The sequence below is a fragment of the Helicoverpa zea genome, chromosome 11, assembly GCF_022581195.2.
Source record: "Helicoverpa zea isolate HzStark_Cry1AcR chromosome 11, ilHelZeax1.1, whole genome shotgun sequence".
Lineage (NCBI taxonomy): Eukaryota > Metazoa > Arthropoda > Insecta > Lepidoptera > Noctuidae > Helicoverpa > Helicoverpa zea.
Genome location: NC_061462.1, coordinates 251790 through 323878, shown reverse-complemented (window position 1 = coordinate 323878; position 72089 = coordinate 251790). Strand labels below are relative to the sequence as shown.

The window sequence follows — 72089 nt, the reverse complement described above, 5'->3', positions numbered from 1 at the left end:
TTTCATTTTGTCGCCGACAGCATCTGTCAATACATCGGCAATGTGTGGTGTAAGTCTTAACAGTAAGCTGCTGTCTGATTTCTACAACTTCAAGGGCCAATTTTATTTCCGTAATTTGTCGACTACCTAAACGACTTGAAATCTACTTCTTGTCTCTTGTTTTGGTTCAAGGATCAATGATTTTTGAAACTTATGCCCAAAATAAAATGTGTATTTTTCACTTGTTTTCTACTAGTTTTAGGTTAGGAGGAAGATAATTAGGAGGAAGGATAAAATACACAATAGATAATCACAGTATTATGTTTCTTATAAAACTAAACGTTCTAACATAAAAAAAAACTTAAAAGTTTATTCAGCGTTTAGAAGACAAGTCAACCCTCAACCGCTTATTTTTTACCCCACTAGCCACACTGAAAGCCTCGTTCAAACAGCATCTTATTGAGCTCTGTCCCACCACGAAGCAGTATTTACTAAGTGTACACAGCCCCTTATTAAATTTTCTCATAACTGAACACTTTTCTACCAAGTCGCCCAATAATATTTGAAGACCCTTGAATTTTATTCCACCTTGACAATTTTTACGGCTAGAATTTTTAGATTGTAATTGGATTATTATTTTAATCGGCGGATAAAAGAACAAAGTCTCTTAAACTTTCTTTATTTACTGATCGGAATATAGAGTTATGAATGAACAGAAGTGGCCAAAAAGGTTTTTAGTCGATTTATTTTATTGCTTGCTAAAATTGTTAATTCCAGTTTTACGTGACTTTTAATCTTCAATGATTTCTGTTTGAGTCAAATTCGAGAATAGAAAACTTATATATGCACTTATACTGCCTATTTTAAAAACACTGGCAATAATTATTCGAATTATATATGTAGGTATGTTCCTGCCAGAAATTGACCATAACATGATCAAAATGCTCACACGCGTCCTTAGACGTTTAAAGTAACAACTCGCCCACTCTAGGATTAAATTAGTTATTTGTGAACATATTTGAGTACGTGAACGCTTGAGGAAATAAAGTTCTAATGACAATAGGAGTAGAACACACTGTCAACATGCATCAGACTGCACGTGCTATTGTGTGCACTCAACTCCTGACGATCGCAGTCTATTTAATGACATAACCATTATAATGGAAAACTTTGCCTTGTTATATGAATGTTGAATATGATCGTTATAATGTCGTACTTTTATCTTTAAACTTTGATAGTACCGTTGCAAATATTTTCTCAGATTGCAACTTATATGTTACCTTAAATAATCATAAACGAAGTATTAAACGAGTGATGGAAAAAGCCATAATTGTATTTTCACTTTCATTTGTTTTTCAAAACTCATCTTTTATTTATAAGTGTAAGCTACTTCATTCACCCTAAAACAATAAAGGCAAGCACCCACAAAAGATGAGTCAGTGGCCAGATTGTAATTTCTCGCAAAACCTCCTTCCGACCGAAATTCTGGGAGAGCAACATAATTGGGTGCTTACCCAGGATTACCCAGTGTTTGTCTCCCGAAATGACACGGTTTCCTTCAATTATAACCCAAAATTAACATTATATTACTGAAAAAGACTCGCCTCAGCAAAAATCTTGAGTTATTTCGAGGTCAACAACCCGAATGATGGATTTATTTTTTTATTGCAATAATCTGTTGTTATGCGAAAAGGTTGGGTTTTAATATGTTATCTACATCTTAATCTTATTGTTCTTTCACATGTTACAAGTTATTACAAGAGGCGTACTTAAGTAGCAGGCGCACGAGTCGATCGATCATAAAGTTAAGCAACGCTTGACTCGGTCCATCCGTGGATGGGTGTTTGTGGTTGGTACTGGGTAGAAGAGGTCAGATAAGTAGTACCTACTTATTTGCATTCGGGTAGACGTAGACTAGACATACATACATCGAGACATAAATCGACTTTAAAAAGTAACAAATTGTATTCTTTATTCAACTAAGAGTATCTATTTATTTTAATCGTTCTCGATTTATTTATAATCGATTCTCATAAATTGAAATCGGACGACACTCTTATATATTTATCTACAGAGTTTATTCATCTCAGTTAATTCGAGCCATTACAATCACAAATTAATCTTTAGTAAATTAAGAATATCTATCGACTCTTGTGAATTTAGATTTTATTTTGAAAGAATTTGTAATTAATCCTACCATTTACAAATGAATGAAACAAGTTTCTAGTCTGGAGTTTACCAATCTATGTATAGTAAAAAGTAAAATAACTATTTTTCATTTGTAGGTCAAGTAAATAGTTACTTTAGTAGTAACTACAACAAGTAGTTTCTGCCTCTTTAATAACCAGCTGTGTTATTGAAGTTAGGTATCGATTCAACCCTTTATATCATGTTACTACTATCGATTATCACTTCCTAAGTAAACATGATTTTTAGTGGTTAAGACTGGAGGCTAGTTGTGTTAGTTTGCTGGTTTCCAAAACCCACATGGTTTAGCCAAAGTTTCTTTGACAAACTAATGAGCAAATATCCGCCTATCTACTTTCTGACTTCGTATAAATATTGTGATGATCTTTAGAAAATTATGCAAAGAATAAAAATGTAAGATGTTATGAATATAGCATGACAAAATACTTTTCGTTGACGGCATGATTCGATATATTTTCGAACAAAGAGGCAAACTATTGTCGAGCAGAAATACACATTGCTGTAAATGCTGTTAGGAAAAATGCAGTAAGTGGTTGACTATTTTCATCCAAAAACTCTTCATAAATATTCTTCACTAGCTGGTGCCCGCGACTTCGTCTGCGCAGGTTTAGTATTTCGAACAATATGTTTACAAATTGTAGCCTATGTATTATTCTGATGTATAAGCTATATTATTGTAAAGTTTCATTAAAATCCATTCAGTAGTTTTTGCGTGAAAGAGTAACAAACATCCATACATCCATACATACAAACTTTCGCGTTTATAATATTAGTAGGATATATAATTTCAATTAACACAGTTTTATAATCTTATAGACATAAAAGCAGCCATTGAGATGGAAAATAGGCAAACAGGTTAAGTAAATAAAAAATAATGCATCTGTTTTTGCACCTCGATGCATTTTTTGCGCTGTTGACTGCATATGTGTGAAAAATAGCGTAAATAAAAAGGCAGCAATATATCAATTGATGCATTAAGTGCTTTATTTTTATAGTATCCTACCCCAAGCTCAGAAATATACATTAATAAAACCTATAGCTATAGGAAACTGATATTATTGTTCGCCACGATCGTAAAATTATACTTGAAAACACATTTTGTCGTGAAAAAGTTATAATCGTAAAATATGAAATGTGGGAAGTGTTGACGGTAAGTGACACAGCCTAACAAATGAAGTGAAAAATTAAATGAAAATGTTGAAACATTTTCATTTAATTATAAAATTTTATTTTAAAGCGGTTTACTTTAATTTCACGTGAAAATCTAAAGTAAAAAGTTGTTATAAGAAAACTGACGTTTATGTTGTTGGTGAAATTGGGCTTCAAAGTATTTTGCATTTATTTTAATTTACATGGGAAAGGTATTAAAACTATGCCATGCCATTACAAAATTAACACTTTGAAAGAAAAAAATACCTAGATTAAAACCACGAAATCCTTTTAAACGCTAATGGCCTTACTACAAAAACTTTAACTCCTGTTTTACACTTGTCTAATAAAATTTTGGCTGCAAAATGAACCGTATGTCAACGTCATAATTTGACATTTTTTTAGACAAGGCATAAACTGACGTTTAAATGTTTTTGTGGTAAGACGGTAAGTCTCTTCAGACTCGTGGTGCGTCTGAAATAAACTCTGAAAGAATCCGAGGATGAAATATCAATTCGTAAAAACAAAACGTGAAATAAAATCCTACTAACTTTCCACTCTATGTCCTACTCGTACATAGTACCTACAAACGTTTTGCCATACTCATAAAATAAGTTTGTCGCGAAAGGAAAATAATATTCGGGGAACTTCCTCGGCCTTATTGTTTAGAATGACTTTTTATCCACAAATTGGGGTATCGAATGAATATCCAGGAAATGATTATCACACAAACAGTGGCCCATATTTTTTGCAAACTTGTGTGATCCACATTGATTCTATACAAAGTCCTAAGTACCTTAAAAAAAGTTTCTTTTAACCACTCGACAAGCAGTACGGTTTAAGAAAACAATTGAAAAGAATAGAAAAAAAAAAACATCAAAAAATCACAACTTTTACGAAGTCAGTAACCTTTCTTCTGTATAGACCTCATGCTTGAAAAAATACTCCGATAGTTAATTACCTACTTAAAACTTTGCTAATCCTTGAACTTAAATCCTTGACCATCTTAGAAATAGGTAGGTAGCAAGTTCAGTATATATTAACCGAAAAATAAAGTTCCCGATTCATATATATTGACACTAGAGTGTCACTAAGTCCGTGATCCCGTTTCCAGTAGGCAGGATGCGTGAGGCGACGAACTCACTGGGACAGTTGAATACTCCCTCTGACCTCTGAGTGTTTGTCTGACTTCATGTTTACCTCTCGTACGTCGAGTATTTTTACTTTTACTAGAATTTGTGGTTGTAGCTTTGTGATGGTATGTTTGGGCTGAGTTTTTATAGGAGTATAAAGCAGGTAATTAAAATATTGAACATGTGTTTTGAAGGTTTTACTGCATGTTTCCTTCCTAAATTATGGAAGCTTAAATTAACAACATATGTTTTGCCCCTATTAATTCATCCGTATCTATCAAGACAGAACAACCCTCACCCACAGAAAAAGTATCCGATCTCCGTTTGTATTTAGCCGAAAATCTCAATCAGTTCAGTCGTTTTAATATGAAAACAAAACAAACAAATAACCCCACTTCTCCATGAAAAATTAAAATACACAAATCCCAAACCAATTTTCTACATAAAACTTCGAAAAACAAACTTTTTTATTATTATACTCCACGTTTTGCTATCAGAAGTTAATTTCCCAGCTTGTGATGACGTAGTAGGACGTGACGAGCAGATGGTCTCACAACAGACGCGGTCAACGACCCCGTGACGTCAACACCCCAGCATTGGGGGACTAGGACACTCGTACATCATTAGGAAAAGGCTATTTTTAGATTTTAGGTGCATTAATTTTCTAGATGTGATCTGTCTATCAACTTTGGGTTCTGATTGGCATTTTGTTTCCTTTATTAAAAAGTTGTCCATGTTCCACGCTTACCTTAAAGAGATGTCTGGAAAATTGGAGGAACTCTGAAGGGCTTCACTCAACCATCACGGTTACAGGATTGTTCAAAAAGTTACAGTGGCCTTGATACGCAAAGGGCTCCAGAAAGCACATATGCAAATGTGTTTAATCAAGTAGAAATCTGATACTGACTATCACTGCACCCAAAGCAACCAGGTGAAGCAAACCCGTAAATTGATGCTACTTTATAGGTTTAAAAAACTGCCTAAGGACATATTGATACTGTGTACTCCCGAGTCTGGAAGGGCACAAGCCATCGTCCCCGGCTGCGACCTTGATAGCAGTCGTCGTTACAGTTCCATGTCAGAGGGCGAGGATTTGAGAAAACTCTGCTAGGGATTGTTAGCTTAGTAAACCTGAAATTCAAATGGTTTGTAGTATAGGTTTGCATAAAGGATAAAGGTACTGCTGTAGTACCTGCAAGTAAAACTTTTCTTCAATATTAATATAGGTACCTAGATAACTCATATAGGATGAAACGATATTGAACTCATATAGGATGAAACGATATTGAAAAACATAAGATTTTCTATATACCTTTCGATAGGTAAAAAGATAGGCATATTGTAAAAACTAACATAAGTAAACACAAAAGCTAATGTAGCTAAAATATCAAAACAAAAACGCTTTCAACTTTTACATTTTCAAATAAGAGAGATAATCCTTTAATACCTACTAGATATAAACATAATCTTCAGTAAGTACCTTAAGGGTCAATTCACACTGAAAGAGCAGCGGCCGGCAGCGGCCGTAAGAGCACGGAAAATGTAAGAGCGCGGCCCGCCGCGCTCGCGCTCAATCCCTTGCAATTACGGCCGCTGCCGGCCGCTGCCGGCCGCTGCTCTTTCAGTGGGAATTGACCCTAAATTAAATAGTCTCAAAACACGATTTATCTAATGACTGAAAATAGACCATACTAATGTGCAGAGGTTTTATAAATGTCACAAATAAAGGCCAACATATTTCCCATAGCGCGTGGATGCGTGGGCGGGAGGCACATACGATGCATGCTCTCACTGCGAGGATGCATCCCACGCCATCGCGACGCTACCTGAATAGAACGATTACCGCAAGTTTATTTTCCTTGTATCCGCAATCAACTATAAATTGTGTATCTTTGTATATAAATAGAACATGGCAGAACTTCTTTGTAAAATTAACCCTTCTAGCTTAGCTCTGCTTCACACTAAGAAGATCTTTTTTACACTCAACATCTAGTGGGAATCGAACCCGCAATAAGATGTAGAGACCAGTCACTACGCAAATAAGTAATCAATCCAAATAAAGTAAATTGGCAATTTCAAACTTATTTTTATTAAAGTATGGAACTTTGTGTGCGAGTGGAATTATCTGGAGCTGCTCAAAGGTCAGATTTGTTTCATGTGTAAACAGGGGAATTGGCAGGCTTATAATTAAAGATTCTTCGAGATCAGCCTCGATGACATTCAGTAGCATATATAGGTAGGTAGTCAGTTTGACATGATTGTCTTTAGATGCAATTGGAACCAATCAGTATTTATACAACAAATGACTTAATTTATTAGAACAAAATCGACTCACGATTAAAAGCGCCTTCATACTAGCAGATTTGCCGTGCGTTTGGCTTTTTACCGCTTGTATGTAAGCGCTATACCTATCACATGACAAAATACTTAAACCTACCCAAAAATACCGAATCAAAGAATTCAAAAGGATCCAACAATATTTGTCTTCAAAGGAAGTCAAGCACAGTTCCGTGGAGTGTTTTGAAGGAGATAACAAGTAGAATGCCTTGACTCCAAACACTTGGCTGCACAGCCACAATAGCCTGGGTATACCTGCAGGTTTATAAATAATACCTTTAGGTTTGCAAGCTAGTTTGATTTTTCAACTTTTTCCCGTGAATTCTTGAATTTCAGTTAAATATGAACTGTACTCGTATGTCTTCGTTTTAATCGAATGATTACACTGGTCAACAAATTATTATTATTTTTTTGGTGCAAAGGTGAAATATACAATTTCTTGTAGAATATTTGATACGTAATCGAAGTCCAGAACATAAAGTTGCACTAGCACGTAGGGATTTAGAGATATACCCCTCCTAAAGTACCAAGAACGCCGTTTTTATGAAATTTGATGTATTTTTTTGGGGACAGCAAAATTTTCTAGTAATTTCTAACTAAAGCATTATATAGTACTACTTTCCCCGCATTATAATAACACCATTTTAATTTATATTTTTGCAAGTTTTCTTTCTCAATATATACCATTTTATATCTAAAGTGGAGTTTTTTCATACTAACAGGCCAAATAAAATATAGGGAAGATCGAACTATCGTAGCTGTATACCTATTTCATGAAAATTTAAACTCTTAGCGTTCGAAATAAAAATAAATTTCAATCGGGAAGAGTAGTACTATATAATGCTATAGATAGAAACTAAAAAACAATTTTGCTGTCCTTCAAAAAAATCGTCAAATATCGTTAAAAAACGCGCATTTGGTACTTTAGGAGGGGTATATCTCTAAATCCCTTCGTGCTAGTGCAACTTTATGTTCTGGACTTCGATTAAGTATCAAATAATCTATAAGAAATGATATATTTCACCTTTGCACCAAAAATGCTGTTGACTAGTGTTATATTATACCCCTTTGTTTTGGTTCGATGAAGGGCTGGTAGACAGTTTTGATTATATTTAAGGTAATCTGATAGTTTGTTTTATAATACTTGTCTAAAGAGTTACAGGCCTGCCTGTTGATTAGAGCGGCTTATTATTTTTTTTTAAGACTGTACATTTTTCAGTCCAGCATAATTATAATAACATATCAAAATAATTCAGAGAAATAATGGCCTTCGTACTACTAATTTAGTCTTCGACATTGACTGAATTTCATATCTAAGTGGGACACAGCCTATCTACGAGATTTCTTTTCGTTTTACTAATACGTTTAAGAAACTTTAGTGAAGTTTTCGACACCAAAGGACATCATAAACTGGATAAAACTTGAGAGTATTTAGTTTCTATTTTCAGAATAAGTAATTTATACGCGTTATGTAATGTTTTAGCTTTTATAATGTTACTTATGTTAATTTAAACATATTTTGGTTAATGATATACATTATCAGGTAAGATCATCTTTTACATGCACGAATAGCGAGAAAAGACGTAAAAAGTTAAATAACAATATTCCAGGAAATCTATATATAGCCTTCTCAGGCTTCAAACTGAAGTTTATTATGCAGAATATTTCATAACAACATAAACTTTTTGCTCCAAAAGTCGGTATCGCGTTCGTACGACGCCATAACTTTTGTTGTTTATAAGATGGTCCGAAAATAATAATTTCTTATTGTTTATGTTGCTTGTTATCTGTTCCGAAGTAATGCGACGTATTTGTGTATAATACGCCTTTGTTTCTTAGGATTTAGTTACGTTATCATTTAAGTTATGTCGTCTAATAATACTCATATTATAAAGATGCAGAGTTTGCTTGTTTAAAGCTCTAATCTTCTGCTCCGATTTGTAAAATTATTTCAGTGTTATAGCCCTTTAATCGTGAATGGCTGTAGGCTCTTTTTATCCGAGAGTGCGGAAAAGCTCCTAGGGTAAAGAGATGACACCGCTAGCAGAAGCTAGTGTGATATAAATGGATGGTGGTCATAATATTGCAGTGGAAATTTTCAGTAGCATTTCTTTTTTCTGCGTTCAACTAAAATCAAAGATTTTCTATTTAACTTATTCAACTTTCAGCCTATCTTGTGGGAAAATCATTAGGTGTCTTATGTAACACAAGAACAGTATTATTTTCTTTAGTTGTAATGTTCAATAACATGAGAATGGTATAATGTTATCCAGGCACCTAAACTTTAAATGTCAGCTAAGTTATTCTTCCAAAGTTTCCATGTTCAGTTACGCTATTATTCAAAGCGCTATTATATTATCTTTATTAGTTTAATTTAGTAAGTTTAAGTTTCCTTATACTCACTACACTCAGTAAATTCCGAATCTCGTTATTACGAACAATTACTAAAATAAAAATAAAATGAAAAAATAAGTAAAAATAGAGCGAAGTGGGGGAAAAAAAATAAAGCTTACCCTCTTGTGGGATACATAGCAGGAAAGAGAAAAAGTAAAAGTATTATTCATTGCGGTTTGTTCATGGATGTATTTTAAACCACCATCTTCAAGCTCATCATTTACAAAACACTTTTTTTTAATTTCTTTAGGCTTTCGTTTGGGCATTATCTCACGTGATGGTAAGTGACGATGTGGTCGAAGATGGTGCACGCTTGTCTAGATAAATCCTGTTCACTCTTGACTTAAAAACCCCCAGGTTATAGACGAATGTAGATATTTTTGGTAATGTACATTGCATATTATGATAATGAAACTTCGACTTTAGTAGTAGAAGAAGTAAAAAACAATGGAAAAAGGCCCAGCATCCTAGCTTTAGTTTGCGGTAGTAAAAGCCTATAGTGAGGTTCAACTATAAACTTTTAGGGCCACATTAAATGGTTGTTAACGCGTAGGGTTAACGGGTTTACCACTTAACCTAACCTCAATAACTATTAAAGGTCTCAGTTATTAGGATCATGGTTTATTCCTTGTTCAAGTAATGGATTAGTTTGAAGATTTAAATAGTGGAATGTTTAATTCAGGAAACCAAATGCGCTGTTTTCTGTTTACACCAATTTTTTGTAACATACAAAAAAATCTGTGGAGGTGATATATAAGTTTTTGCAGTGTAAATAAATAGTTGGGCAAGTACGTATGTTCAAAAACAAAAAAAAAGTAATACAAAAAAAACTTATAATCAAGACAAACGAAAAATAAAAAAAAAACTATCATAATTTTGTTACTCCAAACTTCCTTTCAATTTCAATCCCTGACATTAATAACTGTACTCACCGCAAAAAAACCCCCATGAAAAAATAGCAACAAAGTCATAATATAATCCACAGAACCAAACCCCAAATAAAAGAACAGGTTCAACGACCCATCTGGGCGCAAGTATGAATGGACTGGGGCGACCACACGTTGGGATTTTCCGGCCCTAGTTAACCCGAGATTAACTTTGGGACATAGATTAATTACTTTCTACGTCACCTATTTTAAATGTAAAACTTTACAGATAAGAGGTCAGCTTCGGGTTGAGTGGGTTAATTACAATCTTTTGGCAGATTTTTTATTATCCTGCTTTAAGATCCTTTTTGAAGTTACTCTTCATTGTAAGTGTAATTTTATAATACCTGTAAAAAGGTTTCTTTTGAACCTACCTCTACCTACCTCATGAGGCTAATATTTACATGAATATATAATTGCACTTACAGTAACTACTCAAAATCGTTATTCTCAGTGAATTTTTCATGTCTTGATTCAAACCGTGATTGATCAGTTAAATCTACTAGACTAATAGAAACTAGAAAAAGACTATTTATCACCATTATCATTCTTTACATAAATTGGGTTCAGCACACTATGTGTTCTTGGTAAAACCATTTTTGCATAAAATCCCATCAGTTAATTTATAAAAAAAATATTTTCCGACATACATATTCACCCTAGTGATGAAGTACTACAATAACACATTCAAGACATACGTTTGACTTTTGTTTTCTCAGTTTTTATTTATGTTGCGACGTATTCCGATGTTTTTGCAAAGAGGATACGTTTACACAGAAGGACTATTAGGGTGCGTCCACATCTGGCGAATGCGCCGCGAATGCGCAGCACGCGAGCCGATCGCGAGCTGTCCGCGAGCTGCGCGCGTGCATTTTTGTTCGTGCGCCGCTTCTGCGCCGCCCGCGCGCAGCTCGCGCGCGACCTAAGCGCCGCACGCGAGCGGCGCGCAGGCGGCGCGCGACTTCTGCCATCTTCGATAGTACTGAGCCAATATACGGAACTGTAAGGGCGAGAACTGATTGCGCGCAGATCGCGCGCCGCTCGCGCGCACTATACGAGCCTTGCGTGAGTTGCGCTAAAGAGGCGCACCGAACTATTGCAGTGACTGCACGCGCGCAGCTCACGGACAGCTCGCGATCGGCTCGCGTGCTGCGCATTCGCGGCGCATTCGCCAGATGTGGACGCACCCTTATATAGTTATTATTTTTATATAAGTACCAACATATTGCTTACTACGATAGTTGACACTTTGACATTTTACTTTAAGGGTTAACAGCCTGGGTCCATAAAAAACTATTTTTATAGTGAGAAATTGATCGTTTGGGTGATTTGGGATTGACAGTTATGTAAATGTGGTTATTGTGGCTTTTCGCAGCTTGATACTAGGATGTAATTTTCACGTGTACTTTCTACATAATGTCTATCATGTTTGGCCTAGCAGGAAATTATTTGCAATTGAGAATGTAACTTTTATAAAGGTAATTTCTGAAAAGGTTATAAAAATATAATGGTCACTCTGTTTATATGTAACTTATTTATTCCTTAATCTCTAAAAGGTATTTACAAAAAACTACAATCGTCACGTCACTTTCGCAACACAAAACATCATAATTAGGTGGTTAAACATTAATCTTAACAGATATTAACAAACTCTACATTTACAGAACTCTACAAATGTAGAGACATTATCCAAATGGCACTTAATATCAATCTATGAATTCTTTGGATACACCAAATGTAAAGCTGATGAAGGCAAGTAATTAATATAAAATGTCCAATATTTGTCTAAACTCTACATTATTTACATACAATATACACTTAGTTTTATATTTATAAATACAAATTGCACAGTTCATAAGTTAACAATTGTAATTTGATCACTCAATTTAAATTAAATTCCAAATCTATATAAACATTCAAAAACGAGTATTTTTTTACAATGTGAGTATTTGTTAAATACCAAAGCTACATTACAATTTAATCTCATGCAGTCCATACAAATTGAGCACCTCTGATTGAAAAGTCTAGATAAATAAAAACAGTCTGAGGAGCACAAAAACTAGTAGTTATAAAAATGGCGTCTACTATAACGGTCTAGCGAACATGAGCCTCTCACTGCCCTGCCTCCTCATGATCTCCGCTGCGGCAGGCGTAGCCACAAACACGGCAGCTTGTCCTCCCAACTCCATGAACTTCCCTCTCTTGTGGTTCTTCCCACTGGCCCTCCTCTCCATCCTGTGAGTTGTATCAAAAACATCTTCTCCCTCACTATGGTCATAATCCACCATAGGCTCACTCACAACCTCTTTTCTCCTAGCTTCTAATCTTTTCTTTCCACTCAAAAAGTATGGCTGGGCTACATTGGACACGTTCGGGGTTGAAAACTGTCTGGTCATTTGACCACCAGGATTGACCTTTTCAAAGGGAGGAAAGTGTCTTTGCATGTTTTCTGAGAAGGACTGGCGTCTGTAGTTGAATTGCCTGGAGTCGAGAGGCTGGTGGGTGAAGGAGGCACGCCTCATGAACCGTGCCTCGTGGTCCGAGTGGTACGCCTTGCCTCGCCCGTCGGGGTTGCGGTTCGACTTCAGCGAATCTTCGTAACTGCACCTAGGAATTGAACATGAGTTTGAGATGCTTTGGACGATAAGGTTAGTAGATGATGGGGTGACGGTTAAATTTTTATTACTATATAATGGTGGGTTTTGACGTTATTGCATGACAATAAAGCTTTACAATGACAAAGATTCATAGCCCATGCAGGTTTACGTGGATGATTAAAATCGAAAACAGAGTTATCACCAAAACTGAAATCCAACTACTACAGACTCCTTTGACCTTCATGCATATCATCCAATCCACAAAATTTCCCAGTAATTCTCTATACACCTCTCAGAAAACCATGCTGAAATACCCTTCACAAATCTTACGCACCCGCTGCTTTCCTCCGAAGTATGTAGACTGGACTGGCCACATGGACACCTGGCTGCCTCCGCGATGCCCGAGTCTTGTCCACTGGAATTCACTGACGTTATCGAAGTATCCTGCCCCTTCCTACAGGTAAAGTGTTTTACATGTACGTCTGTTCTGCTGTGTTATCACCGCTCTCAATATTGTGTCTATCCACTGTTTTGCCTACCAGAGATAGGAATTCGACATTACATGTAAGGGGCTGATGTCAAAATTATATCTCTGGTAATCAAATGAAAGATAGATAGAATTTTGGGATCGGTTGTTAGTGCGTGCAGTGTTAGTATGGCCCAAGGTGGAAGTGGACCTGTGTTCAGGGGACAGGATTAGCAAGGAGACATTTTGATAAGTATAAGTTGTGTGGGTTGGGTGTGGTAGGATGAGTAAACAGACTTGATGAAAGTTTGTTTAGGAGTCTTCATTGGGCATCAGTGTGTGAGCTGAATAAATAGATATAGGTATTTTTCCAAGCTCAAATATAATAAAAAATCTAAAACCAATATTTGCTGTGATTCCCATGAGAGTTTTTAAGGCGAAATGAAGACAAGTATGATAATTTGACCTGACATTCGAGTATGATGATCGCGTGGTTTATATTCGTGTCAAAAATCTAATCTTTGGAGACACTCGGCCGAATTACCCAATACCTGGAAGAACCAGCCTCAGAGAAATAACGTGAAATAAATTGACACTAATGTGTGCTAGATTTTGTGATAAAAGTATTAGAGTGAAATGGAACGGTAACGGCTCTATGTCATATTGCGTATCAATTTAGTCTAGGCACATTCTATTAATGGCATTATATTTCAGCTATTTATCTATTATTCTACAAGCTGTTGATTTGCATCCGTGCCATATTCAAGGACGTAATTATGCTAATGATTCTCGACCCAAATCAACAAAAAAATTGGTATGTATTTTTTTTTTTTCGGAATTCCGTCAATGTCACCTAGCCGTATTTAAACTTGGCGCGTGTGTTACTGGCCTTAAAACCGTGCTGCGCCATCACACAAACGCAAACACAAAGCATACGCGATTATTCATTTTCATTCATAAAATTGGATTACTTCTGAAATACTACGACATTACAATGACAAAAATAGCAGTGCATATTAGCTATTTCCCGTCTATTGTAATTCCAATCGATTATTTACGTATTTATGTCCTCCTCCTGAAGTATGGCACAATGCAAATCAACACCTTGTATATTGTGTTTGATTTCAGCTGTTTAGAAGTTTATCATTTTCATTATAATGAGATTGACAATGTTGTTTCTCGAGATTATTATTCTTCTTTATTTTTTGTTTTTCAGACTAGGAATTTATTTCAAGAATATGAATGGACCCTTGCATGAATGGACCCACACAAACGATGTATATGAAAATCGTTATTTGAAACGTGTTGCTCCTTATTTCCTGACTTAATAATAATATCTCACAAAATATGGATATAAGGTAAAGTCGAAAATAACATAATATAAGGTAAAAGGCGAACGCCCTATCTCATAAGGGAATCCGAACGTAATTTGCTTGAAGCATTTGTTCCGTTTATTAAGTAATAACTTAATGTGTACCTTCTTTGATAAAATCTGATTTCCCAAGTTGGGATATATCATTATTTAAGGAGACTGTGAAGTAAATATAGCATCTCAAGTTAGGGTTCACATTTTTTAAGTAAAAATTATGTTATGAATTTACACTGAATGTAAATAAAAAGCAAGCGTTATTAGATCTAGCAAATAAACTATTTACTTATTAAGTTAGGATCTAATTATTCAGTAAATAAGCTTAATTTGTTTAATTTGCAGCCAAGATCCTTGTACTTAACTTTTGTGTTGCTTTGCTAAACAAAGTAAAAAGGGATTTAAAGTTCATCAACAAATTAATATTTAATTGAGTTCCAAGGTATTTTAAGATCAATACAGGGAGAAAAAAATGAGGAGATTCTCAATTCTAAATGCAAGCTACATATAACCGGGTAATTCAATTTCTGTTTCGTAATTTGAAAGTTCGAGCCGGTATCTACACCAAGAAGTTTTTCCCAAAGGTCAAGTAGTAAGAGGTCTCCACTTTTATCATCTATTTTTGCCTAAAATCCTGTTTACTAAGTTAAAAGCCAGACAAAATGATGCTATTCTAAGTTTTTCTCAGAATTCGTAACCTTATTTGTGTCGGTATGTCCGAACAGGACAATGTCTGGATTTCAGGACTAGATTATAAAGTTCAGGTCTGTATTCTACCTATTTTTGTTAGGAAATATTTTAGGACATTTTCTCCCAGTAAGTTTTCTAGAGGATTCGGAAATTATCAAGGATTATTAAGACAAGGAGCAGGACATAAATTAATAAAAAACAAAAAAAAAACATATATGTACCTCTTTTGCAACGGGCGCTGATTAAACTTGATACACATCCTCTCATGCTTCTGATTGAACATGTCTTCCCCGAACTGATTCTTCACACATTTCTGGTGAGCCTTTCCGAACTCTTCGACGGTGTTCCCGTGAGGACATATCTTCTTCCCAGTATGGTTGATGACGTCGATGTAGGAGTCGGCTTCGCTGTAGGACTGGTTGAGCTCCTGGCACTGGTTGCCGCCAGACGGGAAGAGGCCTCCGAATTTGGTTAGGTGCTCAGTTGAGAAAGCGTTTAGTCGTTGTTGGGAATATGGTTTTTGGTGACGTCTGTTAGGGCAAAAGGTTGAAGTGAGTTGTGAGTTTATAGTGAGGAGCCGCTGTTGATGGTGTTTTGAAATTTGAGAGTTTCGACAAACTATCCCAATTGATTATTGAGGTAATAGTTGATGATGACAAAAATATGGATAGAACTGAAATATTTCCACTTAGGTAATAAATATTCCAAACTAGTTGATACAGCAGTCGAAGAGATACATCCCAAAACACCAAAATCAGCGGCATATAAAAGTTAAAATAAACGTACTTACTACGATATAAAATAAACTAAAAATTAATCTAAAGAGAAGAATTCTACGTTAAGTGCCAGGAGTCCAGGAAACGCTACGATTTCAAGAGATTTATTTATTTTTGCTAACAAAACAGGCAAGAAACAAACTAGACACATGCAACTAGAGGGGAGTTCATATGAAGTAGTGCGTCACGCGCTTGCGTCTGTGGCGGTGCTTTCTGAAAATGTAAGCGAAATAATGTTGCTTACCATGTGTCTTTGGCAAAATAAGTTTCGAAATAAAGATTTATAAATGTATGATCAAATCATTTTAATAATCTGATGAAAGAAGTTAATGATCATTACATGAAATAATTTTGTTCTTGAACGTTATACGAGTCCGAATTAAAATATTACTTAAATGTCAAATAGCAATTGAGCAACGATCTCTTTCAAAAACATGATTATATTTTCAGTATTACTAATTCATACATTAATTCACAAACTCTCAAGGTGTGCAGACACTGTGTAATATAATTCCCAAGTAGCATTTTGTTCCATTTAAGAGTACACATTTAGTTCCAAGGTGAACTTAAAGCATTACTACAGTTCACTCGTGATGTATTAGCTGCATTATTGCAATTACTCACACCGATACCTGTCTAAGGGACTTATAGGAGTGTAGAGTAATACTTTTATACGGTTATGGGTGTTATAATACTCTAACAACTATCCTTTAGTCAGCTTTCTGACTAAGAGCATTATAGGAGGGTAGAGATACGGCAACCGCTGTCTAACGGCCTACTTGTTCGATGTTATAGAGCTAGCATTTTAATAGAATACTTCTGGTCATTTATAAAGCCAAAGGCTGTTATGCTTACTTGTTTTAGACTGTTATACAGCCAGTAGCTGTATTAGGACTTGTTTGTGATACTTAAAATAACCTTTTTTTACTATCTGTACAGAGGCGTTTAAATGATTCACATGTGGACTGTAGGCTGTTAGAAGGACTATATAACAGTTCACATAGCCGTATTTCATTTCCACCATTTTGTTCTACGTAACCTAAAATATTTACCAAATAAATCTACAAGATTAATGCAGATTTATCACAAAATACGTAGATAGAGCGAATGAGTTTTGGTTCCATGTAAAAATTAATTACCGTAGTATAATTATAATGCCAATAAAATTGCATAAAATAAAATACATTCAAAATGAATAAAGCATTTTTACAGAGGCGCGTGAAAATTTTAGTTGTCAATAAGTATACATTTCACGATAAAGTTGCATTCCCATGGCATTAACATGATATAGCACATAAAACAGGTACTACCGCGTATTATATTTAATAATAATCCGTCGGAGTTAGTTTGCCCCGAATCCGTGCACTCCGTACAATTGTCAAACTAATATATTAAAATGTAGAAATAATTTAGGACACAAGTGAATTTAAGGTAGCTTACTGGAGTACTTTTGTCCGATTTTAACTGTAAAGGCTGTGTATTTAGCCACTTATTACTCTTTATTACACTCATGTACGTTGTATGGTACACACTGCGTTCCATATAGTGCCGTAAGTCAGCCTTAAGTCCGATGCTACTACTTAAACAGCTATTATAATGCTCTTATACTTCTAATGTACAGCCATAGTGAACTTAAGGCTGTTTAATTTGTGCCCAAACTGGTTCATTATAGCAAGCTATACAGCTCATATACAGCTGACATACACAGCTTGTAGAGTACATGTGAACGACTAGACATCTTATATAGAACCCCGAATGCTACTTGGGTTGTTATGAATTTGCATATAATAAAATGCCAATTCTACTGACACTATCTAATGCAGGAAATAAATCGTGATTATGACCACGAGCTACATTATAAAACTTAACACTTAAATATACTTCCTAAACCTAGTATAAAAACAACCAACAATATATCCTCACCTTCGACTCCTCCTAACACACAGAATACACACAGCCGTAGTACAAGCGCCAACGAACACAATACACCCTAGCGCCACCACGCTGATCTCCATCGTGCTCAGGAGTCGGCCACTGCGAGCCTGCACCATCGCCGTGTCACCCACTTCCAGCACTCGGAAACCAGCTAAGTCGTGACGGAGGGTTGCTTCACGTTTCATAAGAGACCTGGACAGAAATAAATGTGGTGTAAGGTAGGGAATGACAGATTGGTCCTGGTAAGGATCTTAAGGATTTCTGTAGAAAGGAATAATTTTTAACAAGGCAAAAAAATAGTAGTACTTACTTTTGGAGTACTTCCATGTCAATGATGGCGTTTGAAAGAGGATCCACTCCGTAAATGTACATGTCAGTTCTAGAATAAAACAATAGAAAATCATTGTTGCAAATATCGTAAACAGGCAATTGTTAAAATCATTAATGGGCACTAAACAATGCAAATATTTACATAACAAACACGTTTAAAAATATTTGCAATAAATAAAAGACTATCCTAGTAAAAAAACTCAAATTAAATCGCTGTCGACTAGGAGACCTTGTGGGATCGTCATGCTAATTCTATGTAGTTATACATAATATGCAGCATAATAACTATACAGTTTATTTTGAGAGCCTATATAACTTACGCATATCCATCCATAGAAGCCTTGTTATGCGCCTCCAATCTTCTGATTCTGATGTCGTAACCCGTCATGACTGTCAGTGACCTCGTGATGTTTTCTATGTTCTTCTCCACATCCATCGGCTTTGCTCCTACTACCAGCACCAGTTGTTTGTTTTCGTCTAACACGTACACCTAGTTGAACATTACTTTTTAAGTCGTTTTTTTCTTAGATATAAAACTATGTATCTGTTTTACGTTTCTTTTGTCAATGACTCCTTGAGATGTTAAACTATCTCCTTCTAACTTTATAATTAAATTATAGGTAGTAAGAATTGTTCAATTTGACGTCAATTATTGGACTATTCAAACAAGGTACAAATACTCACAAAAACATTAGCAATTGCGGACTTTCCATCGTCAGCTCCTCGCTTATCAGTAGCCTTGACATCGAACCCGAACACTCTCCCAGCGTCTCTAGCGAGAGTAGACACTACTCTCACGCGGCCCGACACCGGGTCGATGGCGAAGCGCGGTGCTTGCTCGTTGATGATCTGATAGCGAATATCTGCATTGGCACCGATGTCAGCATCTGTTGCCTGAAGTAAGGGCTTATGTTAATCATCCAATTTCGGTAAACATGATTATAGAACATACAACTCATTTCTATTGAACACAACTTATCCACTTCACTGTCCACGATGTAGACACAATAGATGAAACAATAGGTGTGTATCAAATGTGACTCATGGAACAGAGAAGTTAATATGTCTATAACCAAGTGTGATTGTTAAAGAAGGAACAGAGTTTTACTCACCTTCAACTGTATGACTTGGTAACCAAAAGGTGCTGTAGTAGGAATAGCTGTAACTAAAGGTCGTCCACCATTAGTAAACTTCGGGGCATTGTCATTTACATCCTTTATCCTAACAATAATCTTGACATCGTATTTGGTTAATCCTTCCATCACATCGTCAGCTACAGGATAAATCATGTGCGGTAACTCTCTGCTTATCTTCTGTCTTTCAGCTCTTACAACAATCTCATAAACATCTTTCACTTCTCTGTCTGGACTTTTTACTAAATACAAAGTACCGTTTCTTGGATCAATAGCAAATGTTTTCTTAATGTCTACATCGTCTTCATTTAGAATGAAATATTTCATTTTGAAATTCTCATAATGTTCAGTCAAGTTCAATGTGACCAATTCAACGGGCGTATGAACATTTTCTTCAATCTCTAATTCATAATATCGTGAAATAAATACTGGTTTGTCTGAAATTTCTACTTCATCAGGAACATCAGTTACGGTAAGCATCAGTATAGCTGTAGAACTTAAACTTGGTGATCCTAAATCAGAAGCCACAATAGTCACATTATGAACAGTCTGAGTTTCATAGTCGAGTCTTCCCGTTGTTGTAATAATACCTTCTTTGGAGTCAATAGCAAAAAGGTTTAGCTGATTCTTCTTTTGTGGCAGACTGTATAGAATGAGGCCATTTCCATTTCCAATAAAATCAGAATCATTTGCGTAGACTTTAGTGACGATAGTACCGATTGGGGCATTTTCTTTGAGCGTAGCTTTATAAACAGGCATCATCATGACTGATTCAAAGTTATGATTTGAAATCTCATCAGCTTCGGGATGTTTCCACTGCAGTAACTCATCGTATGCAAAGAATTTAGGTGCGTTGTCATTAACGTCTAAAACCTGTACCTCAACACTGACTGAAGATGAAAGTTTCTTATCATAACCATTATCTTGTGCAACTACTGTGATTATGTATTTGTCTTCCTTTTCCCTATCTAGTTCTCCATTAACACTAAAAACGCCTGTCAACGGAGATATTTCAAATGGCAAGTTCTTAGGTTTAGGGTCTATGAGGTAGGTTAAGTTGGCGTTTTGTCCAAAATCGGCATCAGTGGCATCAACTTTACCCAGTACTTTTCTAGTATATTGGGCTTCCTCCACATTGAAACTGTACCACGCTTTTTTGAACATCGGGAAGTGATCATTGATATCTTTAATGAAAAATCTAATCGAGACATGATCGCTCAAATCTCCGCCATCTAATGCTGATATGTTTAATCGGAATTCAGCTTCTGGTGGCAACGTCCTCGCAACAATGATATGGCCGTGTCGTTCATTTATGACAAAATATCTTTTCATCTGTATTGCTTTAGAAGGCATGCTATGTGGTGGGATAAATACTTCAGAAACGAACTCGTATCTAACTTGGCCATTGGCACCACTGTCCATATCTATTGCATTAAGTTTTAATATCGTTGACCCAATAGCAACATTTTCTGGTACCGTAAACAATGGACCCGTTGATTCTGACTTCAATGCGAACTTACTTTTAGGTTTAGCTTCAGAATTCGAAATTCCAGTTGTAGCATTGTTCTTTCGTTCCCGATAAACTATTACAGATGACGTTTCGTCCGACTCAAGGAATTCAATGTTTTCACCCAAAGGTATTATAATTTGATTGAATTTCGGAACATTATCATTTTCATCCAATATATTGATTGTTATTTTAGTTTCAGAGCTTAATCCACCCCTGTCTCTTGCAACAATCTTTAGTACATAAGTGCTTTTTTCTTCTCTGTCTAATCTGTTGCCTACAAAAGTCACTTCTCCTGTGTTTTCATGTACGTGGAACATGTCTCGTCCCTCTCCAAATAAAGTGTACATAAACACTGCATTTGGTCCCATATCAGCGTCCTTAGCTATTATCTTGTTTGTCATTTTAACTTCGGTATCTTTAGGTGAATTTTCAGCAATAAAACCTTCATACATTGGAAGTTCAAATATCGGTGGGTTATCATTCTCATCTTCAACGTGTATTGTTACTTGGTATATGCCTGCTCCAGATATCATACCTTTAGAGAATTCAGCAATCACAGTCATTCGGTAGGTTTCTCTTTTTTCTCTGTCTACAGGTTTCTGAGCGAATATTGTACCGTCTTGTCCTGAAGCAAAAAAATGTACAATAAATGTTAATTTATTATTGTTTATTTAACAGCTTGTATATAGCTGTTTAGTATCTTACTACTCACCTATCGCAACATCTTCAGTAACATCTTGCTGATTAGCGATTATGAACCTTATGTTACCAGTATTATTCTGTTGCAATGAAGTTACATTGACGGGAAATATTTGACCTATAGTTGCACCAGCTACGTTTTCTTTTACATAGAATACCAGCGGTGAATGTGCACCCCTGAAATTACAATCAATTTTAGACCAATTTCAGCAAAAAATTCTGAAAATTGTTCTATATATTTTGGATTTAAAAATAAATATTACCTCAGCAATACGCCTCTTTCATCATTCACATCTACCACATGAACTGTTGCATTCGTGGTTATACTTAAGTTTACACTTTCCTGTATTGCTACCGCTTCGAAGTCATACATTGGCCTATTATATTTAGTTAGCTCATCTACTACTGTTATTACTCCTGACCTTTCTTCTACAGCAAACGGCACTGCAACAACCAAGTAAAAACTAAAAGTAAAGAATTATCGTATAGGAAAATTAATATTTATAAAGAGATTTTTATGTTTACCTCCTTCTTCATAACTATGAAGTAAATCATAAGATACGTCGCTCTTGTCCATAGCATCGTTAATACGAATTTGTCCAACGCTTGTTCCAATACCGACATTTGCTCCAACCCAAAACTCGTATGGCGCACCTATAAAATCTGGCTTATCTGATTTTGAACCTGAAAAAGTCCAAGTTAAAATGTCATTGTTGCGAAATAGAAGAAAAAGTACTACAGTATTACTGAACTTGTTACAAAAGTAGGTACCTTTAGTAGCACTTGTGACATCGATAGTAACAACAGCTAATGAGTATCTTCTCTCACTAGGATTAGCTGGTTGATCAGAAGCTTCAATAAACAAAGCATGCCTGCCTTCAACTATCGGAGTCTCAGCGACACTCACGGCTCCAGTCTTAGCATCAATTTGGAAAGGCGATGTTATAGTCAAGTTACTTGTTCTTTGCAAATCATACAATACCATTCCATTTCTTCCTAAGTCAGGATCTACAGCTTTAACTTTACCAATAGATGTACCAATTTTGGCATTGGATTTAATTGTAAATTCGTATAGATTACTTGGTACAAAAACTGGGTTGTTATCATTAGCATCTAGTAGTGTGACTTCAACGTTTACATAAGACATGAGTTGTTCGTCAACATATTCCATGTTTTCATTCTTAGTTCCTAACTTATCTGGGAAGATGTATGTAGTTCTGTCTTTCTGTGGTGTTCTTTGAGTGGTGGGAGTTCTTCGCCATTTTGAAATACGGTTTTTGTCCAAGAAGGTTCCAACGACGCTTGGGTTCTTTTCTTTTGCGTATACTTTCATCCTGAGAGAAGAATGTTCTTCTCTGTCAAGGACAGTCTGGAAAGTAATTTAAAATAATTAATAAAATTCAATTCAATAAGTAGCGAGTAGTAAATGCTATAATGTTCAGATTATTACAAATCAATTTCCAATATTGGTATGAAATATTTGCCAAACATAAAAAGTATATCTACACTATGTTAAAGGTTAGGAATATTTATTGGGCAAATATTGATGAAAAATTAGATCAAACATACTTAAAGGTTAAGCCTTCACCTCTAAGTAATAACACGTTTACAAGCGGTTCCTAGAATCACTTAGGTTATATGAACTTGTAAAATTATACATTTTATTAGGATAGTAACTCGTAGGATAGTGATAACTCAAAATCTTTACCTGATTCCTAACAGTCAGCCAGCCGGTTCTTGGGTCAATAGTGAAAGCACCTTCTGGATCCTTTAATTGGTATGTGAACTCGCCATTATCTCCCTGATCTTTATCTGTTGCCATCACTTGAAGAACGCTGAACCCTAGCAGATAAAAATAGCTTTTACATTATTTCATCCAAAAAACAAATTCAATTCATAATCATGTATTTAAACTTGGCTGCAAAACAGTATTTTTTAAACGTCAAAAATTTACAAAAGACACTTTCTTTGTGTTTTTGCTGGAAAGAAGAAGTGGCGCAACAAACTCCTTAGTCCGTCCAGCATGTCTCATGTACCATGTGACAAAAACCGTGTCTGTCTGTAGGTTAGAATAACATTTGAACTTACGAAATTGTTAAAATGATCTAAATAATATTGACTGTGTGCTTACCATTAGGTAAATTCTCCACGATACTGATGTTGTAGAAATCCACCTCAAACTCCGGCAGATTGTCGTTCATGTCCAGCACTTCCAGTTCAACCCTCGCTTGAGCTGTTTTCAGTGGATTATCTAATTGTGATGCCTGGACTTGAAGCACGAACGTGTTTCCTGTAGTTTGAAAAAAATATCTTTTAAAAATGATTAAACTTTGACATTTCACTCGACGTTCTTACTATAAACTAAAAACGCGTAATGAAGATTACGTATTGGATCAGTGATTACCTGGCAAATTAGCTTCGGCGTCTAAATCGATTTCTTTCTCAAGGAATAAAGTGCCATTACGAGATTCCAAAGAGAACAGTTTCCTCTCGTTGCCGGCCACCAGCTCATACCTTAGAGCTGCGTTTACTCCAAGATCCTGATCAAACGCCTTGATTGGTTCCGAGAATACCAGTTCCTTGTGGATTTTCTTGCCCTGGAATCAAAATATTAAAATAAGTTTTACGAAATCAATTTGGCAAAATAATCCACATTTTGTAATTTGGTAATATGTATTCGGTATTTTTTCCCAATGTTGACCGCAATTCGTGACAAAATGCGTCAATCAAATTCAGGAGCCGTAATTAAGGTCAACCCTTATCGTTTAAATCCAGGTTCAGATCATTGGCTTAATAAATTTTGCCTACAGGTAAATAAACAGACTGTGGATCAAAGTTATATTTCAAAGTTAAACTAGGTGTTATTGTGCAATTTCTTAGAAGATTTAGAAAGTTCTGCGGTAGAACAATAAACAGCGGACTAAAGTTCAGGTGTCGAGAGTCAAAGTTCTTTCGATAATAACTTAACTTTAGTTTTATTGGCCGTTGGTCTCTGTGACCACTATAAATCGTGATTTCGATGAAATAAATGTTGCAATTTTAAACAGACCTTTGACTAAAATCTAGGTATAGTATAAGGAATGGAATAAAGGACTAATACTTATGCTATAAGTAGATGATACTTACAAGCAACGGATAGAACTCTGGTATTTGTGTTTTGTAGATGTCTGCAGTAAACTTGGGAGGCAGGTCATCATTGTCCTGCACCACTATGTGTACTGTCGCGTTGGAACTGCGAGGTGGAGAACCACGATCCTAAAAATATCGAATAGAATATTTTAGTTCTAAATAAATCAATAAAGTGCAGGGATATAGGCGTAGAAAGTTACTTTACATGAAGGGAAATATAAATAGCTTAGCCATACATCACACAAATGGAAAATCGAATCTACTAATGATTTAATTCGTGCATCAAACCTTTGGAGCAATCACTCTTAAAAGACCTTGAACAACAGGAGTTGCAGTCTAAAAATAATAATAATTCTCAATTTCCACTTACCGAAGCAGTAACAACTAAAGAAAACTCCTTATCCCCAGCATCATAGTCCAGCGGCTTCTTCAGCACCAGTACAGGTTTGTGAGAGCTCTCCAGAACGAAGTGCCCCTCCGCATCTCCTGAGATGATGCTGTACTGGACGTCAGAGTTCGGAGTGTTGGGCTTGTCGCGGTCGAACGCGTGGATGCCCTTAAATATTGTGAGACCTGGAAATATGAAAATAGTTATTTGTTATACAAGAGTGCAAAGTTGCTTTTTAACCGCGGGCTCAATTTTGATGACCGAGCAAGCGAAGGATTCTAAAATTGAAACACGAGCGTAGCCAGTGTTTCAATAATTAGAATCCTGAGCGATAGCGAGGGAATCAAAAGAGCACAAGGTGAAAAATCTTTGCACTCGAGTGCAACACTTACTTTTCATCCCACCTCATCGAGGAAATTTCTAAACTCAAAAAAAGAAAATGGCACGCACGTCACACATGGCAAATTAAAAAGATGTACCTATTAAAATTTATTTATGCAAAAACTCAGCTTAAAAATGAAACGAGGTTAAAAGTCGATGTAAAAACAATAATGAAAATTACTTAATTAATTGAATGGAGCATCGTGCACAAATGGAGTATTTGCGCACGATGTTCTAAATTCAAATCACTTTGCCGCTCTAGAGGATAAAAACGGCTTCTGCGCTCAGATATCAAAGGGTAAAACTACTCTTTCCGAGATGGTGGGATGAAAAGTATATTGTATGGTTGAACTTGTGGATGAGTGAATCCATTTCCGAAAAAGTCTTTGATTTTGTCATGTAATTAATACCAATGATTTTTCGATTATGTAGTATCTTTGATTTTACGATTATTCTAATGTACAGTTTTTCTAAATGATCATTCAATATTTTGAAAGTCTATTACAATATTTATTATGGAAACATGTAAGAGATAGGTAAATAAGAAATTAATGCACTTGACTAAAAATCCTTAGCGGTCAATGTCTTTGAACTTTACTAATATTGCGAGACGCATAAACTTCCTCTGCAATATCTTTAAAATTTTTACAAAGACTTTTATAAATTTTAATCCCAAGTTGTTATCTTATTGGTCTCCAGTGGCTCTCGCTACTCATAAATCAAACACCACCATTAATAAATGTTCCGATAGCTTTTTTTCATCTAACAAGTTCCAGCCAACTGGCGTTTTCTAACTTTTTTACTTTAAAAAACAAATAAAATCTTCGCTAGAGTTTTTAAGGTATGTGTTTGGGATACCTTTGATTAATAGCTGTATTCAATTACCATTTTTTAACAGTGCAAAAAACAGCATCCAATTAATATTATTTTAATCAAGATTTTAATAAAGATTGAATTAATTTATTAACAAAAATAAAAGGTCTTTAAACTCATCACAAATTACTTCATACATCGAAAGAAACATCTACCATATATTTTTAACTTAACCAGCCGTTATTGACCTAATATACATACTTCATTCCAAAAAACAGAAATAGTGACACACGGCCTTTTTTGAAATCTGAACATGCATAGATTAATATTCCATAATCCCAACCTCCTTGTAAGTCATCACTCATATCGATTAGCGCCCCCTGCCGGCCTCAAGCGACAACATCAGTTCGAATGAAAACAATGGCCGGCCGCCATCAACAATTGCGCGCGCGATGTAAAAACGTAATATATATCGTGAAATACGACTGTGAATGTGACCAGTGATATAGTGAGGTGATCCCCTGGTTCCCAGCATCCAGTGAGTACGTAGCAATTCATTATTTTATCTCTTAGCCTGTTTCTAGTAAGCTAACTAAGCTAGCTAGCGACGCGTCCTCGGCTGGACGTTCGAAATTCAAAACTAACATGCCTCTATAAACACTGGAATCCAAATAAGCGTTGCGCGCCGATGCTACTTTTTATCTAAAATAATATGATCACAAAATGAAATGATTTAGCCAATCCCCTTCTAGGTATACTCAATAATTATACTTTATTAGTTACTAATAATCACTTACTTCAGTTCTGTTAGCATTAGAATGCCTATTGTATTATTATCTTTAAATTATGTACCTATTGACGTGTGTGTATAGAAGCATTATCTTAAACCCGACTGATTGTTCAATCCTTCCTTAATCATATTTGTTTTTAACATTAAATAAAGGACAAAAAAACTATTATGGTACTCAATATATATACTCAAACGACCCTGTCACCCACCTGTTGGCGTCAACTCATCCACAGCCACATGGTACGGTGTGTCGAGGAACTTGGGCACGTTGTCGTTCACGTCTTCTATGTACACCGTCACTGATAGATACGCTGATATCTGGAACATTATAAAGAATATTAACGGTTAATATGGTCAATGAGGATGTAGGTAACTTAATTCTATTTTACACTAGTTACACGTGTAGTGATATAAAGTAGCCTATGTGTTTATCCAGGGTACCTACATACAAAATTTCAACCAAATCAGTCCAGCCGTTTTTGCGTAAAAGAATAACAAACATACACTATCACAAACTTTCACACTTACAATATTAGCAGGACTAGTAGGATATTAGGATTCAGTAGGTCTGTTTGAAAGTACCAAAGACCTAGTACACTAATGGCTACAGAAAGTACTGAGTAGGGTTTTAGTCTGAGCCGTGTCTTGTGTAACGACTTGGATACTGTTCTTACTTATCCATAGTTAAAACAATCTAAAGTTGTGAACCACCAACAAACGTATGATATAGCCAGTATTTGAAAGGTCAATCGCAATCAGCACCTATACGATGCACACTATACCAAAATGTAAAAGAAAAGGGTGATCTTTATTTTCAGCCGAATCGTAATTCGTTTTGAGAACAGTCATATTATACGTTTTACTTATAGTGCAGTCATTGAAGCATTATTGCTACGATTTTTTTTACTGTGAACCGATTTGCATGAAATTTTGGAATTAGGTTCATCTTACCCTTAACTTCAAAAGTGAATATGATTTGAACTCCGCCACCCCCCCTGGGGGTGGTTGACACCCCTTCTTTGGGGTGAATATTTTTTTTGCAAAATAACCTCGGATATCGATAGAAGACCTAATTTTAAGCCAAAGTTGTCTTTAAAGTTTAAAAAAAAATCCAATACTTTTCAAGTTATTGGCAATTGAAAATTCGCAATTTTTTCACGTTTTTCATCGGTTTTTTGCAAATATCTCCAAAAATATAGGTTTTATCGAAAATTTATAAAGAACAAAATTGTAGCAGGTAAAACAACGAACAATTTGTTTTTTTATAAAAGGTCCTAAGTGCAATATTAAGCTAGATATTAAAGATCAAAGCCGTTTTTTATTTTGTCTGAAATTTAATCGTTGTGGTCAATGCCATGTAGCGGCGAGTAGATGCATTTTATGCATTCGAATACAAATGGGTTTTGTAGTGCTTGAAATAAGCTTTAAGATGAGTACTATTAAAAGTCTTTTGCACGTAAAATAAGTGAGCTGTATTGCAAATAAGGGGAGCATCTTATATTTTTTCTTTTAAATCAATGGGTTTCATAAGTGCCATTTCCACCAAAATTAAAATTAATCGTATTCCGCCTAGGATTAACTTTATTATAAAGAGTTTGATAGATAGTATCAGTTTGGCTGCTTCAGGACAGATATTTTTCAAAAAAGTCACGATTAACGAAAAGAACAAAATTTCAAATTAAAGAAAAACCCACTTGTTTTTCATAATATCTCAAAAATTACGACAGATACGTATAAAAGTGTACTGATAAAAAAATTAGGTATTTTTCTGACAAACAATTTGGTTTGTTTGTTTTTTCTGTCGAACAAAAATTGACGGAGATATGATTGTTTAAAGAGCGCGTGGCAGCGCAATCACAGCCTCTCTTAAGCACTTTAACCCTTCACCGTTTTAGAAAAAAGTTCTTTACTATATATTGCAATGATGGATGTTGTAGCTCTCTTAATTACTTTTACAGTGTTTTTTTATAAATTGTGATAGCATGAAAATTGAAGGAGTTACGGTCCAAAAACTTGTCATATTTTTTTCTACTTAGTAACTGAAAACTTCGGAGTGTCAATATTTGGAGCAATGTGAAAGTAGGCAGTATAATAAAGAGTCACAACTATTGTAATGTGTATATATGTCACCGGAAAATAATAAAACTGGTAAATTGATCAACTTACTAAAATAATAGATGGCATAAACTACGTCGATTAAATTTCAGACAAAATAAAAAACGGCTTTGATCTTTAATATCTAGCTTAATATTGCACTTAGGACCTTTTATAAAAAAACAAATTGTTCGTTGTTTTACCTGCTACAATTTTGTTCTTTATAAATTTTCGATAAAACCTATATTTTTGGAGATATTTGCAAAAAACCGATGAAAAACGTGAAAAATTGGGAATTTTCAATTGCCAATAACTTGAAAAGTATTGGATTTTTTTAAAAACTTTAAAGACAACTTTGGCTTAAAATTAGGTCTTCTATCGATATCCGAGATTATTTTGCAAAAAAAATATTCACCCCAAAGAAGGGGTGTCAACCGCCCCCAGGGGGGGTGGCGGAGTTCAAATCATATTCACTTTTGAAGTTAAGGGGAAGATGAACCTAATACCAAAATTTCATGCAAATCGGTTCACAGTAAAAAAATTCGGAGGTTAGACCGTATTTTTCGCTTCAATGACTGCACTATTAAGTCTACTGTAATATGTAAGTCAATATCATTTAGGAGATGCTGAGAGCCGTGAACGTGCTCGAGCGAACATTTGTCATTCAGTGGTGCGATGTCGTTTACCTCAGAGACGAGTGAGCCGAGTCATGTAGAAACACGAGTGTTTCTAGTTGTTTTAGGCTTCATCGTTAATCTTAGTGTACTTAAAATGTTATAGTTATTTTTCGGTCATTGCAGCAGCTTACAAGTAGGTCTTTTAGGATTTATTGCAAAAACATTTTTAAGTCACGTGAAAAATCGGCAACCACCAATTAGGTATACTGACAACATTAGAGTTAGTTTTACATAGAGATCATTATGCTATCATCACACCCACTCCTAATAATGAATATGGAAACCCTTACACCATGACAGGTCTATTTTCAAATATCAGCCCAAAAATCACAGTAGAAACCACGTGTTCATTTCACTTCCCCTAACAAAACTCAGGTTATGCCCTGAACAGGAGGAATATTCCACCGTATAACAGCAGAAAAAATATTCTAGAATGTCTGAAATATCCCGATACAAATGGTTCGCATTTGACACAAAAACCCTTCGAACATTTTTACGTTTGCTTTTACAGTCTGATGTCGTAAAACGTGAAAATACATCTTGAAGTGTCAACGAACCGACGACGGGAAATGTTCGAGGTAAGGTTTGGATGTTTCTTTCAATTTGAAAAGAATTTTACGAAATATTATTATGATGAATGCTGTGCCTTGAAAGGAATCTAAAGAAATGAAGTCTTGAAAGACATGCTAAGCTTTACAGGTACTTGCTCTTTGTTAGCCATATTCGATCTTTGTAATTGACATTCCAAACAAGGCATTGTGTGTTAAAATAATACTCATGTATAATTTACGTATTGAAATACATACTCTAACTCAAGTAAACATTTAGACAACATAGTACAATCATTCCTAAAGTCTACACAGTTAATTTAACAAGAGCAAAGTAGAACAAACATCAAAAATAACCGCAGAACAACTCCAAACAGTTAAATAAACAAGTTAAACCCTCCCGATGGATTTCTAAAATGGAGGAATAAGATTAAAAATGTTATTTTATCTCCATGGGTAAATTAAGGAGGGATGGTACCCGAGGGAGGGATTCCCTCAGTATGGGGAATGATCCGCTCCACGGCAACTGGGTGAAGGACGAATGCCTATCTGAGGTGACTGCCTCAACCCTGACAACTTTCAGCCGCATTGTTTCAGAGGCATTTTTAATATGCCTTCCAAAAACACCTTAAGGCTAACAGATTAGAGGTTGAGTTCCTCTGTCCCAGTTGTTTTGTAACATTGCAAGCCTGTTGCAAATCTTTTGAAAATCCTTGCAAGGTTGGACTTAAATTCAAGGCAGGGGTAAGTCTCCATTAATTTCGCTTTTAACGTCTCATTAAAACTGACTTTTAGAAACTGCAAAGAAGTTACTTCTTCAACTTCGTAATTGCGACCTTGTTGTGTCACGAAATGTTATTATTTTTGGACTGTGATACTGAATTATAATATAATTGTGATTTTAGATTGTTTATTTCTGAATATTATTCAAATGGGCCATGCTCATTGAATTTTAGGTCACGTAAATATTTAGATAATAATATTTAAAGCAGATATTGAAGACGTCTTAATTATTCATTTTTAATTAATGACCATTTATTTGATGATTTTCGAATGCTTACAGGTTTTTAATGATAATCTCAGCTGTCGCGATATATTCTTCCAAATCACCGAGGTGACATTTAGACGGAGTGACGTACGGAGCAGATATTAAATTTCGTCAAAGACCCGCACATGTGGCTCTGTTGACCTACTTATAATATCGTAGGAAATATGAACGTTTTATGATTAGACAACAAATACTGAAATAGTAACACCAACCATTTTTGAAATAGACCATTACAACACAACTTTGAAAGCATCTTAATTGATCTGCCGTCAACTGCTTAGTGTACTTCAGAAATAACTGTGTCAAGCTGAGATCTAGACTGTATCTAACAGTGGACCAAAACTTAACTTATCTATGTATATCGGGTGTGTCGTTCACAATCACATTAAATGAAATGCGTTAATATACTGGTTAATATATGTCGATTAATACAAACCAAAAAAGAAAAATTCGTAAAAATAAAAAAACGATTTTTTCAAACAAAGTAAATAGAATAAAAATGTGTAAAAATTAGAACACCATATAAAAGCCAGTCATTACAAACAACTGAAATTCTCCCTTGAAAACTGACAGCTGTCAACTGGTCAAAACATTTGATACTCCTAACTTTATCTCTGCTTTACACATGATGTTGTAAATTATAAAAACGAAAAATGACTCCTGTGGTTAAACCACTGAATGGATTAGGTTATTTTTTTACAATTCGTCATAGAATATCATAAAGTATATGCGATAGGATTTAATGTGATTGTGAATGACACACCCGATATAGAGTTAATTTGTTTGTTTGCTTGAAGTCTCTAATCTCAGGAACTTGCTATAAGACAAATATTACGTTTTGTTAGGAGCTGCTCAAGAGTTCCCTCAGAACGGGGCTACAACTATGTAAAACAGCTTCTAAAAAATGATTTAACTTACCAAATCATCCCCAGCATCGAAGTCACAGCCCAGTCGAAACTTGACGACGTTCTGAGGCGAGTCACTGTCGACCAGGTCATCCACACTCTGTGCTAACACCACTGACACGTGTGTGCGATTCACATCCCGGTAGGTGAACAAATGAGCATCTTCTTCTCGGTCTACTGGCTGTAGGCTCAGGTTCTTTCTGGAAAGATCGAGAAGGTGGGTTGAAGCTGGTTGTATGAGATTGAAGGTTAGGGCTCGGTTTGACTGGTTACCGGTAAAATATCAGTTAGGAATCTGTTAGTTAATGCTATCTGCCTGTGAAACCAAAAGTTGTGACAGAAAAGTTCCTGATTAGCTATCAGAGACTTTATCAGTGACCTGTAAAACTGGCCACTAGTAGTGTGGGCAATTGCGGGCGTAAACTTTGTTCAGGAACTTAAGGTATAAAATTATCTCACCAATAAACCAAATGTATACATAAGTCGCAAAATTATTAAGTATTTACAAAATTGCATCAAATATATCAACTAGATTTAAATATTTAACCTTTACAAAATTTTGTGTGTTTATTAGAGTGATACAATCAATTATGTAAATTAATATTTTATTACCGTATCATAATTTAGAATCCGTAATATTTGGCACAAATTAATAATTTAATTTAACTGGTACAAGCGACATCTGTGATGTCACTCTTAAATTAATGAACATTCGTTCTACCCTCGTTTTGAATTCAGAACATCGTACACTTCATTTTAACAGTTTCACAATATCACCGCTAGATGGCATTTCACTAATCTACAAACCACACAATTTCGCAAATTGTTATTTAAGTCTAGACGCAAAACCATTTGCTCTAAAACTCAAAATTAACATAATGTAACACAAATTTTCTGCTTGAAAACATTATAAAAACAGTAATGTCTGCTAATGTAACATTTCCACGTGTCAAAGTAAGTAATCCTGCAAATAACAACTAGAAAAGTGTTATAATGACATAATAACTGAGAAAATAACATTAATTTGTATATTAGGGGAACTTCTCACGTTGGTCCGGAAGCTGACAATAGCGGATGTAAAGATACAAATCTCATTTAAACCGTGCCAGCCATTGTGTTAAAATGTTATTTGCTATAATTAGTGATGCAATCGATATTCATGTTTGTTTAAGAGCTTTTTGATCGTGAGAAGTCATCTACAACGTATTTGGCTGGGCCGGTTGTAAATTCCTAAAGATGTAAATAACAGTAATTAAACACGTATATTATTTGCTTGAATGTCGTTGTTAATTACGTAGATAGTTTTGATATGCAAGTTTTTAAATAAGGTAATTATAATTGAAATTAATTGAGTAATTTATAAAAATAAAATGTATGTTTAACAGTGTGTAAAACAATATAAATTGACTAGGAACCCGAGAAAGACGTGGCTAGTTTTTGACGAGGTGGAAAGTATTTCTCTCAAAACTTTTTACAAAAAAATAAAACCGACTCCCAAAAACACTGAAAAGCAAAAAAAAACTATTCTTAGGTGCATCGGCCTAGAAGTCGGTGTCTAATGGATGTAACTAAGTTTATAACGCCACCGACTTCTACTTTATTTTTAGCTTTTCAGTGACAAGCATAGTTGTCACTATCCGCATGTCATATCCGCAGTGGAAAGTTCTCATCAATACGAACAATATAAGCCCAAGCACGAGGTAGTTTACATATTCAATTGTCGAGTTCCCTCGACCTTCGCTGGTCTCCATCATCAGGTCAGCTTCAAACCTTCACTGTTGCAAAGGTCTCGTCAATACGAACAAAATAAGCCCAAACACGAGGTAGTTTTTTACACATTCATTGTTCAAGTTCCCTCGACCTTCTCTGGTCTTCATCATCAGGTCAGCTCCAAGCCTTCACCATTGCATAGTGTTATCAGACATGCGCCTTAGTGTCAAGTTTTTACCCTACGTATGCCTACGATTTTCGAAAGTTGCCCTCGATTTCTCAGGGTTTCCATCATCAGATCCTGACCTGGTGACTATGGGACCACCTGGGAGGTAAACCCTATCAAACAAAAAAAAAATTTTGCAAATCGGTCGAAGCGTCTCTGAGTAATCGGTGAACATACATAAAAAATAAAAAAAAAAAAAAAAAAAAAAAAAGATCCCGACGAATTGAGAACCTCCTCCTTTTTGGGAAGTCGGTTAAAAACAAGGGTGCTTGTACTAAGCCCATTTTCACCAACAAATACCTAAACTTAGGTATCCCTTAAGAGCATTTAGGGAACACTTGATACGAATTTAGTTTTCACCAAAGTTTAAGTGTCCCTTATAACCTTTATTATTGGGGGAGCCCTTATTCTAAGTGACAGTTAGGGAAACGTTAAGAGATTGTTGGTGAAAACCGGCGGCATAAGTATCATAATTTTTGCTCCATTTAAGGAAATACCCTATTGGAAATTATCCGATCTACAGCCTATGAATAGATAAGAACCTTTTTTTTTTTTAACTTTCAACATATTATTTATATTTTTAAATATTAGATTATAAAAAAAAATCATTTAAAAATAAAAAAAATAGATGGCCACCGATATCGGGCACAGGGTCCAAGGTACCGGTAGAACCAATTTATTATTAATACTTATGTCGTAGAAGATAGTCACGTCTTATAGTCTTTAGTATCCGCGACATTATCTAGACTAACCCGTCTCTGATCACTGCTTTATAACTGATCTTATCAAGTAAATTGATCTTGTTCTAGCTTTAATTTAGGCAGGTAATTTTATGATAGAACTTGGCCTGGATTAGAAGAATATATAGCTATGCAACTATCTAATTTCTGTAGTTTCAACCGATTCTTAGGAGAACTAGTCCTGCTTCACCGACGAAAAGTAGCCTATGTCCGTCTCTTGAGTACCGCCTATCTCTGTGCAAATTTCATATCACTCAGTTCAGCTGTTTAAGTATGATTGTGTAAATACATAGACGGAATAATTTCCGTATTAAATAAGATGAGTAATTTTAACGATATAATACATATTTAATGATTTGCATAGGTTGTGTCTCTATATTTCAGTTAACAAATCATTACATATTGATCTCCAAAGTCAAATCGAAAATTCAGCCTGAAAGGTCAACTAGCAAAATTGTTATTTAATCCACTGAATTATTCGTCAAAATAAGGAAATCCTTGTGCAATACGTTTAATTACTAAAAACGTTCGATTTTTATAATTTTCAATTGACCTTGACATATAAATACGTTATTTATTAGTGGCAAACCTATTTGCCGACCCAATAAAAATCATGATGGATGAATTGAGAGCAATCAACTGCTTATTTGATATTCATTAATAAAAATGTTTTCTTTTCTTCAAATCATTTTCAGATTAAAGGAATTGTAGTTATTCTAGTAATCCTTGGGAATTTATTCTCATTCAAGAAATATGTAAAACTGACAAGCTCATCTATATTATAATGCATTTAACTAGGAACTAATCAAGAATTGATAAATTCAGCAAACCTCATCTTCGAGATTAGAGTTTTAAATTAATAATGGAATTTTTAAATTGCGTTTCATTAATCTACAATAATTATTTATTGAGGTCATTTCCTTCCCTAATCTTAATCAATATTGCCATCAAGCCTCCTTAAACTATTTATTTGTATTTACAAAATGTTGCACTGTTTTAAAGCTAAACTATTCTACATTTTATCACCACACTGAAAAAAGTTTTCTCAGGACGAGGGCAAAACCACGGGAGATAGCTTACGGAGTAACGAAGGCGACTAAAAGTTAGGTTCGAAATTATACCGTTTAAGGCATTATCCGCATGTTACGCTATGAATATTATATCTGGTTTTATCAATGCATATTCTAAAAACCTGAATAGAGACATTCACAAATAATTTATAATAATAAGCGGTGTTATTCCTGACCGACTTGCAGACCAGTCTCCAACGGTCTGAACCAGTCGCAAGGAAGATTACAGCAACGGTAAACGAATCAGATCAGCTTAAACTAGCTTATCTAGCATCTAGTCATTCCGTGTTGTAGGGAAATTATGGGGAATTATTACATGATGAATAGGCTGAAGGACCCTTTTATTATGTTTATCGTTGTAAGTAACTGATCTTAGACTGGATGTCAAACGAATTATTCTGCTCTTTAGGATTGGAAATTTCCAAAGGCTCATCAAACCTTATTTTGCAAGATAATTTAAACTTTATCCCGTATATTAAAACTAAAGAGATCGTATATTTTTCAAAATTTTGTTGTTTCTAGCAATTCCCTGCTGTTCTACCCGTACCTACTACTTCCCGTACCAGGATAAAAAGTAGCCTGTGTCCTCTCTCAGGCTAGACAGTTTGTGTACTAAGAATGTTGTTTTTTTTTTAGTGCTTAGTTTTGTCATGTAATGGTGTTAAGCAGACAGACGGAGTTACTTTTACATTGATAATATTAGCAAGAATTAATGACGAATTTCTCTGGAGTCTAACTCACATAATTACCTTATTTTTATAAAGAACCATCATACCTACTACAGTTGTACGGTTACCACGGTAAAAAAATTACGTAAATAATAAGAGCGTTTGAGTAAATCACGACATAATACATCACATTATACTTACAAACACTAACACGCAATGCACCGGTTATGAAATGACCTAGTCAAAATGTTAACGGAACAGCTTCGCTAGATATTAGATTTTTAATCACTGTATTTAAATAAAATTAAGTATTTTCAACTAATTTGATGCTAGGTGCCTAACTTAGTAGCCAATCAGAAACATTTTCATAATGAACTTAACGTACCATCGTGCTGTTAAAACATGAAGGTATTGATTTGTAAATGAAATCTTCGATATAATTAAGAACATAAAAAACTACATGTATTTTGTATCTTTTCGGAAGGAATAACGGATCACGCAAAAAATTTACCAGTAGAGCTAATCTAAGTTGAAATTAGTCATTTCCGCACATAAGTGTGTGTGAATTTAAGTGGGTCGCGTTATTTCAGCTTCAGCGAGCTGTAGGTATGTTTTTATTAGAACTAACAAATGTAGATATTCATTTTCAAGCGTGACTTCCAATATGAATAGTAAATAAGCGTGTTAATATGCAAACACGTCCAAACTCATAAGGCATCATTTCCTTTAGGTATTAGAAAGAAGCTTGGATACAAATTATGAATACTCAGAATTTGAAATTATTTCCAAAATAAGGTCAAATCATATTCCCATATCGAGCAACAGAATAGCTAAAGAATGGAAGTCGCATTGTGCCAGCTGACTGGTCCCACGTGGTAAAAGTCGGCCGAGGGAACTATATCGCGGCCATTCATACGCGAGCTAATCTGTCATTACCGATGTATCATTGTGATCTTTATCCTTTTATGGTTTATTGCTCTGTGGTACTTTTTTGAGGGTTTTATGATAAGCCAGTAAAGGAAGTGGAACTTGATTTTTTTTTTACCACCTTACAAGGCTGATCGGATGCAGCTGAGTAGATGCCAGTATTTTATATGTCTATATGACATCCTCAATTCAGTTACTAAGACTTGGTCTACCCGACCCTCTTTGGTAAGAGTAGTTGTCAGAGTTTTTGCCATCTGACTTCTGTAGGGATCCACAACTTAACGTTTCAAATAGTCACAGACACTATCGTATGATCAACATTTTTTATTAACACATAAACAGCTGCAGTCGATTCCATTCATATTCATATTGTTTATTGCATCAATTCTATACTTCGGCCGTTCAGAGAATGCGTTCCTGACACCTATCAGTTAGTCACGACTAGTGATGGGCACAACATAACACTGAGTTCGTTACCGTTCCTTCAAAATGAACCGCCGCATTATTTTAAGATTATTTTCGTTTTAAATTGGCGGAATCATTTGTTTTATATTTTAGTTATTTAAGTGGAAACCAAAAAAAGGTAATATTCATATAATAAAATTGTTTTATTTATTCTTTGTTACAAGTACATTGAATTGAATGTGCGAACAGAATATTAATCAGACTCCGATTTGCTTGAGGAGGTGGTGTCTTCATCATCATCTTCGCCTACATGTATAATTATATTATTATCAATAACAGAATCAATCCTGATATCTCGGTCTAACAAAAGCCGGGTAATCAAATAAAAACAGATCGAAAACACTTGAAAAACGTGGTCTATGCGCACGAAACGACAACGGACGACTGTTTTAGCGTCACAAAATGGCGGCCCATAACGCCATTTGAGGTTACCATTTTTAATCTAAGTATAAAAATGCGGTTTGGTCATAGTTTTATTTTTATATTTCATAAACGTTATAATTAAGTCTTATAGTCCATTATTTTCCAATTCTTAAAAAGAAAATCAAAACGTATTATTTTATATTATAACTGTATAAGAACAGATTACGATACTTGCCTGTTATTTTTAGCACAGCACTACAAAATATAAACCGCTGACATAACCTTGTAATAGCGCAGTATAGATTTAGAAAAATATTGTTTACCAAGTTATTTGACACTCAGTTTGGCACAAAATTATAACATTCATTGATTATTGATATAATAATGTTGTTTTAATGCTCCTCAATTGTTAAAACGGTAAACAACCAGCAAAAATATTTTTATCGTAACTGCAACGCCATTGCAAAGTTACGTCGTCAGTTCAATCGCGACGTGTCAGGAACGCATTCTCTGAATGGCCGAACTATAATAAAATGTAAGGCCCATTCAAAATTAAAATTAGGCTGAAAATTATAAATCTTCGAATGTCATATTTCCACATTATTGGCCAACAGTTAATGCTAATCAGAATAACATTAACAGTCGCACTGTCATCATTAGCTCATCTAGTGAATTGCTGCATTATCGCTAAACTGATACAAATATTAGAATGTTCCGTCCTTGAGGCTGCGCCCGCGCATATGTCTTCATTATACCATTATCATATGCAAATCATTGTAGTAGACAGCTGTTATAATTGTATTATTAGTGCCTTTTATGGCTTATTTGAGTAACATGCTAATTGAAGTTTATTAATGAAACAGAAAAGTAACCACTTTCTTTATTATTTTTAGCTTGATTATGATTAGGATAGATTACTGGTCAAAGTTTGAATAAAATGTGTTATTATGACTGTTTAATAATATACTTTTGACCGCCTACTTTTAACAAGATTATTAAAACATTCATGACGCAAGTCAGAATCCATTTAAATAATCATCAAGCGACGCAATACTTCATGAAAGAAAGAAGAGGAAACAAAAATAAATAAGTAATAATATTTAAAAATAGCGTAAACGACAATTTAAATAAACAATCACCCACAATAAAATCAACAATATTAAATATTACATAAGAAACCTCTAAACTTATATAAGAATATTGAATAGAAAGTAATACCTAAGCTATTAGAATTAGCTATTATTACTTCGAGATAGATTTCCCTCGGAAAATTACTCAAAAGTGAAACCACAGAGCTAAAGATCTGGCTAGGCTTGATAAAGATAAAGCAACTTGTCAATAATAAAACCATAAAGTTTAGATAATGCAAATAAAAATTAAGTGTTTTTATTAGGAAGGAATAGTAAAACAGAAGTGTTAAACCAAACTCTTTATTAGCTAATGACAAACATAATTACATACATAATTTTAAGCCCTTGGTAGTTTTTTTTTAATTATTGTTATGACGGGATACCCTAAGACAATGGTTGCCTGGTAGTAAATGATTAATACCGTCTTTTAAACAAGAAGGAGAAACTTCTTTTCTCAAAGGTTTGAAAGTTGTGGTTCGGCAACGGTTCTTTCCACGATTTTGTCGTCCAAGGTATTAGTGTGCATTTATGAATTTGAAAACCAAATATTGTATGACATTTAAATATTTCTTAATTAAATAGGACGATGCAAATAATACATTAATATCTTCATGTCATAATTATAATTTTGATATATTGCTTGTTAAGCTTTGTCTTAAACATCATATAACATACTTTGTAAAGTTTACGTGATTAAATAGGACTGAAATTTACTAGATTTTTGTTTCATCTAAAAAGTGACCTAAAAAGATCAGAATTAATACAACACATAAAAGATACGTAACAAGATGATTACCAAACCACAAGGAAACTGTCATTGTATCGACAAATTGGAAAGATATCTATCTTCTGGTTAATATCACAATGGCGGCTAGAACTTTATGCAATGGCCGTATTCATACAAAATTGGCAAAAGAAGAGAAGGTCGGGTGACTCTAAGATATCTAGGTGTTATATTAAAAGGAAATTAAGCGTAACGTTTTTATTGCATAATTTAGTTATTTATTCCAGTTTTTTTTTGGATTTTTGACTAAAAAGTTTGACGTAGAAGATTTCCGCACAGTAACATAGGCAAACAGATGAGGTATGTTTCTTTCTTCATAGCATTTGAGTGTTTATTGAATTAAATTGAGAACAATACATAATTATCATCATGTACGATCGTCATCTTATTTCTCTTAAACAACACGAATAATGAATGAACGAACCAGAAAATGCTTATTCATTTTTTATGGGTTTTATCCTTGAAACAAACTAAATGGTTATAGTTAACTAAATCTTATTGAGCTTTTAGTATCATTATAACAAGTGAAGATGATGAATTGAATACTATTAGTTTATCTGTAAATAAAACACGTATTTATCAATGTCATCATGTTTGAATCTCACTGACATTTTAACGCCTTTGTGATGCGTCAAACTCAAACTCAAACTCAAAATATTTATTTGCATGTTAAGGTTGTACAGATCTTAAATATAGGTTTAGGTTCAGCTTAACGGCCTTTTGCAGGCGTTGCAAAAATGTGAGGGCTTATTGCTAAATTACTTATTGCTAACTTATATTCTAGACATAAACTTTTTATCAAAAACAAGTGCGTATTAGATGTAATGTGATAGGTAGTATTAGGTGATGTATCTTTATTTCTTTATATTACATATTCATGTTGATTTATATATTATATATACCTATTGATTTTAGCTTTTTTATTTTTATTTTTCGAAGTATTCTTTTATTGAGTAAAAGTAAAACACCTTTTTATTAGGAATATTTTTAACTTTTTCTGAAATATTATTTCTTTATTTTCATTTTGTAGTTCTTTAGGTAACTGGATGAAAACGTGACATATTATATTTTGCTAATTATTTTTCCTGTTCAAAAATGATGTTCCACATACCATATTTCATTATTAAAGATAGACAAATTACTAAGGAATGAGAACTTATTATCTAACTAACTACTTAATAAATCAAGTACAGATCATACAATAAAATATTTTAGTAGAAAATTTTAATGTTCTGTTACTGTCAACTCATTACCTACTTTTACATTCTTTTGTTTATCTCATTGAATACGAGATCCACGTGAGAAACCACTAAGATGTTTATGTAACGAACAGTTTAACCTCATTATAGCATTTACTATTGTGATGAACATTTTATAGCCGCGTCATCCTTCTTAGTGTGAAGTATTTGTTGTTATTTGTTAGGAGGCGCACCAGCGATCTAAACGCGGCGATTGAAACGCTGATCTGCGAATGGCTGAAGATTTTTTTTTAATTATATTTTTTGGATAGGTATTTAGGATAAAATGGGAAGCAAAAATTTGAAATTGTGTAATCTTCTATTATGAATATGTAGTCATATTATTTTATAGCTCAGTTTAAAGTTAAAGGCTATTGTTTCGATCATTATTTTGTTTTTGTTCAGACTTCTTGGTCATCTCCTCCTTTCTTTCTTTTTTATTTTCCTGCCATGACGCGTTTCGCTTTTGTTTTTTTTTTTCACTTCGGTCTGTCAAAATATTGGTATCGCCCACGGTTCGTCGCGTGATCAAAACTGATTAAAAAACTATGATAAAACCTTGCTAGAAGATCTGACCTTTAGTGCCTGTATCACCCGGTCTCGAGGAAATACTATACTGAAGCAAGTGCGGAGGAAGTGTCCCGCTGGCCGGCCGGCGTCGAGTGCCCCGTCGTTGGCAGATTCATTCCCGCCCACTTCCCTGAACTAGGTAAGATTGTCTTTTCCACTCATACTGAGAGTCACGGGGTTTCAACGGGGACTTCAACGGAGATTGCAGTGACGCCAGTAACTTCTCCAGCGAGTACTGTCCAGTTTTATTTGCACGAAATAAAAGGAATAGCACTCTATGTTGTATGTTTAAATTCTAATTACTTTTTATTTATTTATTTATGTAACATGGAAGACTTACAGCTAAAATAACTAGAAATAACACAAGTTTAGTTAACAGGGAGCCAATGACAAGTCTTCACTTATAGCAATAGTGTAACAATTGTAAAAAGAATGAGCAAACTGAGCATGCACAGGTTTTATAAAAATAAAATATGTAACTTATTGCCAACCAGTCAAATAACCAGACTAAAATAAAATAAAGTACGTATGTTACGTATGTTACAAGGTCGTTGGACTCCATAAACTAACATCTAAGAACTAGAAACATTAGTATTTATGTAAATACCTGCGTTAGACTACTTAGTTGCTAAATCCGGTGTATTAGTCAGCTTTCAATAGAAATTACGTTCATTTTCAATAGTAAGTAAAAGTTGTACAGGCACATTGCAAAATGCATAGGTTGTAAAATTGTAGTATATAAGAATCATTCATATGCATTGAAATAATAAAATACTATCGAGTATCGAGTAGCGCTTTCTACGTAAAAGTTGTGACATCGACTTCGGAATATTTTCTAGTTGCAATTTGTAATGACTAACACTGCCATTTTGTTTTGGTAGAACAATTTATATGATATCTAAGATGATTAAAGTTTTAGCAAATTACTACCTAAAGGCATTCTATTTCTCTTATTCAAATAATTACTTCGATGGGAAAATATTAAATATTCCATCACGCTGTTTTAGAGGCCAAAGAACGAGGCTAAAATCGTCAGAAACATAAGTTTTCATTATCAATATTTAATGCAAAAATACGCATTTATTTCACCACTGCTTGTAATAATTAAGTTTTATTACACTATGCACATTTTTGTGGTCTAGGCGTAAAATGTCAAGTCGAAAAATTTAATCAAATTAGTTGGAACATCCTACTTGAAAGGTCAAAATAGTAAAATCACTAGATCTTCTCATGGTTTTAATCTGTTATAGAATTTCAAATACATAATTAAGTTGCATCTGGTCAGACAAGAAGCCGACCAAAACAAAACCTTGCTTTTAGGCATAATTATGATGATGAAATTATGTATTTCATTAATAATTAGGTATACCTAGTCTGAAGTCTGGTTGAAATTATAAAAATTATTTGATATGGTGCGCTTGATTAAAAATAGTGCAAATATAGCAACCCGCCTATGATATCTGCCACTTATAAAATACACAAATAAACATGGATAAAAGATAATACTTCAAAACTTGAACATAAAGCTTACACTATGTAAGTTCAACAGTACATTTAATACATATATACACGACAGACAAACACAAGTAAATCGCAGCGCTTTTACCGCTCGTCTGTAACGGTGCTAAGATGAGCTGGTAACACTTTTACTGGGTTGCGCAACCCACGGGTCAGTTTAACTTATCATATAGTGTTGCCGCTAAATTCTTTGTGATATTATTATGTAAGGCTTAGTGTTAGCGGAAATGGCAACATTCTAGCTGTGTATCCGCATAAAATCTTAATATTATACTGAATGATAACTTAGTAGTATTGGTTCTGTGAATATTCTATAGCACTAAGCTATTGACATAATATCAGGAAGTCTCTATTACCTTACAAAACATAAAATACTTAAAACTCGAAAAAAGCAGTTCTAATTGAGAAATTGAAACCAGTTTAAACCGTTAAAAAACCTCTCAAAAAGTGGTTTTAATCCAAAAATTGCTTGTAAAAGTCACATTATAGAGGTAAATAATGTACAAAATACTTTTTTTTAAATTTGAAAATTAGTACAAAAAGTAATGGATAGTCCGGTTTGTTATACAACATTACATTAACGATTATTATCAATCGATCGATTCGCGCTACTTAACCGACACTACACGATATTTGAGTCACGAATGGGTAATATTTACTATGTGTCGAGTTCATTGAACATAGATAAAAATACCTTTGATTTTATTCATCAACATTATCGGCTTATTTATAGTTTTATGCGGCTTTTCATGATGTGTGCAGAAACTGTACATATTTAGGTACCTATTTTTTTTCTGATTTCGTAGATTTAAAACAATTCGTTCTCGATTTTTACTTGCACTGATTTTGTGCGTTGTATCTAGGAAGAAATGTTAATTTAAATTCAATAAAATTATACAATGCCCAATTAATTATCAATTTTAAGAATTAAATTACATAACTATAAGTACTGAAACATAACAATGCATGTTAATTCTGATTAATAGTAACTGAGCTTATAACAGCTGCATGATTTATATTCAATTAACACGTAACTGCATTACCCTGCATATACATGTTGTTATTCATTGATTGATTAAGTATAATCTTTTATATAAATGTTATAAATCTGACTGACAGAAGGAGTTCATTCTCTCTGCTTGAAATAATGTTGAGTAACTGATTTTCGAGGTATTAGTTAAAGCCTGCAACTCAAAAAAAATTATGTACCTATATCAATTCAGAGTTTTATGTATTTCGTTATGACCTAAGGTAAGATTTAAGTAACTATTTATCTATGTTTTTGTAAGTTGATATAGGTAGACACATGATGCGTTATATAAGAATTTTGAGCCTGATCGAAAACATGACGAGCTGTCCATCCATTACAATTACTAAAGTACATAGGATCTTAAATTACTTTCCAAATCCATTCAAGTATATACTAAATACCAATAATATTATAACAGCATCATGTAATGTAAAAACGCAGTAATAAGAATCCTAGCAGTAATAACTTTATGAATATGATTAAAGTAACAAAACACTCTAAAGTTTACGTTCTTGAACATAAAATCTTAATTGAAATGACGGATCCGCTAGCAATTTTATTGAGAAACTGACACTTAGAACAGCAATAAATCTAAGTATTCCCACAGATAGAAATATAAATGTAAGTACATTTCATAACGTATAATCAGTTCTTACAACTGAAACCTGACTCAACAGAACAATACATACTGAACATAGTATCATTAAAAGCAAATTTTGAAACACCATGTATCGCAATGCAGATATGCATGTAAGAATACCCGCACACCGCAGCCTACTGTTGACCGGATAAATGGCAAACATTTCATTTTAAGAAAATCTTGATTTAAATCAGAGTTTTCAGTGAGTCTAATACTAAATGCAAAAATACCTGATCTAACTTCCTATCTGAATCTTCCTACTGATTTATGAGCTTAGGCAAACTATCGACTGACTGAAAGCTTGCAGTGTGCGGGTAATTATAAAACAACATACTGAAACAGTGTGTATAGCAGTGAAGATAGATAAGCTAGTAAATCTGATAGTTCGTGGTATTCACACACACATACGCAGAATATGTTGCAAGAACAGTAGGTATTGTCCTGCGACAAGAAATATATCGCTCAGCTACTGATTGTCACATTGATGTATGTGGAGTTTCTTTAACAATAGCCTACTGGCAATTTACTGGAAGCCAGATTTTGTGGTAAAGTTAAAACACGTGCCTAAGTAACATCTGGATTAAAATAAATGTTTTTTTGTTCACAAATATACGCTCAACTTATCTTGCTCGCTTTAAAATAGACTCCCAAAACATGGTTAAACCAATAGAAGCTTTCATGAACTATACCTTGGATGCACTTCCACTCTGAGGACTTCATCTCCAACTTGTAGGTTCTCTGGTATCCGCACGAACCTCAGATATTCTCCCACCGGGTAGAAGTTACAACCTGTGACAAAACAAACAATCGTTAGTTGTTCATCTTTTTTAATGCGTGTAAATGTGACCTAAGAAATTCCTACTAGTTGAGCAAATAGTAGTTTCTGAAGGCGCCACATTTGACAAACTTTAGGTAATGTTCTTATTTCTCAATCACTAAAAACCAGATGTAAAAGTAATTGTAATAATTAATCCATTATGTTTACTTGACCCAACAAATCAGCATAAAATACAACATTCTTACAAGAAGAACAACGCATACCAACCAACAATATCCATTATGCGTACATTTAAACACAGCCCTAAAGACAATAAAGCAAAAACAGATTTACGTTCCGAAGACAATCAGACTAGTGGTAAAACTAATTATTCTGTCTGTGTTCTGTTACAACACTGTCCCACAGGTGACCCATTCAATATGCGCGCTATTGTACACGAGGGAACTACTGTCAGTGATAGCTGATCGGTTAATAGTATTTGTTAATAACCAGTTTGAAAATTTTCGTTTGGAAACAGGGCTTTTATTTCTTCATCGTGGTTTGAATCTTCATGTAGTTTTATTTTTGTACCATCAATCTTCATAGCATCATCAGAATCGAATATAAGTCTTATATCGGAGCTAACGTCAAAAACACCAAAAGCTTTCGCGATCACTAGACGAATAAGCAAGCCTTTTACTTCTTTCAGAGTCAACAACCCAACAACAGGAAATTCGTTTCAGATCTGACTGACCTGAACTAGTAAATAAATTCAAATCATGGCTAACTAAACGAAGGATTGCGTATTCTACCAGCCTAGACATTACTCAAGCTGTAACAAAATGATCCAAAAACTTCCTCATTGATTTCCATGATCGACAATAGAGTTTATTTTTTTTATTTATTTAAAATACTTTTTGCACATTGTACAACGGCGGACTTAACGCCTTAGGCGTTCTCTGCCAGTCTACCTTAGGGTGGTGGTGAAATAGAAGTGGTAGGTGCAACACAATTTGAGCATCAGTGGAAGATAATAAAAATATATATTTATGCATATATAAATATAATATATATATATATATATATATATATAACTATATATATGTACAACTGTATCCAGGAGAATGTAGGAGAAGATGGTAAGAAAAATGAACTACTGTAATGATTCGGCCAACTTGCCATGGATGTGATTTCGCAGTTTCATTTTAAAAGTGTGTCGACTATTTACCATCCTGACCTCCAGAGGTAGCTCATTCCAGAGAAGAATAGATTTCACAAAGAAGGAAGAGTGAATAATGTCTGAACGGTGAGCAGGGCAGTGAAGAAGACGATTATTAGAGGAGCGGAGATTTTTGTTATGCTGAGAACACACATACTGAAAGTGAGAGGTTAAATAGGAAGGTGAAGACGGGGTATAAAGTATAGAAAAAAGAGTAGTTAATGCCCTCATCACACGTCGTTGCGACTGCGCAGCAAATCGCAACTTGCAGTTATCGAGTATTTTCCCATAGATCGAGTTTCACAATCGAGACGCTTGAGTAGAAACTAATGGCATCTCTAGCCGTGAAATCCGCAATCTTTTGTCGCATATGATTTGAAAATTATTTTTTTGTGGTGAGACTGGTGTATTCAAATGTATGGCGCAAGAGGCGGTTGTGGGCCATTGTGTTTAGAATGTTTTAACTTATGTTACAATAGTAGATAAAATTATTTTAGGTATCTTTTGATATATTTTAGTGTAGCAGGTAAATGCTACACTTTAAAATTCTGAGCATTTTTAACTGTGAGTAAAGATAAGTATCCAAAGCGACTGTGTGTAAAAATTCACCCAGTTAACGTGAAAGGCGAGTGTTATAGTGTACAAAACAAAAACAAGATCTCGCGGATAATGAAAAAGCTTTAAGTGATAACTTACATAACGCCTGTCAATCCATTAAAGCTAATTGACAATGAGACAAGGAAAATTATGACACAAATATGTAATAAGTTAACAAGAATTACTTTCAATACGAATGTGGATGTAGACGGAATTCCATAGATTGTCGTTCTTTTTGGTAATTGGCTGAATTTCTTGTAGAAAGTGTGATATTTTCTTGTCATGGTTGTTTTAACAAGTGTGTAAGTACGTATATGGGTTCCGATAATACGACCTCTATCCATAAACCTATCATCTTCATCCGTCTGTCCATCTTCTCACAAATCGTCACCTACTAATGCAAAATGAAAGTAGAACTCATTTTTGCAGAGAACTTTCTGCCAACATTTTAGCGACATGCTAGTTACCTTCGAGGAATACAAATTATGATCTCTATAAATAATTATATGTTAATTGTCAACACATCCTATGAAGACTTCATTCACAGCCAGTACTGAAGTCAATGGCGTGTGACCACAAATACGTCTGGTTCACACGAGCCGATGTTCCGATAAAATACCGTACACCATGGGACGCCTAGCGGGACACAATTGGGCTAACAATGTATAGGGGTAACAAGTTACACGACATCCTATTGGGCCTCGAATATGACGTCTGTTTTCTGAAATACTTTTAAAAGGCCTGAAGTCTAGCAGTGAACTGATAGTACTAGTGTTTTCTTTCACCAGGATTAAACATAGATAGAAAAACCTACAAATATAATATAACTCAAACAAATTGGGATAAGGGCACGAGGATGATAATGATGAGATATAAAAACCTTTTTTGTTCTGGTATAATGACAGTATAGGTATTCCGAAACAGCGGGATAAAGCCTTCAGTGGCTTAGTTTTATTAAAAAAAAAAAGTGTAGTTGAAGTACTGATAATCTTTTATAACCTACTTTTATATGTAGAATCCGCAGCGAAGATATTATAATATTACCTACACATGAAAGTTTGTCTAGCACAGCTTTTGTAAGTTTTAATAACAGGGTATACATCAACGGCGACATATTCAATAGATACTTCACAAATTGCTGTCTCATCCAATATTATTTTCAATACCAGCTTTTATCGGCATTTTCTAGACTTTCCGCAATGCCATAAATTCAACACTATTGAAAGAGAGATAAAATCAATCTTGTGAAAGACTAGTGGATATCGAATATTTCATAGTATACAATGAATGCGAAAGTTTAATAGGGTACATAGCTGTTAGTTATTCCTTTATATTAAAACTAGTAAGATTCCTCCTTCAGATATTCAGAGGTAATGCGACATACTCAGTTAGTAAGCTGTAGGTACAAAAGCTTATATATCAACCTGTTATGATTGAACTGATCTCATCAAGTCGTTAAACTCGTCCGAGGCAGGTGTAGTGTATGCAGGTACATGTGCATCATTGTATAGGTTATGTCATTATTATGACGCCTCGTGCGCATACGTCACTCGGTTATAAATACCGGATCGAGCGGTGGGGAGTCAGTCGTTGTCAGACTGTCGACCTGTGTGGTGGTGCGTTGGCGAGTCGATTAACATAATAAAATGAGCGTACAATACATTGGCGACGAGGATAAAACCGTGAGTGTTTGGACCAACAGTTACCTATTATCTAATTTTTATAATTTTGAACTACCTATTAGTTCTGTGATCCAGAAAAATATTTGATATACAAGGTTATACTAAATAATTTGTCCTATTCATGCCTATACCAAATTAATGTATGCTAAATAAGCTTTGATAACAAGTAACCTCTGACCGATGTTAATATTCAATCATATTAAAAAGTGCAAAAGGAAAGAAGGAAGGGAAGAGAGTAGAATGACAAAGTATACATAACTTTTATGTTCATGTATGTATCACCCGAATTGCAAACAAATTTTAACCTTTTTACGTAATTCTTTGTTTAAGTTTACCTTGCTACAATTCTAATGGAAGTAGCAATATTTATTGCAGGTGTTAATATTTATCAAATGAGTAATTTATAATACAAAATCATTACTTGGTGATCAGTTTACTCATTCTTAAACCTGCATCAAAGTTTATTCAATAATAGGCATTTATTGGAAGCAATATAAAGTTGCTGGTTGTTGAATTGTCGTCAAGACGACTTTAGCAGTGGTGGGATTTCCTAGAGGATATAATACAATAACCTATTTGCCTTATAATCAATTGTGTTTAATAATTGTTGTGCTTGCATGCCAACAAGGCGGAATGTACACGGATCTTATTATGTTGTTTACAATCCTATTTTGTAAGTGCCTGCATTCTAAGCAAATAAAGACCTATTCTATTCCAAAAATCTGCTGGTCATTAAATTGACAGCTTGACGGTTAGCAGTAGTGTATATCTACTGGTCATTAGATTGACAGCTTGGCAGTTGGCAGTAGCGTGTATCTACTGGTCATTAGATTGACAGCTTGGCAGTTGGCAGTAGTGTGTATCTACTGGTCATTAAATTGACAGCCTGATTGTTGGCAGTAGTCTATATCTACTGGTCATTGAATTGACAGCTTGATGGTTGGCAGTAGTGTGTATCTACTGGTCATTAAATTGACAACCTGATTGTTGGCAGTAGTCTATATCTACTGGTCATTGAATTGACAGCTTGATGGTTGGCAGTAGTGTGTATCTACTGGTCATTAAATTGACAGCCTGATTGTTGGCAGTAGTCTATATCTACTGGTCATTGAATTGACAGCTTGATGGTTGGCAGTAGTGTGTATCTACTGGTCATTAAATTGACAACCTGATTGTTGGCAGTAGTCTATATCTACTGGTCATTGAATTGACAGCTTGATGGTTGGCAGTAGTGTATATCTACTGGTCATTAAATTGACAGCCTGATTGTTGGCAGTAGTCTATATCTACTGGTCATTGAATTGACAGCTTGATGGTTGGCAGTAGTGTATATCTACTGGTCATTAAATTGACAGCTTGGCAGTTGGCAGTAGTCTATATCTACTGGTCATTAAATTGACAGCTTGACAGTTGGCAGTAGTCTATATCTACTGGTCATTCAATTGACTGTACACGCATAAATTATCTGGCGATAGTTGTCAACTACTGCAACAACTAAATAGTAAATCTTGATAATTTTTATATTTTCTGTGCCCGGTGATTTGGATCATAAAAAGCTTCCAAACTTAACTTCTCAGAGTCTAGTCAACAACTTATACCTGCTATATTGTTCTGGTACTTAACTAACTTAATTCAAGTGCTTGCAATATAGAGGATATTACAAGAACAAACTGGTGGGTTATATACTCAACGGTTCTACAAATGACAAACATGTGCTAGGTATCTAGTTAAACAAACAGCACATTGAGGGACCGTAGTAGGTTGGCCATGTATGTTGAAGAACTCGCCCAGCTATACTGGTATGTATTCACCTATGCACAACATCCAAGTCCATCAACACCTCTAGTGGGTTGCCTACCCATAATAGTGTTAATTATAACAGTTGCTCAGTCACCCCAGGTATAATTTCAATACTTTTACTTTATTTTGCTGTATTAAAGAGGTTGTTATACAACAGAGATATTCCAGAAGATACAGAACAGTAGAACAGCATACAAGCAGCAATACTAGCTGGAAAATATGGATCAAAATTTTGGTATTCAATAGATAGAATCTTTGGTAAACATGCTAGCTCACAATTGTAATTTCAGTACTTTAGGTTGATATAAAACTCTTAGATCAAAAGAATATGGAACTAAGCATTGGAGCAATCTGTGATTTATTTGACAATGCTACTTTATCTACCCAACTGCCTCGTTGGTCTAGCTGTCGCAAGCGCGGCTGCTGAGCACGAGGTCTCGGGTTCGATTCCCGGGTCGGGCCTGGAAGTTGGTGATTGATACACCCGTGCATCGGAAAGCACGTAAATGTCGGTCCTGCGCCTGATCTCTTTCCGGTCGTGTCGGATTGCCGTCCCATCGGGTTATGAGAGTGAAGGAACAGTGAGTGCACCTGTGTCTGCGCAAATGCTTGTGCACTATAATATGTCCTGTGCAGTTGGCTAATCCCCTTACGTGAGTACAGCCGCCGCCCGTAGCCGATAATCGGCTAGGAGGACATCATCATCATTTACCCAACTGGGCCGTCTCATCTGTGACAAAAAATCTTTTAAGGATGATACCTGGAAGGAGTTCCAATGTAGATACTTACTCTGGGAACTGTCTAATGATGATTAGCTCATGGATGATTGTTGCAATCAAGTTCTCAAAAGTTGATGATTGCGTGTGCTTTTAAAACCTTCAAGATTCAGGCTTGAATGAATTTTAATTGGTATCTTAGCCTCTTTTTTATTGATTTACATTGGTGTTTACAAATAGTTTAACAAAGTGGCCCTCATTATAATATTGTTATTTGCAAATTATGTTTTACAGTATTGCAGTACCAATAAGCAGTATAAGTACATTGAGAGTTGTGGAAGAATATGCTTCCATAGGGGCGAATAACATAACCATATATGAACATATATGAAATAGAATCCATTTATTGATCTCAAGTTAATAAATCATCACATTAATATATTCTTGAAGTGCACACCTACTTGTAATATAAAGTTGTGTAATTTCCTCAACCCATCCCATAAGATAAGATCCATATGGGTGGTGGGATGGATATCTATTAACAAAATAATGTCCTGTGTCCATAGCGTTAGGGTTAATAATAATTGATCTTAGAACACCAATCTTAGGTTACCGTAAGACAATTGGAATCGCACGAGAGGTAAAGAACTTTATCACTATTTACATTTATCGACATTTATTACTCTTTTGTGCTAATTAAACTACACAGTTGCGTCGACATTTGGTTAATAATAACTAAAATATTATTAAGTTCCTAAGTCCTACTGCAAAATATAATCTGAGTAAGTGTTCCTTAAAGTATAGGAAGTAAAATTGCCCTTAGTCACCAAATCGTTTAAAAATTTACTGGGGTGCTGTCCCTATAAAAGATAATAATATTTTTATATTCTGGTTGTCTAACTAAAACAACGTAGATAAAGTCAGCTGCAATAAAGGGTAAGCGCTTTTGAACGAAACAATAAACATACTTATGCAGCCAACTATACTTACAAAAAAAAAAAAATAAAAAAAAAATATTACGTTACCTATACGTGGTCATGAAATTGGAAAAGCGTAAAATATTAAAAATGGAAGCAGCACAAAGCTGATCATCAAATTGATGAGGTCAAGTATGACATGAGAGCAGCATAGCTGCTCATGAAATTGAGATATAGAATTAGAATCCCACATTTATCTATGTGTAGACAGATGTTTTAGAAAGGTTAGCGGTTGTTTTGCAAAAGGAAAATTGCATCGACTAGAAAACTGTTTATGAGCTGCTGTCACCTTGTTGAAAGGAAGAAGAGCATGAGTTGAGGGTCAGGGACTCTTCTATTTTATGGTGATGCAGAATGTCACAGCTTCAAAATATATAGTGCAAAGTTAGTGACACCTGTTAAAGTGCGTTCGTTGCATAATATGGTTCTAATTAGTTAAAATCTGATTCGTAATGTTACTTTACACCTTCGTTATAATCAATATGTAACCATGACACTAAAAAGCTTACCATCAAAGCATAATAATTCTTTGACTACTTAAATTTTTGAAAACCACATTAGGAAAAGCAAACAAACATTACAGAACGCAATGTCCGGTGATAATAGTGTTCTTGGATGCCTAACCGAAATATAAGTATCCCTATCGCACTATTATATGCAGTAAGGTATTCATATGTTGGGTGTTGAATGCTAAGAAGCTTACAGTTTCTTGACTAGATATTGGACATACATTGATGTAGGGTATTTAAAGCCTATATCAGAATTTCAGCGAGTGTACTAGCAGAAACGTGCAAAGTACCAGCGCTGATCAATAGGGTTGAAGACCAGATTGTTTGTTACATTGCTGAGATAATGATAGGCTTTGATATTCCACTCTCAAATTAAAAACTACATATTACCAAAATTAGTTGAGTTAGCATTCTCTTGCTTACAAGGCACACAAAGTACTTAACTCGTACATAGAACTACAATTTAAACCATTAAATTGGTGACAAAATATGTGGTCGCCATTAAATTGGAGACAAAGTATGTGGTCACCATTAAATGGGTGACAAAGTATGGAGTCACCATTAAATTGGAGACAAAGTATGTGGTCACCATTAAATGGGTGACAAAGTATGGAGTCACCATTAAATTGGAGACAAAGTATGTGGTCACCATTAAATGGGTGACAAAGTATATGGTCATCATCAAATTGGAAACAGTCCATCTAGGTCACCATTCAATTGGGACGATCTTATGTGATTACTTTCCTCGTACGGCTCGTACGGTTTTGAATGAGTGAAAAGCATTGATGAGGTACCCTAATGCCGATCTTTTACCTTGGAACAATGCATTCTGTATCAGTTTTAAGTGAAGTCGAACCAAGCAAGATGAGTGCTCATTATCTGAAGGTACAGCAATATTTGAGACTTGCTTGATTTCACATGGACTGATTGGCGGGATGTCTGCCAAATGGACGGATCATCTCTAGTGTAGATATAATACAGGGCCGGAACAGCGGCTACAAAACCTGAAGTTAAACTTGCCGGCCTGATATCACTGCTACGAATTTGTCTTGTTGAGCCTGAAGCAGATGCTGGTATGTTACCGTCTGCAAAGGGACGGATTTTTATTTATGTTTATTTCACAAGGGAAGGGATGTAGTGTCCTGCAGTATCACCGATATCTGTCGTCTCCTTAAATGGAAAGGGAAATGAAATGGAAACGGAACAAAGTAAATCAGTTTGATGGCAGTGTGATCGGTGGACTGATCTGATAGCGTGGTTTTGTTGTGCTGCAGGTGTTTGATAGATCTTTAAGAAATGAGTTTGATTGTTGGACTTTTTGAAACAAGGTTAAAATCAAAACAACAAGGGAGAGATGTAGTGTATGCAGGTACATGTGCATCATTGTATAGGTTATGTCATTATTATGACGCCTCGTGCGCATACGTCACTCGGTTATAAATACCGGATCGAGCGGTGGGGAGTCAGTCGTTGTCAGACTGTCGACCTGTGTGGTGGTGCGTTGGCGAGTCGATTAACATAATAAAATGAGCGTACAATACAGCAGGCATTTACAGCAATCAAAGATACATGTCTTTACCTTCTTAACTCACGCAAAAAATCAAACAATAATATGCAATTTGATTCGATTCTGATCTAAATATGTTCTGTGGGAAACCAGTTATGACTGAATAGTCACTACGGTGGACACATAGAAGATGTGTACAGAAGACCAATAATGTACCAATATTTTAAGAGAATAACGTGGTCTTTACAATTGACGTAAAAAATTATGTTGTATTAAAAATTATGTTATATTATGTGAACTTACATATTACACACATGTTAATATGTATATTGAGCCTTAACAATGAATGGCCTTTTAATAACACGAGACTTTCAAATACGGCGACAAATCAAGTTTATTTTCGCTTTTGTGTTTTTTCTGTTTTGAAATTTTCTATGTATTTTATACTTCTTCGCCTTGTTTAAAAAGTCATAAGCTCTTTTTGTTAACATGCATGTTGTTTTTCTGTCCACTATTCTAGCAAGTGACGTTATAATGTATAGACAGTCAATCTGAACTCTCAAGGTGGCGGAACATCTAACTTCCTCAGCCATTGTTTCTTTATGGGTTGCTATAGCGGGTTTTAGTGCTAAAGTTCCTATGAAACTACGGGTTTTTTATTGAAACCAAATTGCCTTGGGAACTCTTGTTAAATTGTTGCACAATAATCCTTAGAAAACCAGTGGGATGGTACATGATCTTAACTGGTATTCAGACATAAAAAAGTTAACTTTAGTAGGTATTTTTTGTGGCTAATGTTAGTAGTTAAGTTTTGAGAACTTAATTGTAAGCTAGTTAACCTTTTCTTTGAAGTTTATTAACATCCGTTAGTTTTATGATAATTATCTTAATCTGTATTTAACGTGGAGTTGTCCGTTTGTGTATGCATCTTACACATAAATAAATTCTACAAAATGTGCAAATATTTTTTAACTGTGTTCTGTTTTGAATTATCTAGGAGTCCAGGCAGTTCAGATGGTTTTACAAGAAATATAAAGTAATACACGAAAAAATAGTAGTTATCTTGGTATATTTTCTTCAAGAATAGCGGCAATCAAAACAAAACATATTTTATGTGCCGGCACTGCGTGTGTTACCTGCAACAGTTAACATTCTTCACGCATTATGTCGTAATGGAGCCATTCTTGTTGATACCATCTACATTTTGAACAATATAACATGCTTCGAAATAAATACCTCCATATAGCCGCTTTATTATATTTTAAGATTACAATCGTGGAGTGAATGATCTGCTTTTGACTTGTATGAAAAATCCCAAAAGGTTTTATAACCAAAAATGTTTTATTTTTATTGTACTCGTAAGTTTGTTACAGTTTTATACATACAGAACCAAGAATCAGCTACAAAGTTTAGCTCTCTAAGGTTATTCACATTTCGATAGAATTTTACAAGACATGCAATTAATTTTAATTATACACAAAGATATTAAATAATGCAACCGTTTGTGAATGTAACAATTTGCCTCACACAAATTAGTTACAAAATATACTACTCTCATAAGCTTCACCTTTTTCCTGTTTAGTGTAAACATAAGTTATTTGAGTGCATATTGCAACATCGGAATTAAACATTGCATTTGTGCATAAGCAGTACTAGTTTGATTGCAAAATAATCTGTCAGACAATTGAGTCTATTTGTGTCAATGTGATTCAAAGTTCTGTAATTCTGTTTGATCAGAGTAATGCAAAAAGTTGTATATGATAAAGGACAATGGGCACAAATATATGGGACCTGGTATACCCCACCAATAGGAATGTCATATATATCATTGGATAGGCCTTTTTATGTAGGACAAGATTTACTATGACAGCTTTGCTGAAATGTTTGTCCGTTCTGAGATATAGATCAAAAACTGTGCTAAAGTTAGAACTAAGTAATCTATTGATACCTCAAGTTTTTAAAGGAAAATCTAAGAACTACTAAGTGTAAGTCTTGTATATGAAAGAAAATCAGATGATATATATGACATTGCTATTGGTGGGGTATACCAATCTGCCCATTGTCCTTTTATTGGGAACAAATTACTGTTTAACTTGAATGCCTATGTTAAAACGCTTTTAATACAATTTTCGCCGAGAACTTTTCAACGATGCTTTTTTTTTAATCCTGAAATAAGTATGTATACCTAATCGCGACTATTCGCACTTGAAATCTGTAAACTATTGGGGCAAACCTCAAAATCAATCCTCTCAATATCAAAATTTTGGAAAAAATAATGACTCAGTTCTTGAAATGAAAAAGTAACCAGAAATGCGTAATTCATGTCAATGACCTGAGTGAGAGCTTGACGTGACTAAACCCGACAGATGATACTAACTGCGTCAGTTCTCAGGGAACACGCGTTTATTGCCTTCTATAGCAAACACCTGATTACATATCTCCATTTCTCATTTAACTAGAAAAATGAAGAAATTAATGTATTTTGCACCTTTAACGAGTTTTGGTTTTTCATGCCACTGTGCAGTTGTTAATTAATAAAATATTGCAAGGTCTTAAAGATATGTATTAGACGCAAAATTACACACACAGAGTAGTGTCATACATTTTAATGGTGAACTACAAATAATGCGCTTGCTTCTAAATGATTTAGAGAAGTACAGTTCTTGGAATCCAGATAAATTATTTGCTAAAGACTTACCATTCTAAGCTACAGATATAAAACCAAAGCAAATTGAACACCACGACACTCCTCTATCTGTCCTATATTTGAAATCACCGCTTTGTTCTCTACAATTTATTAAATAAAGCCCTCGCTTATTACAGCCTACAGTCCCGTACAACGGACAGTAAAGGGAGGCTTTCACTAACATTATAGATGACTATCTGTCTGTCCGTTTGTTGCTTTCATATCCTTTCCAATATAGATCCGTTAGTGCTAATACTTGTGTCAACGTTGTCAGCTTGAGCGATATTAATGATCAATTAATTGGCGTGTCAAACTGTTTATGTGATGTTTAAGTTAGTAGCTTTATGTGGAACGGGATTTTATTTTGTAAAAGTTAATGATGGATACTCTTAAGAAAATTCCTGCCACATTTAGCACTGAAGATACCGGATTTCAAAAATATTTTATGTATGTCTTGCACTTGTATTGCAATTTTACTTGCATCGTGAATTTTGGATTTTTTAAACAAAATTATTTAGGTGATCTTCACACTGCCCCGCATCACGCTGCATCTTGCGTGTCGACGCACCTACGCGCGTCCCTGCGGGAGTGCAGATCTGCATCATCGTGCGGGTTTTTCACGCACTCACGCGCGTAGGTGCGTTTTGTAAATTCACGCACAGCGAGTTCCATTTTTAAATATACACGTCACGCCCATTCAAAATCACGCGCGGCATTGCGGGATTCAGTGCGCCATACCTTGCGTCTCGCCCCGCACCTACGCGCGGGGGTGCGTGTTTCTCCGCATGTATGTGCGTGATCCGCATGAACGCGCGTGGATGCATTTTCAGTGTGTTGGACTATGCGTGTTTTCCATACAAACGGAGATATTTCCATACAACGGAAAAAAACGCATCCACGCACTACGCTGCATCATGCGGGGCAGTGTGATAATCGCCTTACACGCAAATTGGTTCGTAATGTTATCAAATTACTCAAGGACAATTTTTTTCACCGTTAAATCATCGGTAGGAATTAACCAAAGCAGTCAGTAGTAAAACATTATAATTTATATGATTGTGAGTCAACCGGCGCGGTCCGGTGCGACCACTTTCGTTTTTTTCTCGTACTTCGCTATAATTAGCGGAGTCAGCTAATATCCGTTATTATGTCACTAGTGTAGATTTTTCTGAACACACTTGTAAGACTTACTAAGACGTGTATAGACGGATACACGTGCTTCCGATAGCAATAGCTGTTGAAGATAGATGAGTGAACTTTTAGAGGGCCTAAGTTAAGGAGCAATAAACTTGTATGTTTTAGAGGTGGCGAATGATTGTTTTATTAGCACTTCATTTAGGTTCTTTATAGAGATGTAACCTTTTGGCGGTTTAGCATATTTAGCTTGCGGGGATTTGGCGTGCATTTATACCGTTTTATAGATTATAGGCAAATGAGAAATTGGATTATTTAATCGTAAATTTAATTAGAATTTTATCAGCGATGCTAAGTAAATATTATAATAATTGCAATGAGAGAACTTATTTAAGCCTGTAGCTGGAATATATGTATAACTACATAGTACACACCCATTAACGGCTCGAGTCGTCACGTCAAGCAAAAAATCCATGGGAAAATATTTACTGGTGTCAATCGGGAAATGACTTGGAATAACTTAGATTATAAATACACACGACGTCCGATCGTTTAACGGTAGATAAATAAGGCAAATTGTACATAATGATTTATGGAATAAACGGCTGTCACAGAATAAACGTGTTTCTTTAAAAGCTTGAAAATAGTTAAAAAGATTAAGCAATTAAAAGATGTTAAAAGGAGAAGCTCGCAATTAAGTGATCACGTACGGATCAATCGATTATAAGGATAAACATGGCGAGTTCCTCCGGAAAGCATGTTAAATTGATGGCTTCCGTATGACATTTCAACAACTTTAATCGTATTTATAGGGCATATAATAATCATAAGGCAATCGTTACAGGTCAGAAAATCTGATAACCAGTCTTGTATCTGTTTAATAAACTGTAAGCTAACTCCAACATAGTTGGGAAAAAGCTAGACAGATGATGAACTGCAAACTTTTTCAAAATCAGCAATAACTCTTTAGATTCAAAACGGTAAATAAAACATTGAAATTACCTGATCCCACATTACAACAACTCATTTGCAATATCACATATTTCCGCTATCTACATCAAACTATCAACTTCCAGCACACAGCTAATCAAAACATAAGTAATGCTACTGTAATGACAGCAAATAAAATAAGTACCAACATTTGAAATGAAAAGTAATCAAGAAGGTCTAACGGGTTCCGGTAGAAATCGAAACGTAGGTCAGGCCCGTTATTATATCATCATGAGGCTTTTGACCTTGTCGGTACTTACAAGCCATCAGATGTACCGTACTTTTACTTTTTTGAGTTTCATTTCCATACCTGTTGCATACCTGTTGCATATTGTATGTTGGTTTGATATTTCCAATGCTTTTTTTGTCAGGAACTTTTGATTGCTTGTTTATAATGTATGGTTTTAATAGTTAGGTCAAGGTCGTCATTTAATTTTCTTATAACGATAACAACTTCAAAACGCTGATTTTGAGGAAAGTTATCCATCATTAGAACACCAACAATTTTAGCAACAATTGATTAATTCGTCCGTTTAAGAGCTGCAGTGCTGTAGACACATTGACAGGCCTGCAAACATAGCTGTCAAAATTAAAACACCCTGTTTTTGCATCGAGGGCTAAAAATATAATAATACACTAATTGCTTTTACTTAGATAACTTTCTTTAAACGTGGGTTGCAGACCACCAGGTAACCACTCAAGAAAATAACAGTCTCAGTAAAAATATATTCTTGTCACTGGATAGATTCTCAAACACTTAACAAGTTAGTTTACTTCTTATCTCGAGTATAAAGATATAGAGATCCGTTTCAGTGATTAATGTCAAGTTTCATTTAACTGTGGTGTTGGTGTCTGCAGTACTGCTAAAAAGACTGTCTTGTGTCTGCTTGGAGAAATTAAATGGTTGGAAGTGGAATTAAATAAATTGTTGTTAAACGTTAACGTGAGTTGCAGAGGATAATGATATAATATTAGTCTTAGTCAAAAGCTAAGGTACACACCTTAGCTTTTCATGTTTTGTTAGTAGCCATCTGTAACTGATCTTCAGGAAAAAAAAATTGAAGTAACAAATCTAAAGAGAATTAATCTAGATGCTTATTGGCAGATTTACTATCTTTGTATAGTTGTGCTTGCTACAGATATGAATTTTATATAATATTCTGTTACAGCCTTTTTATCGTCCCACTGCTGGGCACAGGCCTCCTCTCACACGGAGAAGGATTGAGCATTATAATATATATAATATATAAGAGGTTAATGTCAAACCCCTTATTTCTAGAAGACAAGTCAACAGACAGAAATGATATTGAAATGTGCAGTTAGAATCCTATGACTACTTAGGGGCGTAGCAAAAGTAAAGTAATAGGCATGATGACAGTAATCAAAAATCATTAAAATAATATATTTATTAAATTAAACTTGAAGCTTGGAATATAAAACGCGCATTGTTTTCTTTATTAATAATGTGATTAATATGTATTTTTATAAAATAAAATTACGAAATGAGGCAATCCGCCATGATATCTTGAACACCAATCAGAGCTCGTGACGTCATCTCTCAAAACAACTCGCGCGAAAGCGCGCGAACGTCACATTTCATTATTGTGAACTTCCACTGCGATCTTTGTTTTTAATTAATTAATTGTTTATAACACGAGTTATGGAGCCCGGATTTATCAAGGCAAACAGCGCTAATTTGCCTAGAATTGATATCATAATGCTGGGAAAGTTTTTGGCATCAAATAAAGATTTTTGTTCAGCTCAATTTAGAAATGTTAAAACTTCCATGTAAGTATACTAGTTTAATTAAAAAACAATGAGAGATGAAACCTAACCTCGAAATAGTTATTTACATTATAAACTATGCTAGAATCTAGAGAACTATGTAATAACTTACATCAAAGTGATCTTCACAAAAATAAAGTTGTACCCAGGGCAATATTGCTTTTGAATCTCGCCTTGCAAGTTTAAGCCACTTGTTTCGTATTTTTTTATTGTGAGGAACGTACACAAATAACTTATCAGGAGTTGTTCTGGATGTGTTCTTACACTGGGGGACCCCACAACACCTATGCCCTTTCGAATTCATATTTAATAACACAAAAAACTTAATTATTGCACGAGCGTTGTTTACTTGCGTCTTGTAATTTCAGTCGTGACGTCACAAGTGACGACATGACACTGACAAGCGTTTTCGCGCCGGATTCAAAGCGGACAAAGAAAAATGCAATTATTTGGTAAAAAAACTTCGCATTTTCTTAAAATTAATAATTTTTCATATAAAATAGACGTATACCTACATCATACAAAGGAATTTAAAAATTTGTCATCATGCCTATTCATGCAGACAACATTTCAACGTTATGGTCAGTCTTGTACCACAGTAATACCTGCAGGCTACAACTAGTATAAACATAAGCTCTTAATAGTTCTAATAAAGTTGTTACTGTTAATGCGTTCATATTGCAACTCGCTTGCCGGCAGTTGTTCCACGCCATAGTTTTATTGCTTCCTTCGCGCCTTGTCTCAGGAAGTTACTATTCAAACTAACAGCATCTTAATCATGTAATAGTTATGGTGTTTATTTAATGTTTGGTGATTATAGAGATTTTGTAGAAAGTGTTTTTTTTCATTCTTCGCTATTTTTTACTGCCTCAAAGGGATTGTTGTCGCGCAGTTTGTGCAAGTGACGGTCTCGGTCGTTCGGTCGGTGTGGTCTCGGGTTCGATTCTCGTGTCGGGCTGAAATCGCTTTGAGGGTTTTAGAAACTTTCACAAAGCAGACTTTCTGGAAGTTGGTGATTGATACACCCGTGCATCGGAGAGCACGTTAATATCGATGGGAGGATTTTTTTTCTTTTTTAAAATTATGAAAGCTCTCTCCAAATTGTTTGTTATGCGCAGTCACTTAGTAAAAGTACTTTTTGAGTAAACATGTATATAAGGTAAATTAGTAACGCTTACTGTAATTGCAAAAATATCTTTTCATTAGGATTCGTTTTGCTATCAAGTTTCACACGCTTTCTCGAGGCTTTCTTTGTACATTTATGTAATTAATTTTAATTTCTATAGCCAACGGTTTTGAATAGTTTTCAAACGGATTTATGCTTGCAAAGATTTTTATGGGTTTCCTATCAGAGATAATATAATATTTTAAGCACAATTTGTTCAAGTATATTTTTCTTTTTACTAGCCCTAATGGCCCCTCATTTATATTCTTTATCTAGCCACCTATCAGATATCAAAGGTATTTGACCTTTGAAATTACTATTTGCATTATGCAATAATCCAGAAACTATTCCTCTACATAACAAGAACTAAGTATTCCATATTGGTGATGTTTACTTTCGTGTCTAATGTCATTTAAACTTTTGAAAGTTGCGCGCAAGACCAGTCAAAAATAAAACAATTTAGATTTTTAGTTTGTAAAGGATTTTTACTGTTACTGTTGCAGCCTTTTTACCGTCCCACTGCTGGGCTGCGGCCTCCTCTCACACGGAGCAGGATTGAGCGTTAATCACCACGCTTGCTCAATGCGGGTTGGTGATTTCAGACTAAATACTTAGTCCAGGTTTCCTCAAGATGTTTTTCTTCACCTTTTTATCAGCCATTGGTGTCCAAGATATACTTAGAAAGTTCATACAAACTTAGAAAAGTTGCATTGGTACTTGCCTGACCTGGAATCGAACCCACACCCTCATACTCAAGAGGTTGGTTCTTTACCCACTGGGCCACCACGACTTTAAAAGGATGTTTAAGCCGTGAATATTACAGACGATTACATTAATAGCTATTATATAAAAGATCTTGAACTTTCAACCATTGGCCACGCACGCGCTTACCGCTTTCTTTGGAAATCGTATTAAGATCACTATCAGAGGGAAAACGTTTGTTTATTCATTATTTATTTATATTTTGTGATATAACTTGTTCATTATCATAATTGAGCTGTGAATTATTTATTCTGAATTAATGACTTCTTACTAAGTGGACTGTACTTCTATGGCGGCGTTGAAGTTTCTATGACTTGCTTCTATACTTTTCTGATTATGTGATTATTATTGTCTAATTTGCATCATATTCGTCTTTTATTGTCTGTAGGGAACACACAGTTCTTTTCTATACGTAAGTAATTCTAATTAATTTATCGTTGCTTATCCATTATTCAATCAATCATGCAACGACCATTTTTGGTATAAAAGTAATCAATTGAGCACTAAAATAGACCCTGGCATATTTTAAGAACTCCTGTATGTTTAAAGTGGTATGCATCCCAAAAACTGGAATAAAAAGTATACGTTTTAAAGAAATCACAACCTCTTTAGGAAAACATTTCTACTACTCCTACCACCCTAGTTATTTATTGTTCCCAATGTTAGCACAAACTAAGACACGACTCATCCATAAACTACGTGATCGATGCTCACCACTAATGCTATCATTACAACACACTAGTACGTGAGAAAAAATATTCCCGTCACGCTATGCCCGGGGAATTTATAATCGTATCTACGGTTCACCGGTAATTGCTAAAGATCGTACTTTTACGTATTTAATGGTTCTTTTTTATGTTTTCATCAGAGGTCAGTAGCACTGATAGATCACTGTTACTTGTTTGTTGACAAACTTTACTTTTGTTGACTTTGTTATTGAAGAAATAAGTTGGTCACAACAAAGGTGTTTGGGATATTTTGTGACAAACTTCGATTCCCGATTCGATTTGATTTCCTGAGTCTGTTTAAAACGGGTTGTGAGTTTTAAAAACTTCCAAAAAGCAACCTAATGTCGGCCTTCCATTATTTAGGATGCCTTTTTTACCCTGATTTGATGTAATGTGCACCGTAATTTTGATTTAATAATGGTGTACTTTAGAGACCAATGACTTTAACGACATAGACTACGTTTGAAATCAACTAGCATGGTGGTAAAGGCTGATGACATTTCTCCTCATAAAAAAACTCAATAAGCATCACCCATCGCCCTTCAAAGCAAATCCCGCATCCAATCTCCCAGGGAATGCGGACATCTCCCGTTTTTCCTCCCAGTCAGCTGTTCTCGTGTTGCAGTCGCACGCGCAGGTGCACTTCCTCAGTTTTTGCCGCGAACCGGTGCCATCGACCTGATGCATCGCGCGGGGAGCTTTGATGCACGCTATTGCACTTCGATAGAAATACTTGTATGAAATGAATTTGTTAGATGAGTTGGGAATGTAAATTATTATTATTTTCTTGGAAATATTGTAATGGTAATGACATGTAGGGATTGATTGGCTAGGAATGTGTTGTAAAGTTTGATATTTGAACTTGCTGAAATGATTTCTGACGACCTCTATGGCGCAATGGTCACCATGCCGGACTGCCGAACCTGAGGTCCCGGGTTCGATTCCCGGCTCAGTCAACATTTGTGTGATGAGCATGCTTGTTGGCCGTGGTCTGGGTGTTACAATATGTATTTATAAATATGTATATATGTAGCTATATGTAGTTTATCAGTTGTGTTAGCACCCATAACACAAGTTAATTAATAACTTACCATGGGGCTAACCGACCGTGTGTGAAAAGGTGTCCCGACATTATTATTTCCAAATATGTTATTTTTGCAAATCCTAAAGCTATATTTTTTTATTTATAACAATAGTTATATTGCGGATGGAACTCAAAATAAAATTAAATCTTATTCAAAAGTTTAGCTCAAACAAGTTCTATGGCATAATACCATGACATAATACCCACATGAACCCAGTAACTACACGGAAGATCCAATAGATTAACCTATTTTCAAGAAAACAGCCTCTTAAACTCAAATACAACGGATGGTACAAGGTTTATATTACTAGACATTCATGGTTAACTACAGTATGCTTTTAACTGTATTATGCATGTATGAATTGATCAATATCAAAGGTGTTTTCACCATTCTAATAATGACTTTTGATCGCAATCTAACCAAAGCAATCAACTCAAAAAGCATTACAAAAATCTAATCTTATCTGCTACAGCCCTTACATACACTATAGTCACTAGAGCTAGCAGGCAATACAGACAATTTGGAATTTACTATGAAGGTAAAAGTCGAGTTACGATCGACTCGACGCGTGATGGATGGCCAATTGAACACTAGCTTCTAACACCTGGTTATAAGGAAGCTGCTGAAGATATTTTCTATATGTTTACGCTTGATATTTTTGAGGCAAGCAGAGAGATAGGAAATATCTAATTAAATGTGATTTTTTTAAAACATTGCTGAATTTCATTAGTTTGAAATATAATGTTACGTAGATAGCAATACCTCTCAATTAATAGTATGAATAGAAATCAAGTTAAAAAGTTATCATTCAAGTTCACAATAACGTCTATTTTCAATTTCAATAGCGTTAATCACAATTTCACGCTTAACAACCGTTCCAAATCATCATCTATTTAAATGAAATAAGCAGTCCACGACTATACAAAGTAGGTACCTGAAATATTTAGAACAAATCGGCACTGTCTCAACATTGTATTTGTAATATAATTTAAGAAATTTTAACAATATTATGATGTATGATTGTATCAGTTTAAAAAAAAAACACCAAATTTTAAAAGTTCAAAATAAAATACATTTAAAAATCAAAAACTATCAAACATGTATCAAAATGAAAAATACAAAAAAAAAGTATTTTAATAATGCTACCTGAGATTCGAAACCACGACCGCTACAAGAAAGGGCTCGAGTATTTCAACCCTCATCTCGACCGGGAGCGTGGCACCTCCTGTAATCCGGCGACACGGAGGTCGGGACCGAGGGATGGTTTGAGGTCCGGAACCCTGCCGCTTAGTGGCCCATGTTGACTGGACGTCCACACTAAGCCTGGTATAGACATGGACCCCCAGGAGGAGTCCGGGGGGTGCAGGTCGACTGAGGAGGGGCGAATCGGGCCAGGGGGGAAACCCAGCAGCCAAAAGTCCCCGTATCGGGCAGTAGCGGGATAGCGGCCGGGAGTGGGAGCTTGGTGGCGGCCTGACCGATATAACCAGACCCGTTCCTTTTGCTTTTTTTTCACATTGTTATTTTTTTGAGACGCTTTGTTTATCTCTAAGTTTTCAATTTTTCGTTTAATATAGCATTTTAGCTAAATTCGATAGGATGATTAACGTAAACGATTATTAGGAATTAAGCAGTTCCAATAAAGTTTCCGAATGGGCGGCACTACGTCGCGACGCTCAACTTAAAAAGCATAGCCGCGGTGTACAATTACTAGTCTATGAACAAATCGATCTAAGCTCGTAAATTCAAGACAAGTTAATAAACTTAAGTGGTTTTCGCATGAATTGAGGACAGGACCGTTAAACATGTGAGCTGTTTCGACACTGTTAGGTTGCAACTAAACGCTTTTTGCGACGCTTATTAATAACCTCGACGTTTAGTTGCTGCACTCTTAAATAGTGGTATGTCGGCTAATGAGTGTATGCTTACATACACTCATTAGCCGACATTAAAATTATCTAAGTAATTAGATAATACTTAGATAATTTTAAGTTCTTTGCACTAAAACATTGTAGGCCTTCGAGGTTTTATAGAAGTAGTTAATGAAGAAAGCAAGCTAAGCTTTGTCTAAGAACACGTTGAAATACCTACTTCGTTATATGAATATTTTTTTCTGCTACCCACCTAAATAATATTTTTTTCTAAAGAGCTTTCTGTATATAAATATTACGTCTATGAATATAATCAAACAATTGTGATTTTCTAAGTAGACTGCAGCGTAAATCATCACAACATCTAAAATATATACGTAGTAGTATTTACGAGCTTCGTAGTACAATCAAGAAGCCGGTAACCAGCTTATACACACAACACCATTAAAATACTTAACAACTAATAATTGCTCAGAATCTTCATAAAGATAGCACTTCCCTACTTCCCGTAGGAAATGACTTTACAAAACAAACGTAAAGTAATTCAATGAAAACGGAACAATAAAACTAGACGCCATTTCTTTATTGTTAGTCGCTAAGTAAGCCGTGTCCCACGAGTGTAAAACAACATACTATCTTGCTATCAACGTAACCTTTAACATAACGGAATAAGATTCAAAATTGAGATGATCAAGTGTATGAGATCTTGTTGTTGTTAGACCACCTAGTTTGCGGTCAATACCACTCTATACTCTAGCAATAAGGTTCAGTTTACTCTATGTTTGTTAAGTATAAAGTGGTGCAGTCATAGCCCACTTTTGTTTAGCTTATGGCATAATGGCGATGACACGCCGCCTCCTTTCTTCGTTAATTAATTTGCTCGGCTTAGAGAAATCCATGGGAGTAGTTCAAGTTATTTTTTCCTATGAATTATGGCTTCTATAGTGTTGTCAAGGGCTGTAGAACATTTCATAAGGGTTCATGTAATAGTTGGTTGTTTTTGGAATAATCTGTTAACAAGGCAGTTATGGCTGGAAGATTATCTCAATAATTAGACCTTGAAGATTGTTCACGAGGCTTATAGGTCTAGTGGTTAAGACGGATTGCAGTGATTACTGTCAATAGTGTTGCGAGAAGTAGTTAACTGGAGTATGTGGATAAGTCTTAACTTTTTGTTCTGTTTAACATGACCAAATTAATGAATGGAAATTGCAGATAATCTGTTGAAACTATTACTAGACAGTTAAACTGATGATGAAATAAATTGAATGGGAAACAAGCACTAGTAAATTGGTTTGAAATTGATTGGTTTCTGCAGCTTATTAATTTATTTATTGAGTACTACCTGCAAGTACTCATATCCTCGGGAAGTATTAAGTTAAGCTTGTCTTCGAGTTAAATGTCACACGACTAAAACAAGTAACGATCACTATTTTATTGCCGGATTACGGGTAAAATTTTAATCACTAGGTTCTATTTAGAGCCAAGTAAAAGAAACTTAAATGTAAATACAGACCTGTCGATCCTATGCACTAACTTTTAATAAAAAACTCTAAAAGCTCTTTATTGGGAAAAGGTTGTTATTTGCCCCTGCAGGCAGCAAGCAAAGCATACTGTTACTGTTACAGCCTTTTTATCGTCCCACTGCTGGGCACAGGCCTCCTCTCACACGGAGAAGGATTGAGCATTAATCACCACGCTTGCTCAATGCGGGTTGGTGATTTCAGACTTTTTATAGTCCAGGTTTCCTCAAGATGTTTTCCTTCACCTTTTTATCAGCCATTGGTGTCTAAGTATAAGTAAGTAGTAAGCAAAGCATAGCTTAAGAAAATAGATTTCCAACTATCAATTATATTTTTTATCACTATTTACCAAACATAAATTAGTATGACCATTTGAAGCAACTGCCCTAAATATTCTTCCGCTTAATTTTTAGAGATCTGTTTCATAAGTCTTACACAAGGGCAGCTGTCGTCAGTCTAAGGCATAAATAATTACCTGATGAAGAAATAAAGATTAACTTTCATAATCTATGAAAAAGGGTTCGAAACTTAGGCCTTGGTTTGATTTGAATGGTTTGACCGGCTGATCGGAGTTTGATTAGAGATATCTGAAGCGTTAATGATGAGTTTTGAGGTCAATGTGTTGGTGTCTAGATTGAGTGTGAGTGTTATTTAATGATCAGTATCTATTTGATAACTAAGTACTAATACAATGAGTGCGAATAACACGTGTGCAGGTTCGAAACCTGGCGAGAGAATATGACCTCACACTATGTAATATTATGGAAGTTTGAATGTGTCGATATATGCGTATATGATTGTTATACTTCCACAAACGCATGGTAATATAAATAATAGCATCAGCAAATATAGATAGTAACATCATCAATTTTAACAACAACACAGTATATTTATTCATTTATTTTTTCAGGTGTGGGAAGCAGTTCTCTCAGGACGAAAGCGAATCTGCGGAGATATAAGGTAAGTATTACCTTGACAATTTTGCATATACTTTCTAAGTTCATGACATCACAAGTAAAATTACCAGTAATTTATACAAAAGGATTGTCCATCCGCCAGTTATTTGCAAGTGAGAGTGAAGTAAACTGCTAATGCATTGTAATGTACCATTTGCGACGCGTTAGGCGTATTCAAGCGGTTTCATGTCGAAAAACTTGTAATTTAAGGTCAAGAGTCAACGCTAAAGATCAAACTAACTGTGCTTACGTAACTTTCGCAGTTATAGTAATGTTTTAAAGAAAAGTCATTAGAAGAAAATTATATAAAAATAATTACTCCGCCTGTGATGTTAGGCCGACAGTAGGCAGTAGGCACGTACCTTTGTAATTATCACGCGAGTGTCAACGCGGGGAAGTGTTAGAATATAAAGTGATATATAAATTTATACGCAAAAAAATATATTTTCATGTACGTAGGCAGTACGTACGTAGTAGACAGATTTAACTTTGACGTTCAATATAGCAACCCTTAACTTCCTACACATAATCTTGTCTTAGACGCTCTAAGACATGGCATAATTAAATAGAAGGCTGTAAGTAGCTAACACTAGCTTTTACTTCCAAGGTGTACAATTACATAAATAATAAGCCCTAAAATTGAAAACACTTTTTAACTTCTTTCGCAAAACTTACTAACCACATCTCATACTTACGGTATAACCAAGGAATGTAGCTAGTATGTGTTTCTGAAATCTCAGCCACATCATACCGACTGGTTTAATTAAGGGTAAGTATTGCACGAAGTTTCCTGTATTGCACGGCTAGTCAGCATTCTCAAATGTATGACTGTGGGATTTCTTAGTTACTAAAAAGTTAGTTGAAAAGTTTATTTGTTTGTAAGTTTGGTGTTTTGCATCTGATAAATGTTTTTTACCTATCTAGTCTTTTCACGAACTATGCTGGGATCAGCTTCCAGTCTTGGCCTATGTAAACAGGCATGATGACAGTAATCAAAAATCATTAAAATAATATATTTATTAAATTAAACTTGAAGTTTGGAATATAAAACGCGCATTATTTTCTTTATTAATAATGTGATTAATATGTATTTTTATAAAATAAAATTACGAAATAAGGCAATCCGCCATGATATCTTGAACACCAATCAGAGCTCGTGACGTCATCTCTCAAAACAACTCGCGCGAAAGCGCGCGAACGTCACATTTCGTTATTGTGAACTTCCACTGCGATCTTTGTTTTTAATTAATTAATTGTTTATAACACGAGTTATGGAGCCCGGATTTATCAAGGCAAACAGTGCTAATTTGCCTAGAATTGATATCATAATGCTGGGAGTTTTTGGCATCAAATAAAGATTTTTGTTCAGCTAAATTTAGAAATGTTAAAACTTCCATGTAAGTATACTAGTTTAATTAAAAAAACTTCCATGTAAGTGTATTAGTTTAATTAAAAAAAAACTTCTATGCTAAATCTAGAGAACTATGTAATAACTAACATCAAAGTGATCTTCACAAAAATAAAGTTGTACCCTGGGCAATATTGATTTTGAATCTCGCCTTGCCTTATTGTGAGGAACGTACACAAATAACTTATCAGGAGTTGTTTTGGATGTGTTCTTACACTGGGGGACCCCACAACACCTATGTACTTTCGAATTCATATTTAATAACACAAAAAACTTAATTATTGTACGAGCGTTGTTTACTTGCGTCTTGTAATTTCAGTCGTGACGTCACAAGTGACGACATGACACTGACAAGCGTTTTCGCGCCGGATTCAAAGTGGACAGAGGAAAATGCAAATTATTTGATAAAAAAACTTCGCATTTTCTTAAAATTAATAATTTTTCATATAAAATAGACGTATAACCTACATAATACAAAGGAATTTAAAAATTTGTCATCATGCCTACTATAGTGTTCTAGAGCCTATCTATATTTATCCCTACATATTAAAAGATGATAAAAATTGAATAAAAAATTTTGACTGGCTAATTATATGAATACGTTGTAGTCATTTACGATAGATATATAGACATACTTTATTAGGTACACAAATTTTTACTTTCTTGGTATAGGTGACATAATGGGCGGTTTTATCCAGACAACTTTAAGGAACTGTCAAGTGAAACCGTGTGCCATAGCTAGTACAAGATAA

The 72089-nt window shown here is 34.9% G+C and overlaps 1 protein-coding gene across 1 annotated transcript; it reads right to left on the bottom strand.

Annotated features, from left to right (window-relative positions):
* Window positions 1-11645: 11645 nt before the first annotated feature.
* LOC124634662 (cadherin-89D) lies at window positions 11646-46538 on the bottom strand. Its single transcript, XM_047170324.1, has 21 exons — window positions 46526-46538; window positions 46170-46269; window positions 32415-32601; window positions 27339-27447; window positions 25128-25330; window positions 24755-24883; window positions 24033-24225; window positions 23760-23918; window positions 23337-23470; window positions 22400-22997; window positions 22154-22312; window positions 21892-22072; window positions 21642-21805; window positions 19399-21554; window positions 18971-19180; window positions 18607-18776; window positions 18267-18335; window positions 17945-18148; window positions 15467-15775; window positions 13058-13177; window positions 11646-12727 (listed from the first exon to the last, which is right to left on the bottom strand). Exons 1-21 carry the CDS (start codon window positions 46536-46538, stop codon window positions 12211-12213), a joined length of 6084 nt encoding a protein of 2027 aa, XP_047026280.1. The 3' UTR covers window positions 11646-12210.
* Between the last annotated feature and the right edge of the window lie 25551 nt (window positions 46539-72089).

Bases quoted from the DNA above. Each gene is read 5' to 3' on its own strand.
- LOC124634662 (XM_047170324.1), bottom strand. The intron at 25,331-27,338 runs GTGGGTGACAGG...TCATATTTCCAG, and splicing joins GGATGAGTTGACGCCAACAG to GTCTCACAATATTTAAGGGC. The intron at 22,998-23,336 runs GTAAAGATTTTG...ATTACTTTCCAG, and splicing joins GGCTGACTGTTAGGAATCAG to ACTGTCCTTGACAGAGAAGA.